Genomic DNA, 71578 nt, shown 5'->3' with positions numbered 1-71578 from the left:
GAAGCGTTGCAAAACATATGTTTCCGCTTCATAAATTTGTGTTAATGATAATACTTATGTTAACTAGCTATTAATGATTTTATAACAGAAGATAAGTGGGCCATGCAGTTTCACACAGTACATAAAAGAAAGGAGTCACCCTCTTTTGCAGTCTTAGTCCTTACCCCAATGTGTACTTGTAGAGTGAACAATTACAGAGGTCCTCCACATGATGAAGACATACAAGGACCCCAGGGCTACACGTACAGTACACTGCTGATATGAAACAGGTGGTCTTACACTTCATACACTGACGATCATCATCTGCAAGGAGTTCAAGGTCAATCTTTTCAGACTTCACAACTCCCTGAGGGAAAAAAGGAAAAATTGGCTAAAGCATGGCAAAACATTTAACCCACCTCATTTATTATATTTTAATACATACTTACCATCCTTCGGACAGCTTCACGGAGGGCCCTCTCCTCATCTATCATGAGAGCCATATCTTTCTGTACAGAAGAAGCTAGCACAATATCAAGATCATCTCCCTTAACAGCCATCTTACAGATCATCTCATCATGGGAAAATACACAGTATCTGTTCAGCTCTCTGTAATGTTCAATGCACTGACGGCCAAGAGGAAGCTAGAAGGCAGTACACAAGAATTGTTAGCTTGAAAATCCTTTAATCAACAAGCGTGAAGTTTATTAAGCCTTTGCACTTACCCAATCAACAGTGCAGAAGTTGACAGCTTCTGCAAAGTTAAAGCCTTGGTTAAAGCCACTATGATATGCACGTGGAAAAGTGATCACAAATTCTCCAGCACACTGATTGGTTCGATAAATCTGAGGATGACAAATCATTTTGTTAATTGGTTTTTTACTTAAATTCAGTTTAAAAATGTGTTTGTGTAGTTAAAGTGCAGATTCATAGTTACTAATTGAACACAGAATCAACTCATAATAAAGGTCTCTAACTAATGTCACCTACCGGAACACCATGCGACATTAATGTATTTGGATTCATTATGGTCACCAGCTGATGCAAGAGGTCAGGTTGCGCAATGAATAATTCTGGGGCCAATTTTTTCATCACCTCCTCTAGCTGTTCTGCAGCATATCCAGGCGCTCCATACCAAGTTTTTGGCTCACCCCTACCAAGAATCACATTGATACGATTACAATCGCATAACAAAGACAAAGTATGAATTTAATACAGGATTCTGTGGTCTTTTATTGCTGTGGAAAACAATACTGCTATGTGAGAGAGAAGTTTTGTTCATGGGTTAATGGGAAGCATTTGATAATTTCTCATGAGACTTGGGGAACTTTTCATCATGTAGCAAAGAAATTTAATTTTACATCATTAGAGTAAACTGCAACAATGTTTCTGAGCTGCTATACTATTAAAAGGGGATTTTGCAAGCTAGTGTACAAGATTTCTTGCAATTTAGCTAAAAGTCAATATGAAAAAACAGACTTAAGCCAGGCCTTTTTTAAGGATGAGGAACAGCCTTTGAGCTGCATACCTTCAGCATTTGCAGCAGGTGGGAGAAGTGCAGTTAGGCAGAACATAATATAATGATGACTAAATTAAAGCAACTTGAGATCATTTGTAATTATTTACTTTGGGAGTAAGGAGAACCCAGAGAATAAAGTATGAAAAAAACCATGTTGCTGCCACTCCACAACAAGAGTTTATACACTATGTTCTACACTATCCCCTCAAAAAGCCTCATCTGTACTTTTATCACTGTTCAGTAGCAAACAGAGGTAAGGAGGAGCCACCCACTGTGGAGCCCTCTCTCTCTCTCTCTATCTAGAGATGATAGATAGATATAAATTTAGGCAGAAAGAGAGATTTCCCATTCATCTTTGCTTACCAATGCAGGTAATTAATAGAGTAACTCCAGTGATCCTCAATGTGCCAACAAAAGGATGAAAAGCACATGCCGACATAAAGCCATGGTAACTTCATGCCACATATATCAGCTGTGACATGTGTTAAAACCGAGGGCTCCATCACAGGCAAGTTATTCAGATTCCAACCACAATCCAAGTATACCTGAGGAAGGTAAAATAATTATAAATGCAGGCATTACACAAATTATCTATGTATTTTATCTTTCTTCCTTGCAAAGGCTACTACTCACCTCATCTTCTGGTTTAACACGGAATTTACCATCACGCACAGGGAAGCCACTCCCAAATTCCTTAGATGCTATGTCAGCCCCATATTCTACGGTCACATCCTCCTCAATGGTGCTTACCAAGCGCCAGAACTCCTTTTCCACGAGCTCTGTAGGAACCATCTGTTGGGATCAATGTTTGTGAGCTCTGTTTGGCATCCAGATTCTGGTATGATTTTTAAAAATATTTGCTTCAAGAAATACTTACATGCACTGGCATGTTAAAGTAATCAGACTTGAAGTTATCAGCCATCTCTCCAAACATGCGTAGGGTGTAATCTCTGGATGCCTGTTCAAACCCAAATGCTTCATGTGGTTTACTACACTCCTAAAAAAAAACAGACCCTATGGAATAATCTGATATTACAGAGAAATATTTATGACAGTCTTCTAATTCATCATTTTGAAAATCAGCCACAAATATCTATTCTAAAGTAGGCAATGATAATGACAATTGGTAAGCCCTTTGGGTTATAAACAGCGCAGCACTTACAGAAACATAAAAATATTAAAAAGTGTTTTAAAGTAATAAAAATGTAATGCAGTGTTGCCCTGCACTGGTAAAACTGCTGTGTTTACTACTATTGTTTATATTAATAAGCTGCTGTGTGGCAAAGGGGGCAGCCATTCAAAGGAGAAAAGGCTCAGGTTTCACAGCAGATAGCAGATAAGTCCTGTAGAACATAATGGTGTTATCAGTTATCTACTATTTAACCTGTGCCATATAGCCTTTTTTTCCAATTTTATGAACTATATGAACTATAGTAGTGTTTCTGAAGCAAACAGATCAGTTTTACCAGTGCAGGTCAACAGTACATTATATTTTTATTACTTTAAAACACTTTTCTTGGTGTTACTGTTCCTTTAAGGAGAAAAAAAAGTAATATTTTCAGAAGGAAACTACCATGTAAGCCAGAAGTGTAAGAAACAGTACATCTTTTTAGTGTAAGGACATAGAGGTTACAAATATAGATTACGGAGCAACTGGCTATGTAAACATTTCTACATTTTCAGTTTTAAAGATCAGATTATTACAAATTCCTAATTTTGTAGCACTGCAGGCGGCTGCAATTAAGACATTTATAGTATGATACCTGTGCTAGGCATTTAGGGCATCTCCAGTCTCCCTTGGGAACATCTTGGAGTGGAGGGATAAGGCAGAAGGTGTGGTAACTATCATCACATCCATCACATAGCAGAAGTCGATCCTCATCACTTCCACTGCCACAGACAAGACAGGCATACAAATCCACCTGCAATGTATAAGAATTCAAGATGAAGCCAAAACATGTTTTTTTTTTTATATGTACTTAGTTCATAAGTACCATGCTAATAACATCAATTGTAGTGGCATGTCCTATACTCACCTGGCTTCTAAATTTTTTATTCCGTACTTTTGCCGTCTCTATAGCTGGTTCAACGATCTCTTTCTTTACTATAACAGAACTGTCCTCTGTTGAAAAGAAAGAACATTTAGCGACTTAGTAAACAAAAGCATACTACAGGGGTTGTAGACCATAAAATTAAACTTAGTATATTGCATATAGTGGGACTTTAAAAGAATTTGAACAATAGAGGGGCTAGGTTGAAAGATTTTTAAAAACAGTACATCTATTTTTTGGTTGCCTAACAACCAGATAGCATTAGCAGTTGCTGGTCAGAAAGATTAGTAAAACAAAATGCTAATTATGTAAGAACTATAAACTACAAAAAGACCAACTGAAAGCTTGTTTATAATAGAACAGATTTAAAATAAAGCATTCTCTTAGGCTTTTTTATAAAAGAAAACTTTCTTCTACTCACCCTTATCACACTTATTTGGGGTGTATCCCATTCTACGACGAAGGGTTCTTGGTCTTAGTTCTGAAACTTCTAATGGTTCCGTTTTAACGGTGACAACCTTGAAGAAGGGGATAATGACAAGCTGTACAATTGAATCTCTCAAAACCTTCATGATTTCAGCTTTAGGGAAATGAGCAATTACCTCAGATTTCATTCTTTTGGCCCTTCTGGCAGGAGTGCAGTTTTCGGAGGGTTGGACAGATTGTCGCTGTGGTATATCATGTGGTTTGTATTCCTTGTCCTTGAGATCAGGTTCAAAAAATGGCTTCAAGAAAAGAAAATTGACAAAATGTTACTTATAGCACAAACTGAAAACATATTTCCCTTAGTACAGCATTTATTTTATTTCTACTGATAAGCTCTATTACATGCATGTGTGTGCTCAGAATTCAAAGATATATATCATGAAATCATTCTCAACAAAAGATAGTATAAATCTGCAGAAACAGTCTCCATTTCCAGTTTGGAACTTTTGGCATCTATCGCTTTGCTATCATTTTACCCTAACAGTGACCCCTAAATTAAAGATACAAAGAGGCAGCAGAATGTGACAAATATAAATAATAAATAAATAAAAAACAATAAAAAGGATTATTTTTAAAATCAAAGCAAATAATTTAATGATCAGGAGAGCTTATTGGATGAGGCAACAGATTAGTAAACCCCACCCCTACCAAAAGCTATGCAGGCTTTGTCCCCCTCCCCTCTCCACAATGTGCTTTGTGATCAGCTTTAACCAGGAAGTAGTGTTCTGGCTATTATGTTAGACATCACTCCAGCCTTTATACATTACATTTTTGGCTAACTAACTATATTAAAAACATTTTTTATTTTGCACAGCCTACCCATTTACACTGAACTGTTCCTTTAATAACAGATAACATTATGTTATACAGAGCTTATTTGCTATGTAACTTGAGCCTTTTCTCCTTTGAATAGCTACCCAGCAGCTTATTTATATAAACAATAGTAGTGTTTCTGTAGCAAACACACCAGTTTTACTAGAGCATTGCAACACTGCATTATTTTCATTACTTTAAAACAATTACATTTTTTGAGGTTACTGTTCCTTTAAGGGTGGAAGCAACCGAAACGTGCAAGGACATGGACCCATTTGCCTATGGAACCAATAAAAACTAGTTTACTTTCATTGGAGCATGTACCACTGTCCGTTTTCTGTGGACTAACCAACAATACTGGTGTTCTTCGGATACCTACAACTGCTTAAGAATTGAATAGGCACAGTGAAGTCAGGATAGTAAAAGCAGCTACTAAGACAAGTGATTAAAGCACAGTGCAAGAACTAAAGTGTGATTTGTGAAGCAGTTAATGTATTGTAGGAGTCTGCAAATTACAGAATGACACACACACACCAACAACAACAATTGACAAAGCAGAAGTCATAAAAAAAGAGAACAGAATGAAGATCTAATTTTAAACGTAATATGTCATACCTTATCATTAGCAATACTGTCCAGCTTTGAGCAAGAAACAGGAGCCTAAAATAAAAGAAGCTAGATAGTAATAGTGTCCTATAATTGAAAACAGTGATATGTACAAGTAAAAAAAAAAAAAAAAAGCAAAAAGGCATTATTTAGTAACTATTCTAAAAATATAAACTACCTAATTTGAAAAGCCTTCTTATTAAAACAGATCAAACTACCTCAAGTAAGTGTTTACACAAATAATCCAATAAATTAGTGAAAAGATAAATAAATCAATGATTAGTGACCTTAAAGGTTAGCTATACCCCCAAAATGAACACTTAAGCAACAGACAGGTTATATCAAATTAGGTGGCATATTGAAGAATCTTACTAAACTGGAATATATATTAAAGTAAATATTGTAAATATAAGTAAATTCTTAAAGTGATACTGACACAAAAAAAACAAAAAAAAAAAAACTACTTTTTAAAATATGAATGTACATTAAATGTTACTTATAGGTCATGTTGCTCGTTTTTGCTGAGAGGTATGCTTTTGTAAGTAATTGTTAGTTGGAGTTTCTAAACCTGTTTTGCCAACCTGACTGTCCCATTTCAGCCTGTCAGTTAAAGTTTCTAATGCTAACGGACTTCTGCTGCACAAATATGGCAGTCCCCTCATACATGGGGCACCAGACAAGTAATGTAAAAGTATTGTGCTAATACTTTATGGCAAAGCCATAAGTAGCTTTCAAAAAATATATATATTTTGATGTTAAATCAGTACAGGTAACCAGAGTCTCATCACTACTCCTCTGTTTTTGTAAGAAAAGAGCAATGTCCAAGATCTAGGCAATAGAAGTCACAAAGGAGCAGAAGGGCCCTCTGACAGCTGGGAATAGCGGGAGTTTTTGTGGCATCCTGCTGGGCCAGTCTGCAGGTAGCATGCATCATAAACCAATCAAAAAATTATCTGGATAACATTTGCTGGCCATCTGATAACACAAAAAGCACAAAGGGGCTTGAAAACTATTTTTCCACAGCAATGAATTAAATACTAATTTTAGATAATAGCCAATTTAAGCAGCCCTGGGGAAACAACAGTAGTGACAACACAGGGGCTGGTCTTACACCTGTTAGGTTAACGCCACACTGAGTTGAAACTCAGCCTGCTGAAAAACATAGGCCCAGAATCAACCCCACACTAATGTGGAAGACATAATTTCTGTGCAGTGCTGTGAAATATGTTAAAGCTATACAAACAATAGGTAGCAATAATACCCCTTACTGAATCAAGCAGAAGTTGTGGCATCAAGCTGAAAGAGGAAAGATGGAAGCATGGTGGCACAAAGTTTAGCACTGCTGAGTCCTAGATTTGGTTTGTATGACTTTCCTTCAGGTACTTCAGTTTCCTCCTACAATCCTAAAGCATACATATAATAATAATGGAACCCTAGTATATCAATACGGATGAACTACCAGTTTAACTGCAACCAGTGAGATATCCTGCACTGCAAATTAACTCAGTAGAGTACAGGAAACCTCAGACCCCAGTTTCAACATGTTTCGATGCCTTTGTGGCCAAAGGAGTCACTGCTGTGAATCTAACCTCCTAGAAGACACTTGAAAAAAATGGTTGTTTTACAAACAGTGCTGGAGATGGGAGAGAAAATACAGGAAGTAAAGTTTGCTAGAAGACGATTCATGTTTGGCTTATACATTCTTACCAGTAAGCTAGTCCCAGACTGGAATAAGTTGTAAGGGTGAAGAACTCTCTCATAATGGCCTCGAATATGGGAACCCACAGCTTTTCCTGCAGAAAACCCCATTTTTGTAGCTATCTTGGTCCATTTTCTTTCTCTACAAACTATATCAAATCCACCTTCTTCAGCCACCAACTGCAAAAAAATGACGTTTTAGAAGATTAGTAATAGCAAGGGCATGGGGTTTTCCTGTAATGTGGAATAACACATAACTGCAGTATAACCAACTCTCCTCTCCCTAGCCCTGATGCATTGGGGTACCCTACCAATAATGGTACCCTATCACTACTTTTCAAGATGAAATTCTAACTATTGACCCTGACATTTAAAGGCTCAGAACTCAAACTGCTTCCAAAGCACTAATCTTCAGCATTTTACTCATTACCTTTTCATAGACATGCAGTTAAGCCGTCTCTATAGCTGCACCTCTTTTCTTGAATTCTTACCCATGTCCCAATCCTAATCTCCCTACATTGAAACATAGATGTACCCTTGTTCTTGAATTCTCAAGAAACCTTTCTCCTAATCGCCCTGCCTTGAAACAATATCTTAAAGGAGAATTCCTCGGCGCAGATTCTTCCAGCAGAGTTGCACGCATCCATCTTCCAGCTCCTCGGTAAGCAGACAGAGATCGGTAATTTCCATGTAATTCCACGTATGCACAATTGTCACAAACCAGCAAACTGCTTCAACTGCACATGCGCTGAAATACTGATTTCCCAGTCAGCTTACAGAGGAGCCGGAAGATGGATATGTGCAACTACACTGGAAGAATCTGCACCGAGGGGTAACTACAAAGTATGCGGCATTTGCTCAGGGGGAAGTAATCCTGGGGGGTGGAGATCTACCTGCAGTGGGGGGTACAGGTTTTTTCCCCACAGGTTGAATTCTCCTTTATAGGGGTGGTTCGCCTTCCATACACTTTTTTCAATTCAGTTGTTTTTAGATTGTTCCCCAGAAATAAAGGCTTTTTTCAATTACAGTCCATTATTTATTTTTTACTGTTTACTGTTTATTAAGTTTAAGTTGAATGTTCGAGTCTCTGGTGTTTCAGTCTGGCAGCTCAGTAATTCAGGTGCAGACTCTGAACCGTTATAATTTTGCAACATTTAGATGATACATTTCTCAACAGCAGCTCTTGAGTATTGGCAACTATTGTATCAATTCTAATAGCTGCCTATAATGAAACCCAGAGATTCTGCTCAGCAGGGACAAAAATAAGAAATGCATCAACAAAATGTATCCATTTAGAACAGTTTACAGGGTCGGCAACCCCCCCTCCAAGGGCTGCTTCAGAAGGTGAAAAAAAGACACTTGAATATTAGAAAAACAGTCACACATAGAAAACAGAAAGTCATTGGAAAAAGTGATTATTTCTGGTAATCTATCTGAAAACAACTAGTTGTTTGAAGGTGAACCACCCCTTTAAAACACATTTCTTTATAGAGGCTTATCCACTTCTAGCCTAACATTACTTTCTTTATACATTATACTCCTATGCACCTTGCTATCTGCTGTGCTCAATGCCACATTGCTCATTTTGTCAAATCCCAATCGTACCCCTTCCCACACATTGGGCCTACTCAACTTCTGCTTAACACTGTAAGCTCTACTGAGCAAGGCACTCTTAGCTCATGCATTGATCAATATTTGTAAGTATCATGTATGTTTATAATGTAATATAAAATAATGTAGAAGATGAGGAGGGATGGATATATGTTATATATGCATCTGCTATAAATCTTGCACACACTTGTCATAAAACAGTACAATTATTTTAACTGTTGAAGGCGCAACAAGAGATAGGCAAGAATAAAAAAAGAAGCAACATTATCCTCACCTTGTTCAGCTGAAATAAATCTAGAATCTTTCGCTCCACATGAGGAATTTTCAGCGTACATCCCTGCAACTCCCAAAATTTAGCAATTTGGTCTAGGAAATTTAGCTTCACCCTAGTCTGAGCCTAAGGGAGAGACAGGATGTCAATGGAGTTATATTTTATTTTTGCATTGTAATGTGTTATTACATTTAAAGGTTGCTCATCTGGGATATCCTGAACTAACTTTGTAACTTTATTTACCTCAAGCTCATTCAGTCTTTGGATCCTTGGAGTGAAGTGCAGTTTATCCACATCACAAGCAAATGGAGGCTGCCAGTCCTGCAGAAGAGACAGAGAATTAGACGAGAATGTACAACTGCGTTTATTAGAAAAGGAATATGCTCTGACCTGTGAAAATACAGGTCAGTGGTCACAGAAAGTAAAAACAACACTATCCTTAAAGGGGTTGTTCAACTCCCAAACACTTCAATTCAGTTGTTTTAAGATTTTTCCCATAAAGACTTTTTTCAATTACTTTCCATTATTTATTTTTTACTGTTTTTCCAAAATCTAAGTTTACATTTAAAATGTCCCCAAGTCTGGCAGCTCAATAATAATAAGGGCAAGGCCAGACGTTGCATTTTTAAAAAAGCTCCGTCTGGCATAAATACGCATAAACGGCACTACAACTGAAACTAATGGAAAACGCACTTTGGCAATTCTCACAGGGCAAATGCAAGATGAAATCCGCCACGGGACGCCAGTATTGGTTTTGTTTTGTTTTTAGCAGAAATGCCAATACGTCAAGAAACTACCTAGTCAATAGACTCTATGGGATCTGCAAGTTTGAAACCACACTTTACGTAAATACACAGCGTATTTTAAATATGGTGTCCAAATTCTTGCGAAATAAATGATGCATATACATTTTTACAGCCAGTGACGTACTTACGTTGTGTATTGACGATCATTAATGCTCCATTTTGCATGTAAATAGTTTTTCTATTTCTAAATAGCTTTTCTATTTCCTATTTCCAGCCAGCGGAATTATGGGGAACGAGAACAATGAGAAGCGCATGTTGGGAAAAGAAACCTATGTGCTGAAAAACGCATGCTGATGGTCGCGTTTGGTTTCAGTGGCGTATTTACGCCCGACTGAGCTTTTTTAAAAACTTAACATAAAAACGCCATGTCTGGCCTTGCCGTAATGCAGACGCTAAACTGTTACAATTTTGCAACATTGAGTTGATACATTTCTCAGCAGCATCTCTAGAGTATTAGCAACTATTATATCAATTCTAACAGCTGCCTTTAACGAAACCCAGAGATTCTGCTCAGCAGAGACAAAGATAAGAAATGTCTCAACTAAATGTATCCATTTAGAACAGTTTACAGGGTTGGCAACCCCCCCTACCAGAGCTGCTTCAGAAGATGAAAGATTACACTTAACACTTCAATATTACAAAAACTGTCAAAAATAGAAAATGGAAAGTCATTAAAAAAAAGTTGTTATTTTTGGTGATCTATCCGAAAACAACCCCTTTAACATGTACAATGCAGTGCATAGTAAACCACACTTTAAAAAGCAACACCATACATTTAAGGCAAAAAACAAAAGCAGGCAACTATGCTGAATATTAATCTGTCGAAATATTATACAACAAAAGAAAAGAAACACTAGTTTAACATAACATTGAAACTAGGAGCATAGAACTACTCTATGAAAAATATCACTGCAGTCCCATGTTTTGGCATGGACTATATACTGCAAATGATGTATTAATAAATACTAAATTCTCAGAGAAAAACTAGTTCATTGTTTAAAGAATAGTATATGGTAAAACAAAATATTTCCCTTCAAGTCAGGTTATATATATATATATATATATATATATATATATATATATATATATATATATATATATATATATATATATATATATATATATATATATATATATATATATATATATATGCTCTTATAACATGGCTGACTAAGGAAGCTATAAGAAAACCAACATTACACAGTCGGTGCTTGAAATGGGGAGAAGCCATTTTAAGTGTCTCATTTAACTTTACAACAAAATAGGTCAATGCCAAAGACATTGTATAATAGTAACATGTATCATAGAACACAAGATAGTATAAATATAACATTTTATTTACAGAGTGTCAACTATATTTAGAACACTTGAAAAAATAATTTCAATAAAGCAGGTTATAAATTACTTACTTAAAAACTTACAATTACTCTAAATAACACTTTAATATCTCTGAAACAAAATAAAGAAAAACAAACCAAATTTTGTAATTAAGATTGTTTTTTCAAAAGCAAGGTGTTTAAAGAAATGGTTTAGCATCTAAATGAACAAGAATTATGGGGGTTTGGTTCGTAAAAGAAAACTTGGTCTTCAATATAAAACAATTCAAGTATTACATAAGGGTGATCAGCTTTATGCAAGCTGTATGTGAAGAGTAGCTTTTGTATGTGAAGAGTAGCCTTAGTGTCTGCCTTTCCCAGTCTCTGACTATAAAATGGTGGTTGTTACTGTGAGAACAAATGGAGAGGGAGGCCAAACAAACATGCACTATAAACTTCACACTGATGGTTCAGGCACGATAAGATGAACCATCTTAAAGCTTTCTCAGATTCCAACAACCCATTCACACAGTTTGAGACCAACCACCCGACATTACTACAATGACAAGATGGAGCAGCACTAATCTTGTGCTGAGGTTGCAATTCTAAAACAAACAAACGATAGAGCCTAGGTCATACACTACCTACTCTACTTCCACGACATTTCTCCAACAGCATTTGTGCATACTGACAACTTTCAGTTTAATCAAGTAAAACTATACGTTTAAATATTAAAAGAAACCTATCACGGGAAAAGAACCAATTTATTATTTTCTTGTTAGCAAACAGGACAATAAAATAACACCCAACCCACTCTCCTACAAAGCAGTGTTGCTCTTCCAAAAAGGGACATTTTTGTAGCCACATTAAAGGAAACAAAAGCACATAATATTGAGCAAATACCACCCACTGGAACAACTGCATGTTACCACAGTGACATCAGGAAATACTGCAATTTCACTAAGATTTTAAAAAATAAAAGATATATATATATATATATATATATATATATATATATATATATATATATATATATATATATATATATCTGCTTGTTTAAATAAGTGTGTGTGTTTATAGGTCTAAATCATGACTATAGATTAGAATGTGCACAGATACTGGCATCACCTGTTACAAAAATAACCATTTGTAAAATTTGACTAATTTTTACAATTATAAAAAAAGAATGTGCTTTCCTTCGAGAAATATGAATATTTAGCATCCCAAAAAAGCAAAACTGCTTTATTTAATGAAATTGTAAATACCATAACTCGTGAAAATGGTGTATGTAGTGCTCACATGATGCCTGGGATAACCAACCTTTTAAAAAAATGTCTGTCACCATTCTTAATAAGTATGAATGTTTTCAAAGACAAAAATACAGAAGCAGGATTACGGACAAAAGGAGATGTGTAGGGTTAATGAAAAGTTAGGCATCATTTTAAATGGTAAGTGGAATTATTGAAGGCTGAAGTTATGGAGATGTTAAAATTGTGACATATATAATTTGTAATAAGGAAAGCAAGAGGGTGGAGTTCCATCTTAACTTTCCTGAAAGCCAGATCCATGTTTTGTGTGCATCAAATCCATAAATCCCCAACAGGCCATGTTGGGTGATATTAACACATGTAACAAGAACAGTGTGCCCATCTTTCTTTGGAAAAAAAAGAACTGAAAAGCAGTTATCCGAATAACCAAATGACTGTTTGTGGCATTCACAATTGTGTGCAAACCCCTTGTTCTTCCCATCACACACACATGCACACAGGAGCCACCATTTTGCAATCACACTGTTCTGTCTGTTCTGTATATATGTATACAGGCCTTATAACAACTAGTCATTTGTTTGCATATTTAGCAAAGTCCCCATGTCACTTTATTCCACAAAGGTTCATTTACAACATCAGCCCTAAGACTTTTTGCTCTAGTATATGGCTTTAACTAAGCTATAATGCACTGTGCTGGTAAGGTCGTGGTGTCAGGCTAAAGCCTACTCTTGTTGTCATGTTATGACATTGTGCCCCCCTCTCTCCACACACAAAGGATTGGGGGCTCGGGCGCCATATTGAATACTTCCTGTCGGCCTCAGTGTGCTGGTCCAAGCCAGGAGAATAAAACATTTCCAATGAAAGGCTTCCGGGAGTTAAATGCCCTCTTCACTAGCAACACTAGATCCAATATGGATGTGCACTTACCGCGAGGGTTTGTCTAAAGCCATACTCGCCTTAACTTAAATGAAGCATGAAGAATACAGTACAACCTGCGGGCCTCCAGCACCTACTATACAATGTTACAGGATGTTGGGACTGGAGGGCCGAGGTAGGAGAGCGAATAATCGAACGTACAGCGGGGAAGGGGAGGGAGCAGCTGACTAGTCCGTACAGAGAGGACCCCGGTACTCACCGGAGGCGGGCGGACTTTGCAGATCCCGCTCCGTTCAGCAATCGGTCGTATTTTACTAATATACGCGAATGGGTCAGTGAATTCCTCCCAGGTGGGCTCAAAAACTGGGCACTCCGGCGGGGGTACGAACTCCATCTCTCCGGAAAGCGACCGGCAGAGAGGAGCCAACAGCCCGGTCAACTCAGTCCCGACCAATGGAAAGCAAGAGACCCGAGGACACCGGTTGTGAAGCTCGCGAGGGTGGGAATAGGAGGAGCGAGACAGACCGACCGACACAGAACGACAGAGCGAGGCCGTAGGGCGCAGAACGTGGAGAAGTGTTTCTCCGCGGGGGAAGGGGGTGGCAGGAAAAAAAAGTAGTCCCGGTGTAGACACTGATCGCGTCGATAAATCTCATCTATAATTGATCATATTCACGTATGCTGCCACTTGAGCAAGTCCGAACCCTTGATACAATACGGAAACGCATGGCCGAACTGCACGTAAGAATAGTATCCTAAATCAGCACACACACACATTTTAATTGCACAATCAAGTTATTATGGGATGCACTGTTGACATATGCTAAAGCAGCACTATAGTGCAGTCGTCACTTGCTCTACACGGAGGTACGTATTCTTGCACACACGTTGTAGTTTCAAGAAACAATGCTGTTGATTCACAAGATACAGATCATATCGATTAATGATTCAATGGGTTAGAACTGCAAATAGACGCTTTCTCACTGTAAACTTTGTATGCATTTACAAACGTTCGCCATTCATTTTGCCCTTGGCGTCGGAATACAATTACAATTTTTTGCTGGGGGAAATATAACAGTTCTCGTTGCGAAGAGCAGTTTCGGTCAGTCCTTTTCGTCTAAATAGGTTCCAACTGTGAGATACACTCCTTATGTTTACATGGGCGGATGAATCCCTTCCAGCTGACTGCCACACCATCGCCGGGACTCATTTTTTTAAAGAGCCTGACGGAGCGCGAGGATTGGCTGGGCTGTAACGTCGCGTCACACGGACAGGAGAGGCGTTCCTACAAACCGCAGATGGGATTTCATTGTCTATATTGAGCGTGTCAGTAACCCACATGACACAAAGAGCTTTAAGCGTGCGGACCTGAGTAGTGGGTGTGGGTGTGTTGGATAGCAGAGACCTCCTTCTATTATCTGTGCTCTATTGCACTGAAGCATAATATGTGGATCCTTTGGTGACAGCAAACCCCAGTTTAGCAAATGACAATGGTCACTGAAATAACATCCTCCCACAACTTTTATTTTATGTGTTGTTAATGGCTATACTTGATATATTACATAAGGGGCTATGAACCTATGCATTATCCCCAGCACAGGGGCTTATTAAATTAAAAACATTTGCATCAGGCCAGTGTTAAAATGGTAGCCAGATGTCAATTATGGAAGACACTTCTGCTATCACAAGTCTTCTTCCTTGTTCAACACAGTCAACATAAACCTACATAAACTACTTTCTGTTCTGTTGTAAATTTCTGTCTTTCTTGTGGAATGTGGAGTGGGTGGGTCTCTCTTAGACAATAGCCAATCTGATACAGTTAGATCTCTTATCTGAATTCATCTGTCATAATCTCCCTCATACCATGCCTGCTTCTCATTTTCCTTTCTGGCAAACAACTAAAGTCTATCTATTTTAGACATGCTCCTAGGATCAGAGTCAGTGTCCCACATGACAAAGCAAAAGCTATTTAATTCTTTAGCAGGTGGCAGGCCTAACCATAGCCAGGGACCTCCACACCTGCTTTTATTAACCTACTTGTGCCCCACCCCCATCAGTGACATAAGTGATGGAGGGTTAGTTTGGACATAGGTAGAAGAGGGTAATCCATATCTAATTTTGGGTGCCAGTACTTTGAACACAGGGCAGATTTTGCAACCAATCTGTCAGCAGTAGCATCAGGTAGAGGTTTCCCCAAAAATCCTCAATTGCATATTTGGTTTGAAATCCAATCCTGGCTGGTAACAGGCAGTTGAAATCGAGGTAAAGAAGAATGCCAATACCTGTGCTTGCAGCAAATGGGGTGATCCCAAATTTATTCAATGGTGCTTCATAACACTTAACAAACGATCAAACATTTCGGGACCGCTTCCTCAGTGAGGATCACTGAGGAAGGGCCATGCGGTCCCAAAACGTTTGATCGTTTGTTAAGTGTTATGAAGCACCATTGAATAAATTTGGGATTTGTGATTGAGCCACAGTTCTATATGGATAAACACACTGCCTATCAGCTGATCAGTTGAACAAGCCAAACATTACCACAGCTCAAGCAGGATAGTGTGATGAAAAATTAAAAATAGAACATATAAATTCCAATCAGTAAGTACTATTATCATTAATTTATTTGCACTCCTGTTGAATGAAAAAAAAAACATTTATATAAAATATGAGTAATATATGAATCCTTATCAGTAGAAAGAGTCTCTTTTTAGTATAATCTGCAGGGTGCAGCGGAACTTTGCTTGCTTACCTTTGGGTAAAGGTATCTATTAGTGGAGAAGAGAAACAAGATTGCATCAATTACATTTGCATGTACTGTTTTAAGATCTTGTTCAAGTATTGTCATATAAAGGTGAGGTTGGTATGTGGAACACCATCTTCACAGCACGTTTTCAGTTTTGCACATTATTATTTAGTAATGTCATATTGGGAACACCCATTTCCAGTACTTTATTGTGCAAGGTCAATTCAATATGTGAATTAGGTGACTCAGTTTAAGAAAAATGGGAAGGCAGAGAAATCATTCTCTCCTCTGTGAAGCTATTTAATGCAGTGGGGAGGTGATGACATTTTAAGTACCATGAGTACTGAATGCAGTGGCAGCCAATATAAATGACCAGGATTTGAAGATATATATATATCAGTAAGGTAAATTTAAAAGCTTCATATACACAGGGCCACCATCAGAAATGTTGGGGCTCTATTTAGGTTATTTATATGGGGCTCCACATGAACAAAAGTACCAACATTTAAGGCCATACGCCTTGTGTATGCTAATCATATTATCAACTAGCTGATAAGTAGGTTTTGCTAGGGCAAAAGTGTCCCCACAGTGGATCCACAAATCATTGCTATAACTATAGAGGAAACAGACTCTGCAGCTGCTATGGCCCAGCAAATATAGGGGCCCAGTAGGACTGATAAGTAGCTGTAATATATATTTCAAGAAAATGTCTTGTTGTTATCTTGCTGTGGGGCCCTATAACTAGTCAGTAATATTTCATATAAGTAGAAAAAAATAATTCATTAATGTGCTAATAAGTCAGTCAGTTCATTGTGAGACAAAAGTAATTTACCTTACATTTTTAAATTTGTTGGAGGTCAGGAAATTTGCCATAAAGGAAAACTATTCCCCCCAAACAATGCAGGTCTCTATAAAAATATATTGCATAAAACAGCTCATATGTAAAACCCTGCTTCATGTAAATAAACCATTTGCATAATAATATATTTTTTTAGTAGTACATACCTCCCAACTGTCCCTTTTTCGGAGGGACAGTCCCTCTTTTGACAGCTCAACCCGCAGTCCCTCATTTGTACTGGAAAGTCCCTCTTTTCTCTGCACTGAACAGCCAGAAAAAGAAACAAAGTTTCTCACTTAATTGGCTTTTAGCAGAGAGCCCAGAACAGCTAACAGGTGCAAATAAGATACTTTGTAACAATTTTGAGACACAAAACACAGTTTAGATAAGGAGAAATATTTTCAAACTTTCATAACCTGCCAGATTTTGTAAACCGAACATGGTAATTAGGGGGTGTGGCCACAGAAAGGGGTGTGGTCAAAAAATTGCTGCGCTATGTGCGGGAAAAAAAATGTTGTCCCTCTTTTTACTTCCAAAATGTTGGGAGGTATGGTAGTATGTGCCATTGGGTAATCATAAAAAGAAAATTGCCATTTTAAAAAATAAAGGCCACCCCCTGGGATCACGGTGCACACAAACAAACCATACATGTACGTTCACATGAGCCAATTAACAGACAGAGTTCTGTCTTTTGCTTCCAAATTTCTTCCTGTAAAGCTGGCCATAGATGTTGAGATTTTTAAAAGATCAGATCCTGATCGTGAGACCACGATCTTCTCAGAACGATCGTACGATCGTACGAATTTACCATCAACTAAAAAGACCAATTTGCGAGGAAAACAAATTTGCACTGGGACAGACAAAGATTTTTTGACATGGCCGATCAATTTCCTGACAGATGTCAGCCGAAAAATCGCAAGATGTACGATCGTTCGAATCCCACTAACCACACGATAATTTCGAAGGATCGTTCGGGCTTCCCTAAAATCGGTCGTTCGGCAAGAAGAATCATCGCGTCTATGGGGAGCTTTACAGTTAGACTTGTAGTATTTCCGGTCAGATGATCTCAGCACAGACATCAACACGAAATGGTGGCTCAAGGCAAGAGATGTAAAAGTGCAAATTTATCTAAATATATATACCAGTTTGGTATGATTCTTTAAAGTGACATCATCAGAAGTAGCCGTGACCAGAAAAAAGGAGTAAATATCGCTACTGAGAAGAGCCGCGGCCCGACCCGCAAACCCGCCGACCCACGTCTTTTACCTGCACCCAGAACTTCTCCCCTCAACCCTCATAAAAGCACACACAAAAAATCACCATGTGGGAACACAGGAAAAAAACACCTGTTTGTAAGGCTCTGGGGCATTTCATGCATTTTTTTATTTTATTTCTAGTGTAAATGTATTTAATAACACATGATATAATTCTTGTGCATATTCTATTTTAATATTGCTAATTTTCTTAAAAGTACCATCTTCGGATTGCCTTGAATTGTTCTGCAGCAGCATATACCTAATGGGGCACGGAAACCATTATCCTTAGCAGCACCTATCTGGCACACGAACAGTTAACTGGCACGCACTCAATGTAAGGTAGTTCTATTGATGCAGTGAGCCTGCTCTGTCCATGTGGCGCTGCCGGAGCTGCACGTAGTACACGTGCGTTTGACGTCATCGGCCTTGCCAGACTCTACGCCCCTTTCTATCCTCCTACCTTTTGTGGGGCTGGGGAGAAAGCACGAGCTGACTATTTCCGCAAGGGGCAGAATTTTTATAACCAAACACCTGGGAGGTTGAAAACGTGACAGTGTTTTTTGTGTTCTCTATGATATAAAGTACATTTTTTAATGCCTGAAATTTTGCACAGTGTCGCGTCCCAGTGGTGTATATTGCGGCAGTCACTTTATGGCAATACACAGTTTACTTTCTGAATCATTAACTTAAGCAGTCAAACATTTACTTGTTTGAGCCTCAGGCGTAACTAAGGCATCTAGACATTGCCTTCTCCGATTAAACTCCAGCTAGCAATATACCTTTTTGTTTAAGCCTTATTATTTCAGAAAAAATACTTCTATAGAGACCAAGCTATAACTGACGAGATGCAGGTGTATCTCTAGTATTTCAGCTGTGTCCTTTTAATCTTATTACAGTCTTGTTATGCCTCAGTAGAAACATTTTGCTAACCATGCATTCCATGTTCCATTACTTCCTTATATTTGTCCCATAAATGCCAATTTGTTTGCAAGCACACAAAAGGGAGACTTACCAATACACATTCAATAGACTCGTGGTTTGATATTACACTTGTGTCTAGAGTTGCCACCTGGCTGGTATTTTACCGGCCTTGCCAGTAAATATGATGGTTCATCCCAATGTTATTAATAGGGATAAATGTATAGGAAGGCCGGTATTTTTTGCAGGAAAAGGTGGCAACCCTACTTGTGTCTGAGAATGGATGGGCTAGTCTTTCACACATGCCATGCCTGTCAGTGCAACTGTAACATGCAGGGCCGGAACTAGGGGTAGTCTGAAGAGGCAAATGCCTAGGGCACCAAGTTGGAGGGGCACCAGGCATGGTACCTCTCCTGCAGCTTTCCCCTAGTTCTGACCCTTGTTCCCGCAGGCAATTGAGGAGGAGGCGACATAGTTGGCTGGGTTGCCTTGGGCGCCCAGCCGACTTGGCCTGGCACTGGTAATAGGTCCGGACTGAGAATTAAAATAGGCCCTGGCATTTCAGGTACACAGAGGCCCAATTAGCCCACACAGAGACCCACCTAGCCCTAGGGTTGCCACCTGGCAGGTATTTTACCAGCCTGAAAAATGATGGTTGATCCCAATTTTATTAATAGGGAAAAAAGATAAATATATAGGAAGGCCGGTATTTTTTTCCAGAAAAGGTGGCAACCCTATCCAGCCCCCACCAGCCCACTAAATACTGATTTTCTATGGCACCTTATAGCAGCCTCTCTGGCATTTGCCAAAACCCACAGCTTGCCATTCCGGGCCTGACTGGTAACATGGGGTGGATGGCAGCAGATTGTTGTAAATGCAGTTAGGTCCATAAATCTTTGGACAGAGACAACTTTTTTCTAATTTTGGTTCTGTATATTACCACAATGTATATAAAATTAAACAACTCAGATGCAGTTGAACTGCAGACTTTCAGCTTTAATTCAGTGGGTTGAACAAAAAGATTGCATAAAAACATAATCATAATCACTTCATTTCAGGGGCTCAAAAGTAATTGGAAAAATTAAATGAGAATTCATCCATTTTCAAAAAAACTAAACCCTATCCCCCAACCAACGTAGAACACCATCCCTCCTCTCTCCCAGCATAGCTGCCTCCTGGGGAAATGCCCCATACGTTATACTTACCCCTCTTTGCAAATTTAGGCATTGGAGTTCCACGCAGCCATCTTCCAGGTCTTTGGTATGCTGAGTGGGAGACCGGCGAAGCGGTGCATGCGCAGTTGGAGCAATTTTCCCTATTGTGGGAGGGAGGGGGGTCTACGTGGGGTGGGGGGAAGGAGATTTTTTTGAAAACGGTTGAATTCCCCTTTAAAAAAAATGAGAATAAAATGTTAATTTCTAATACTTGGTTGAAAAGCCTTTGCTGGCAATGACAGCCTGAAGTCTTGAACCATGGACATCACCAGATTCTGGGTTTCCTCCTTTTTAATGCTCTGTCAGGCCTTTACTACAGCAGCTTTCAGTTGCTGTTTGTTTGTGGGCCTTTCTGTACGAAGTTTAGTCTTCAATGCATGCTCAATTGGGTTCAGATCAGGTGCCCTTTAGGAATATTCCACTTCTTTGCTTTAATAAACTCCTGGGTTGCTTTGGTTGTATGTTTTGGGTCATTGTTCATCTGTATTATGAAATACCTCCCAATCTATTTAACTGCATTTAGCTGGATTTGAGCAGACAGTGTCTCTGAACACCTAAGAATTCATTCGGCTGCTTCTGTCCTGTGTCACATCATGGATAAACACTAGTGTCCCAGTGCCACTGGCAGCCATGCATGCCCAAGTCATCACACTGCCTCGTGCCATGTTTTATAGATGATGTGGTATGCTTTGGATCATGAGCTGTTCCACGCCTTCTCCATAATTTTTTCTTGCCATCATTCTGGTAGAGGTTGATCTTGGTTTCATCTGTCCAAAGAATGTTTTTTCCAGAACTCTTGGCTTTTTAGATTTTTTTTTTTAGCAAAGTCCAGTCTAGCCTTTCTATTCTTCATGCTTATGAGTGGCTTGCACCTTGCAGTGCACCCTCTGTATTTACTTTCATGCAGTCGTCTCTTTATGGTAGACTTGGATATTGATACACCTACCTCCTGAGAATGTTGTTCACTTTTTTGGCTGTTGTGAAGGGGTTTCTCTTCACCATGGAAATGATTCTGTGATCATCCACCACAGTTGTCTTCCGTGGACGTCCAGCTCTTTTTGTGTTGCTGAGGTCACCAGTGCTTTCTCTCTTTCTCAGGATGTACCAAACTGTAGATTTTGCCACTCCTAATATTGTAGCAATTTCTCTGATGTTTTTTTTCTGTTTTTGCAGCTTAAGGATGGCTTGTTTCACCTGCATGGAGAGCTCTATTGATCGCATGTTTACAGCAAAATCATCCACCTACAAGCACCCCCCCTCAAATCAACTCCAGGGATTTTATCTGCCTTATTGATAATGACATAACAAAGGAATTGCCCACACCTGCCCATAGCCCTTGAGTCAATGGTCCAATTACTTTTGAGCCCCTGAAATGAAGTGATTGTGTTAAAAAAGGCTTTAGTTCCTCACATTTTTATGCAATCTTTTTGTTCAACCCACTAAATTAAAGCTGAAAGTCTGCAGTTCAACTGCATCTGAGTTGTTTCATTTAAAATTCATTGTGGTAATGCACAGAACCAAAATTAGAAAAAAGTTGTCTCTGTCCAAAGATTTATGGGCCTAACTGTATGTATCAGGGTTGACAGACATTTACAAAAACAAGGGTTTATAGTTACAAGTTTATGATCTTTAAAGGGACCCATCCCCCAAAAAAAATATTCAAAATCCTATATTATCAAATTAGTCAAGCAAAATGAACTTTAATTACACAATATAAATTATTTCAATCTTGTTTCCTTCAGTCTGGGAATTCATAATTATAGCAAGCAGGCAGGAGCCATTTTGTGGGCATTGTTATTAAGGCAAGCCTTGCATCATCTCAGAATCTTGTTTCTGCACCAGAATTGGCGACCAGATGTCCATCCCCATGCCCTGGTTACACAATTAAACGGTGTAGAGAACGGGGGAATGTGTAGAGAGCAGTGACATTTAGGAAGTGCTGAATGGAAAGTGAAAGTAATTGTCTACCCCGCCTCTATGCCTAAGGCATAGAGTCGGGGCAGACAATATTTGATTGACAGCTGAGATTTTTAAATGAGCTTACAACAGCTATGGAGCTATTCTTTAATAAAAAATAGAAATTGGATTTCATGTTTAATTTGAATAGGACTTTTATTATGCAGCTTTTTGTGTCAGGGTGACAGGTACACTTTCAGTATACTCACTTACTCAACTTGAGTTCAGTGAGTATATATTTGTGGCTAAAACAATAGACAATGTTTTTTATACAGCTAAACTAGGGAAACTATTTTGTATCTTACTAAATGGTTGGATATCAGAATATCAGCTACTGTATGGTAGTGATATGCCGCATGGCCTAAAACCTTCTGGTGGTGCCAGTATCCTCACATCTATACACCACATTCACATCAGGTTTGGGTCTATAAATACAGACAGCTTTGACGCATTGAGGAAGTCTTACCAAGACGAAACGCGTCGGCTGTGACGTTATCCAAAGGGGCCCAGCACCGCACACTCACCACTCCGGCTAAAGACCTACTATAGCAGAGCGAGTTCTCTAAAGCTGGACATACCAACGGACTGACTATTTTACACGCTAATTCCAAGAATACACTTGTGAGTGCAATTTTAACTCTTTTAAAAATTGATTAAAAGTTTTTTTACACGATGTTAAGCGTATTTCTTTAGAGATTGTTGGATACCCATTACGATTGGAAAGCTGCAGCTAATATTTTCAACGCAAGTGATATATTTAAACGTTTGTGAGTATCAAAATTTGCAACCATAGACGGTGCAATTATCTAAAAGCTGGTAAAAGGTTAAAGGGTAAATCAACCCCACAAGTAAAGGAAAAAAGACACTTTACCTAAAACTAATCCTAACTGCACAAAGGGCGTCTTATGTGTTAAAGAAATACTACACTATATACTACTTTTTTGTCTCTTATGTATCCCGAGCTATTAGCGCTGGTTTATCTATACATATTCTATTGTTACCTATCTGAGGGAGAACGGATTCTTTCTTAACCAGCAAAGGGAGCGAACTACAGAACCTGGGAATCCTTTTCTGCCTTTTTGAAATACAGGCAGCTTGTCAGGTCATGTGCAGGTGGGTTAAGGTTGACTTTTCATCAGCCCACACTGGAAATCTGTGGATTCTAGCAAATGCCAGGGGGTCTGCTGTAAGATGTATTGGACATTCACTCTTTATGGGGCCGAGATGTGACCTGTGAATTTGAAATTCCAGGTTCCGTTATGAATCTCAGTCCAGACCTAAGCCAGCATATCACTATTGCATGGCCTATTTTAATTATTAGTGCACAATAATGGAATCATCCACTTTAAAAACTGGTGGATATCCTATACATATCCACAAGCAATTATACCCAATGCTTATCAGGCCTAGGAAACCTGCATTATTAAAGTGTGATAATGGATTGATCAAAAATATAATTAGTTTCTTAAGGCACAATCTCTAACATCCAATTACAGATATTCAGTGTTAATGTCAGCACCAAAAGTGACAATTCTGTCACTACCTGAATCCCTTTATTTGAAATCTTGTCTTAGAGAGGAACTCCACGGTGCGGCTCAAGCTGACCTGTCGCCATGCAACGAAACGCATGCCATGTGTCGGATGTTTCGAAGATACAGGAAGTGAAGGAGAAATCAAAGGTAATAACTACATTCCATTGGCCCATAACTGCCTGTTAATCATTATTGATACAATTGATTAATAAACTGTGGAGCACTTACACTATCAATTTCTGGAAAGAAAGACTAACTAAAAAACAAATATAGTTTGTGCAAAAAGTCCAAAAGATTAATAATAATATGTGTTGACCTAAATTATCTTCCTCAAGGCACGATTATGGCACTTCCAGCTGCTTCTGACTTTAGCTGTAGCTGTCAGGGGTCACTAATTCAGTCTCAGCTTGCACACAGGTTAGACTAAAACAAAAGCACCCAAAACACCCATAAAACTCATATAAACTTGCTGCCACTAATATTAGGAGAGATACCTTCATTTGTTATACTACAAAACACATTTGATTCCACAGCCATTAAAGACTAATAGGGGAATGTAATAAAAGTCGCTAATGGAAAAGCTATTCGCAAAACGTATGCCTTTGCGCAAACAAATTTTGCTTTGCGCGAATTTAATATAGCTTTTGTGAACCCGGAAACTGTTAAGCGACCACTGCCGACAGTGGAAGACTGTTTGCGAATTTTATAGTTTGCAGTCAATAGCCAATGTGCAGTCAATATAATAAAACTTCTTACTGAAAAAGTTATGTTTGCTCCAAAAGATTACAACACACTTCTTAAGAGTGCGCAAATAAAATTCGCAATTTAATAACAGTTTAAGGAACAATATTGGATTGCGAGATGCAGATTTTTAGTCTTATTGGTGCAAATTGTTTTGCTCTTTGCGACTTTAATTACATTCCCCCGTTACTTAAAACAGACATACAGACTAGCATTTCCATTTTGTATGCAGAGGGCTAAGGCTAACAGTTACATAGCGGGTCGGACTGGGCCGATGGGCCCCCATGTCTTGTGGGCCCGCCAGAACCAGGTCCACACCCTGCGCCTCTTTTCTCTTCGGCCGCGGCAAAAACAGTAAGCATGCACGCGCGGCTGGGGGCTGCAGCAAAAGAACACTGTGCGCATACACGCACGTGGTAGTCCGAACCTGGTTACATACTTCTGGACTAGGGCTATTTAGAGCAGTGCTGTCCAAGTTCTGTGTTAACAATGGCTGGCATTTTTCTGGCGTACATGGTGGAGGGCCAATAATGGAAGCCAGTGTTGACCACTCCCTGCTTTTAAACCACACCCATGTTACCACAATACCATGTCCACATTAATGGAAGTAGCAAGTCTAAAAAAAATATAGTTGGTGCTCATTGCAGGGATATCTTTCATCACTCATATGTGAAAAATTTAAGTCATATTAAAGGACCAGTAACATTAAAAAAAAAAAAAAATGTAAAAATTTGTTTATACTTTAACAGTCTATTAAGAAGTAACTTACTAAAACTCTGCTTGCGTTCTTCTTCAGAAAGCAATCGGGTGATCCATTGTGCGGCACTCGATTTCTCCTCCCTGCCTTCCTTATAGGAGATAGCCAGGGAGGAGAAATGGAGCACCTGCACGATAGATCGTCTCCTTTTTCTGAAGAGGAGCGCAAGCAGAGTTTCAGTAAGTTATTTCCTAATAAAGGCTATGCGATTTTAAAGTTTAATTTGTGTTTTTTTGTGTTTTTTTTGATGCATTCTAATTCTAAATTTTTTTTTGATGTTACTGGTCTTTTAAAGGGACAGTAACACCAAAAAATGTAAGTGTTTTAAATGAATGACAATACAGGTATAGGATCCCTTATCCGGAAACCCAATATCCAGAAAGCTCCGAATTACGGATTGGCTGTCTCCCTTAGACTCCATTTTAACCAAATAACCCATATTTTTAAAAATGATTTCCTTTTTCTCTGTAATAATAAAACAGTAGCTTGTACTTGATCCCAACTAAGATATAATTAATCTTTATTGGAAGCAAAACCAGCCTATTGGGTTTATTTAATGTTTAAATGAATTTCTAGTAGACTTAAGGCATGAAGACCCAAATTACGGAAAGATCCGTTATCCAGAAAACCCCAGGTCCCAAGCATTCTGGATAACAGGTCCCATACCTGTATAATATAGTGTTGACCTGCACTGATTAAACTGGTATGTTTTCTATAGAAACACAACTATAGGTGATATAATCAAGTTGCTCTGTAGCCACAGGGGCAGCCATTCAAGACAGAATACACAGTAGATTAAGTTCTGAAGAATTCCATTGTATACTACAGAGCTTATCTGTTATCTGCTGGATATCCTGTGCATTTTCTCCTTTTCCAGCTTGAATGGCTGCCCCCATGGCTACACACCAGTTTTACCAATGCAGTGCAACCTTATATAAAATTTTCATGACTTTAAAGCACATTTTTTGGTGTTACTGTTCCTTAAAACATACCCTTAAATCCATATGTCTCTTCCTGTGGATAACACTGCACCCCCCCAAGCACATGAGTAAACACCTTAGACAAAGTAGGGCACACACAGGGAGCATAGGGCAGGCAGAGTATGACACACATACAGGGAGCATAGGGCAGGCAGAGTGTGGCACACATACCCACACACAGGGAGCATAGGGCAGGCAAAGAATGGCACACACATGGAGCATAGGGCAGGCAGAATATGACATACAAGAAACATAGGGCAGGCAGATAACAGCACACACAGGGAGCATAGGGAAGGCACAGTATGGTGCACACACAGGGAGCATAGGGCACCAACAGGGAGCATAGGGCAGGCAAAGTATGGCACGCACAGAGCAGGCAGAGTATGGCACACACAAGGAGCATAGGGCAGGCAGAGTATGGCACACACAAGGAGCATAGGGCAGACAAAATGCAGTAGGAGACAGGGAAACCTATCAGGACCAGTCTAAGATGAACAGTTCATTCTTTGCTACATACAGTGATATAATGCTGGTGCCCCTCCTGTAGTTTGTATGAAATGTGAGCAATATAGGCACTTGAAGATCAGTAAAGGATACCAGACACACGATAGCTAGTGAAGCGGGGGTGACCCCTGCGTGTTTATTGCGTCAAATGTAACATTTCGGGGGCGTGCCCCTTCGTCAGACATGTCCCACAAAAGGGGGGTTATGGGCCTTCAGTTGGACAGCACTGGTTTAGAGCATCAAAGACAAACTTATTAAATGTTATATTTAATATTATTAAAGTGTAAATTAACAGAAATATGTTACAAACATTTTATAAAACAAAAAGGAAAACCATAGAAACTATACATAGCTATACTTAGCTCTAAATATAGAATTTCCTGGTCCTGGAGGCAAGGGGAAACAAAGGGGATAAACGCCCCATGGAAATGGGTCCTCTTAAGTAAATCCAAGTTCAGAAGAGCAGACTATTTATCAGTAATATAATTGTATCAGTTAACCAGACACCCCCCTCAGGAATGCAAGGGAGGCATAGCCTAGCTGGCCACACGAGTTTTTTATGACCACTTGTCAGTAGGGACTGGACCAACAGAATGACCATAACTCCTAACAGGAACATAGTGAAAAATGATATTCATGTTGTATAGCTCCTCCCACTTATTTGTTAGATACTAAACATCAATACTGTGTGACTTTCCCCGGCCTAGATATTCCACCTGATAAAGAGCCAATGTTTGGACTCTTTTGAAAGCTAATGTGGTATTGAAGCCATAACTATTTTTAAAGCATTGGTATAACAGGTATGGATTCTGGGATGATAAATATGTTAAGAGTATATGTTATAGTGTGACCTCCACTTCACCTATGAGGGGCCTTGCTGGGGACTTTAAGTTCGCCCTCCATAGTCTTTCACCCCTCCACATGGACAGGCTTTTATCAGCCAGGGCTTGGAGCAAGGCATCACAGGCTGTGACCCCTTTACACATGGTCAATTCCAGACCTTAGTAAAGAGAGTCCTGTTTATCTGATTTTGGTGCAGAAAGTCTCATGATACCTTGGCCGGTTTTATTAATTCTTAAAGGCCTGGGTCAAGACACCTCATTAAAGGATAAAAGGTACATTAACAGAACTCCAGATTTTTTTTTTTTCAGATTGATAGTCTAGCTCCAACTCCCAGAGGCCATTGTTCCATGTTGAAGTGACATTTGCTTTGCTGACCATGCCAGCACTTGACCCTTCACCACAGAATAAAAGTGGGCATACACAGGCTGATAAAAGTTGCCAGTTTGGCTCCATTGGCCAAAAATAATCCAGATATTGGTAAGCAAATTTTGAAAGATAAAATCCCATCAGGGCAAGGACTGCATCAGCTCATTGATGCAGGGTCTTCATCCCAAACAGCCTGCATTTACGGTCACCTAAGGGCCAACCAATCTGATCAGCCCAATAGGACCACCTCAAGATGAGCATATCGGGGAAAAAAAAAAAATCTGCTTGTTGGAGGACCCTGCCACTGTATAGGCCACAGTTTGTATGGCACTGGGACACTACTTATCAATAAGCAATACATACTCACGGGTGAATTAAAGTAACAGTAACATCAAAAAATTCAACTGTTTTAAAGTAATAAAAATATACCGTAGTGTTGCTCTGCACTGGTAAAACTACTATTGTTTACATAGACAAGCTGCCGTTTAGCCATTCAAAGGAGAAAAGGCTCTGGTTACAGATCAAATGGAAGATAAGCTCTGTAGAACATAATGATGTATCTTTTTTTCACTATTTATCCTGTACTATATATGCTTTTTTTTCCCCAATTTCCTTCATTGCTACAAAGCAGCTTGTTTATATGAACTATAGTAGTGTTTCCGAAGCAAACAACAGTTTTAGTAGTGCAGGACAACAGTACATGATATTTTCATTACTTGAAAACACTTTCATTTTTTTGGCGTTAATGTTCATTTAATAGCGTCTCTAAATAATTTTCACCATCACTACTGTATGGGGAAAATATACTGGTGAATTTGTAGAGACTTTACACCAGGAGAATATGCATCACATTTCTCTTGAAAAAGTGAACTTACGACTTTTAGTAGATATACAATATTTGTTGTGAAAATACACCTACAAAAGTGGTGAAGTTAGATGAAGGGAAAATTCACACGTGTAAATATTCCCTTTGCATCTTGGCTACTGCAGATCTCTGGTTGTGATCCGTTCTGGCATCTCAGCGTTGCAACAACCTGTAGTCTTAAAATGCAGTGTTGCAACCGAACAAGTTATACAAGAAGATTTTCTGACTAGGTGGGGCAGGGATTTTGAAAAACAGCTGACAGGTTTTACAGAAACCCTATTTCAGGCCAAAGAAAGACACCCAAATGCTAACATGTTTAAGACTGATGAAAAATAAGTATAATTTAGTAAAACCAAAAAGAATAAGAAATAAAGTTAGAGACAAAGTATAACTTGGAATAAAAACGTTTATTTCAAGCAGCTATGCCAGGAATGACATTCTGTATAATGCACTTGTTTGAAACGACATTTAATATTCCTCTCCTTCATCATCATCTCCCTCAGTAGAGTCCGTGCCCACTTCCTCATAATCCTTTTCTAAAGCAGCAAGATCTTCTCGTGCCTCAGAAAATTCACCCTCCTCCATGCCTTCACCAACATACCAATGCACAAAAGCTCGTTTCGCATACATAAGGTCAAACTTATGGTCCAGGCGTGCCCAGGCTTCAGCAATAGCGGTTGTGTTGCTGAGCATACAGACCGCACGCTGCACTTTAGCGAGATCACCATTTGGAACCACGGTAGGTGGCTGGTAATTTATTCCCACCTATGAAAGAAAGCATTCAAAAGGTTATTCAATATGCCAACTGCGCTTTAAGTTTAATGCAGGATTGCTAAACTACATAAGCACACATTAAATTTCAAAATAAAATCTTAAGGAATTTATCTTGGATATTCAAGGCCTGCTACTAAACCATGGGTGGTTCATGCATCCAGGTGGCAAAAAGCAATTTTTTTTTTTTTTTAAAGCAATCATAGGGTTAGGCACTCAGATTTACTAGGGATGTCTTTTAGGCTTACCTTAAAACCTGTTGGGCACCAGTCCACAAACTGTATAGTACGTTTGGTCTTGATTGCTGCAATTGCAGCATTCACATCCTTTGGAACAACATCTCCACGGTATAACATGCAGCAGGCCATGTACTTGCCATGTCGAGGGTCACATTTTACCATCTGGTTAGATGGCTCAAAACAGGCATTTGTGATTTCAGACACAGAGAGCTGCTCATGGTACGCCTTCTCAGCGGAAATTATGGGAGAGTAAGTTACAAGAGGGAAGTGTATACGTGGATATGGAACCAAATTGGTCTGGAATTCTGTTAAGTCCACATTGAGGGCCCCATCAAAGCGTAAGGAGGCTGTGATAGAAGAGACTATCTGGCCAATAAGACGGTTCAAATTGGTGTAGGATGGACGCTCAATGTCCAGATTCCGCCTACATATGTCATAAATTGCCTCATTATCCACCATAAATGCACAGTCAGAGTGCTCCAGTGTAGTGTGTGTGGTAAGAATCGAATTATAGGGCTCAACTACAGCTGTTGACACTTGAGGGGCTGGATAGATGGCAAATTCCAGCTTGGACTTCTTGCCATAATCCACAGATAGCCTCTCCATAAGCAAGGATGTAAATCCAGATCCTGTTCCTCCTCCAAAGCTGTGGAAAATCAGAAAGCCTTGAAGACCTGTGCATTGGTCAGCCTGAAAAAGAACAAAAACATTTTTTTTTTCTTTAGAAAAGGCCATATAAATAAAAGGAAAGACCATTTACAAATGGTCTCATAATATCACGGTCTACATTAGACCGAGTTATTGTAATGGTAAGCTACCATTAAGGAGAAATTGGTTGCCCCCAGTTACACCTGGCTACTGCGGGCAAAGTCTCCCAAAAATGCCCTCCCATTGGCAATAAACTGTTGCTGAACATCCGCACTGCTTTGAATGCAAAAAATGGCCTCTTAAGAAAAATGGCCTTGTAAGGTGACATACCAGGGACTGACTTTATTGCCAGTGGGTAAGCATTTTCTGGAGAAATTCTCTCAGTGGCAGCACAGATTTAATTGTGGGTGACAAATCTCCCCTTCTGCCATCATCCTTATGACATCATGCCCCCCCCCCCCCCTCCAGGCACATGGACAAGCACCAGACGCCAGATCTTTCAGCACTCTAAATGCAAAATATCAGATTGGGGAATTTTGGCTCTTAAAACACTGATTAAGAAAACACCTGTGTGCAACCAAACAAGGCCATCTGGATCTGCAATCTCTGGTCAGGCAACAATCACTGAGAAATGCAACAGTTAGCCAAACCCTACAAGGAAACTAGCAGTTTAGGCAACTACCATTGAGAGCAATTACTCCAGGCAGTGAAGCACCCAAATAATGCAATGTAATATATCACCAAGAGCAGTTCTTTAATAGGAGTCTTCTCAGCCAGCTTATTTCAGTTTCAGCTGAAACCTCTTGAGCCATCTTATTCCCCTGAATGGAAATGCCAGATAGTGCCATTACAGACACTTTACATCAGTTTTCCATTCAAGCAAACAGGAGTTCACAAGGTTGGTTACAGGTAAGTCTCCTCCTGCTAAACTATGTAGGTAGAAGTCCTTAGGCACATAGCAGGATTCTGGGTTCTTTATTTTCAGGACTAAGACAAGCCCATCATACACGGTAACCCTACAAACCAACTTTATAATAAATACTACATCAACTTACCAGTTTCCGAACTCTTTCCAGTACCAGGTCAATGATCTCTTTTCCTACAGTGTAGTGCCCACGTGCATAATTATTGGCAGCATCCTCCTTACCAGTTATAAGCTGCTCAGGGTGAAAGAGCTGCCTATATGTCCCATTACGAACCTCATCTAGAAGAGAACATGTCTATGCATAAGCAGTGGAAATCGCATTAATTTACTGGTCTTAATTACATTACAAGTTTACACATGTGTATTATTTTAAAAATAAATAAATTATTAGTTCATGATAAAGCCCTCAATCCTTTGTGGGTAGGAAAGTAGAATCTAGCAAATACAGAATGCACATTGATGCCTCCGGTTTATTATTGCAAAACTAGTGTTTATTAGCAAAATAAAACGGCATTGTAGTTCAATGTTGAGGCCAGCACACAAAGAATAAGACATAATTTTGGACTTATTCTTACCCACTTCTTCTGCACACAAGCTTCCTCCCATTGTCAGGGGCAGACCACTAAAGTAGGGTGATTTTCTTCAGTGGAGTAATGTTTTTTTATGTAATACGTGCCCCTTAAACAAGGGCAGCAAAGTGAAATAGGAAAGAAAGCTCTCTCAAGCAAGGTTCCACAACAGCTTCCCATTTTCTTGTACAAAGTATTTAGAAATGACAGGACATACAAAGAAGAGGTGAACGCATACCTATGACTGCAGATTCCAGGTCTACAAATACTGCTCTCGGTACATGTTTGCCTGCTCCAGTCTCACTAAAGAAAGTATTGAAGGAATCATCTCCACCTCCAATTGTTTTATCACTAGGCATCTGACCATCTGGTTGGATCCCATGTTCTAGGCAGTAAAGCTCCCAGCATGCATTACCGATCTGAACTCCAGCCTGGCCAACATGGACAGATATACACTCACGCTGGGAAGACAAAAAATTACTGATCACCATAATGCCAAAGGAAATCACATGTTAAAAAAAAAAAAAAAAAAATCAGCCTCTCATTAAATATACATATTACATGAACTTTACAGAACAAATATGGACCCCTCTACAAATGTTCTAGATTTAGGTGGCCACAATCACCCTAAGATACCACCTTAAATAAAAATATATATGTTTTGTTAATAACTATAACCTTTGTGCCAAACTGCTGTAGCACAGTGCTACGCAATATGTTGGCGCTATATAAATACATGTTAATAATAAAATATGTACTAAAGGACACTGAATATTGTTACTACAGCAGTTTTGGCACAAAGGTAAGTGTCCTTTAGTCCATACCCACCATTTTATATCCTCAAATACACTCCCTCGTGGCCACCACCATTTTATAAGTGCAGCTCTGGCCTGCCAGTTTCCAGGTTCATATGAACCTTTGTAAGCTCTCTTCAATTACCCTGTCTGTCAATATTTGTCTTTTTTTCCCCCCATTTACAAGCAGGCCTGCCTTTTGACGTGCACACCTGATTTAACAATAGAATTATACTGTGCATGAGCCTTTTTGAGTGGAACACATTGAACATGCTCACTTCAAAAGGTCAAGAGAGCAGGGCCTGTTAAGCCTGTTTTCATAAAACATACCTAACATTTTTGTAGGCTGAAAGGAGATAGAAAATTTAGCATTCTGCAAGTATTGAAAAGCCTTTACCTTTCCCTAGATGGACTTTTCCCTTTGCTACTTTCAAAATCAAGATATCAAAAATTAATTTTCAGAATGGAATAAAGTAAACTGGGCACACATGGGAAGATCTGTTCATCTAAAAAGATCACCAAACAATTGGATGATGTCCCATTTCTCTACCCACATTCTGGGCCAAGTTGGCCTGAGCAAATTGTTTTACCTCTACAAGACAGCAGATTAGGTAACAGCACACAAAGCACTGTCACTCCAGTGGCAAAAAGCCCACAATTGTAACCTTGTAAATGCGCTGACCCTGGCTGCAACTATATTCACATGATCATTGAAAAATGCTCATTCCACATTGCCAAACAACAACACATTTCCAATGTCAAAGCATTTACGAGGCAAGCCTGTGGACTAGTATAGGTGGGCTTTTTTGACCAGTGAAAGCCTAAACATGCCTATGATCCACTACTACATAATCTGGCTTTTGCTACACTGTTGCAGGAGAAAGAATCCATAAAAACAGAGAGGATGCTTTTAAAAGAAATAAAACACACACAACTACGCTCTGTCGGTGTACTTCATTCAGCAGGGAAATGCCAAACACCTGTTTATGACACCTTCCATTTACAGGATTAGAAGTACAGTATAGTCACAGTAACCCCAACTAAGAAGGGGAGCCTCTGTATTGTTACTAAATTATTTCTAGCCGTCTTGTTTAAGCGACTAGTCTGACAGATCAACTGCAGAGGTCACTGTGAAGCCATTTTCATCTGCTGGGAGTGTCCTGCAGCCATCTTTAAAGGGTTTATGGCTGACGTGGCTTTTTCCAGTGCTTATTTTGATGCCTTGCCCTAGACTTGCTTTATTCTTTACTTGAACAGGGAACTAGTCGAAGGATGAATTCACAGACAATTGAATGTGCTATATGCCTTAAAACAAGGTCATTCAGCATTAACAGAACGTACTAAACACACCTCCTAAATTGGATAGAACGATTTTGCCAATGGCGAAACAATGGCGCGTTCACAAGCCTAAAAGTTATTTTGAAGCACGAGTCTCATTAGTGGTTGGTTATATATATAAAAACAAAAACGTAATAATGCGCACAGACCGGTTTATCACGTGGCCCATTACAACCCTTTTGTGTAGAGCGCCCCCTTGAGGGAACATCTCTGCAGGCAAGCGCGCTGGAAACCGGCTCATCCTGTTCAATGGGCGGAACCGAGTAATCCCCCTCCCCGATCTTTTACACAAGTGACGTTGATCACCCAGCCAAGACTTGCTCCTTCCGCCCCACCCAGACAGCCATAGGCCTCTGACGCACACGTGAGCAGAAAAAGAAATCAGAACTTCCAAGCGGCAATAGTACCGGTCACATCGAAGAACATTCCCCTAATCTATGATAGTCATCGGCGGAAGCACACGGCACCCAATCAGAAACGCGGTTCTCCCAACTCTTCGAATTCAGAAGTTAAAGAGGAGGGATAAACAGTTACATTTGAAGTATTCTAAACGCTGTCGAACGCTTTAGTCTAGTGAATAAGATGAAAGTCACCGACTTAACAATGAAGTACTAGTATTAACTTAAACTGACTTCAAGTTAGTGTCACGGTCTATGGCTCCCGCGCAGATCATTTGAATGCGCCCTGCGTCACGCGTTAGAACTCACCATTTTGTGATTTAATTTGTGCGGCCTGATAGCAGTTATTAAAAGAGCAGATAAAGATCCGTCCTCTTCCAGCCACCCGCTCTGGCTCCGTTGACTGTAGACGCGCTACGGGTCTCCGCCAACAAGGCAACTGGCAGCTCCCGCCCAGAGAGGCTCTAATATATCCGCGGTCGAGGCGGTAGCAGCGCTCATTGGCTAATGTGAACCGGCATCGCTATACGATTGGTGGCTTCAGTTTTGAATGGACAATCTTGGGAGTGCCGGCTGAAGGCGCAACGGTAGGCGTCCAGGCAGCCCGAATTCTTGCCACCAGATGACAGCAATGTAGAAATTCCGTGTAAAATCTGTTACATTGTGTTGCTTCTTGCCGGAAGCGGAATAGAAGCAAAGGCACATTCTAGAACACTTGTCCTGTGTGACAACGTTACAACTGCAAATCGAGTTCAACCGCCAAGCAACGCACAACTTCACAAAATGTCTCAAGGCAATTGCTGCTGTAGAGCCCACAGTCCTCCCAGAGGGTTGTATCGTTCTCTGCTGGCTGCCCTGGGATAACAAGATAGAATTGGGCTAAAGCCTGTTTCAAGTAGATCAACGATAGAGGAAAATGCATATAGCAACACATTTATAGTATTTGAAAGAGCTTTTCAATCAGTTGCTGTTATAAAAAAGAAGCATTAAGTAACAAGCAAGGGTTTAGAAAAACATGGCACTTAAATGGGAGGTTCACCTTCAAACAACTAGTTGTTTTCAGATAGATCACCAGAACTAACAACTTTTCCCAATGACTTTCTATTGTCTATGGAGCCGATTCACTATGGGTCGAATATCGAGGGTTAATTAACCCTCGATATTCGACTAGGACACTAAAATCCTTCGAATATCGAAGGCGAAGGATTTAGCGCAGATAGTACGATCGAAGGATTATTCCTTCGATCGAATGATTAAATCCTTCGAATCGAACGATTGGAAGGATTTAAATGCAACGATTCAAAGGATTTAAATGCAACGATTCAAAGGATTTAAATGCAACGATTCGAAGGATTTAAATGCAACGATTCGAAGGATTTAAATGCAACGATTCGAAGGATTTAAATGCAACGATTCGAAGGATTTAAATGCAACGATTCGAAGGATTTAAATGCAACGATTCGAAGGATCTAAATCCAACGATTCGAAGGATTTAAATCCAACGATTCGAAGGATTTAAATCCAACGTTTCGAAGGATTTAAATCCAACGATCGAAGGAATATCCTTCGATCAAAAAAAGTTAGCCAAGCCTATGTGGACCTTCCCCATAGGCTAACATTGACTTCGGTACTAGGGGGTCGAAGTTTTTTTTAAAGAGACAGTACTTCGACTATCGAATGGTCGAATAGTCGACCGATTTTTACTTCGAATCCTTCGATTCGAGGTCGAAGTAGCCCATTCGATGGTCGAAGTAGCCCAAAAAAAACTTTGAAATTCGAAGTTTTTTTACTTCGAATCCTTCACTCGAAGTTAGTGAATCGGCCCCCAAGTGTGACCGTTTTTCTAATATATAAGTGTAAAGTGTCATTTTTTACCTTCTGAAGCACCTCTGGGAGGGGGGGTCGCCGACCCTGTGAAATGTTCTAAATTGATACATTTAGTTGATACATTTCTTATCTTTGTCCCTGCGGAGCAGAACTCTGGGTTTCATTACAGGCATACTACAAACCAAAAAATAAAAATATTTTTCGTGTGACCAAAGTTTCTGAAATATCCCCTTATTTTCCGACCCAACAGTCCTAGTTTCTCCTCGAGTAAAACAGCAGCAATCCAAAGTTCAAATAGGTCAGTGCTAATCAAAGCTCAGGGGAATAATATGAAGGAAAAGAGAAAAAATAATAGTGTAGTATTTAGTTAGAGCGTTATAGTCCACAACACCATATGGTTTTGCTCAACCTATAGTGCAATTAACTCTTTACACTCCACCACGTGCGTTTGTTTAAAGTGGGTACTTACAAACGTTCAAATTATTTTGTGCATATCAGAGCTTGTAGAATGCAAAACTTTTTGTTGATCCTTCTTGCTAGGGGAAGTTTAGAAAGCGCAGATAGTGTAAAAACTTCTTTATTTTTCAATAATAAAAACCAATTGGTTACACTCACATTTAAGTGGATTAAAACAGGCAAAACATCTTTCTCTATATCGTCTCCAGTTTCTTGGATCTTTAGTGATTTGTGGTTCAGGTTTCGACCAGCGTTTCCTTCACACGCTTCTCCACTTGCTCCTTCCTGGGCGCTTAGTTGTGATGTCAGTTTGCTGTGCCTAACGCATTTTGTCGCTTAACGACTTCATCAGAGGCTTTTCGTAGGTTGAAATTCCTAAAAAAAAAAAAAACAATTGCAAATTGTATTAGAGCATCACTCTCTACATAATATAAAATGTTAGGGGCAGTTGCCCGGGGGGATAGGTAGGCCAGGGGGGAGGAGGGATTTTTGCACCTAGGGGGTTTCCTTCTCCTTTAAGAAGTGCTTGAAGTTGTTGTTAATCTTTTGGAGCAAACATAACTTTCAGGAAGAACTTTTATTACATTCACTGCGCATTGGCGCAAACTATAAAAGTCACAAACTTACTTCCACTGTCAGAAGTGGTCGCTAAACAGTTTCTGGGTTGGCAAAAGCTATATTAAATTTGCACAAAGGAAAATTTATTCACACAAAGACATAAATTTTTGCATTGAAAATATTTTTTCTGTTACCAACTTTTATTTCATTCCCCCAACAGTGTCTTAACAAAGCCAATTATCTATATTGTCTGTTTTGTAGCCATATAAAAAATTGCAATTGGTCAGCACTTACCAAGCTTTTGATGCAAAGGATTAATTGCAGGCGCATGTATAGAGTTGTTCACTTCAGCCCGATCATACAATTCCAATAGACGTCACAGCACCATCAGTAGAGGTATACTTAAAAAGCCTTTATTGATTACATGGCTTGGATCTCCAACAAAACAGAAAATTTTTCATACTTACGGTAATTTTCGTTTTCTGGTTACTATGGGCGGCATTCACACCTATGGGTATTTCCCTGCCCTCACTTTCTGATAGGACAGAAATTAATTTAACTAATTACTCTATATAACTTCCTCTCACCTCAGATCACTTTTGATGTGATATTTCTTTTATGGGTTTGAAAGGTTTCTCTGTAAGAGCCTGTATTACCAATGGCAGATGCCACAATGCTGATAGTGTCTTTACTGGAGGCCTAAAATGTAAAACTCAGCCATACATTTTCAAATGTTCTTATTCTTTGATCACTGTACCCCTGTGAAAGCTGAAATAGCAGACACCTGTAGTTTCAGGGTTTTTAGGGTAAGGTCACACTGAGTGCTTCAGGGAGATTTAGTCGCCTGGCGACTAATCGCCTCGTCTTTGTGGCGACCAATCTCCCCGAACGCCTTCCCTCACTCTGCGCTGGCTAAAATGAAAAATTACACTCGATTCATTTTCCGAAGACGCCCGAAGCTGCCTCACAAGGAAACTTCAGACGACTTTTCATTTTAGCCAGCGCAGAGTGAGGGAAGGAGTTCGGGGAGATTGGTCGCCGCAAAAACGAGACGATTAGTCGCCAGGTGACTAAATCTCCCCAAAACGCTCAGTGTGACATTACCCTAAAGCTTAGTCCTTTATCAAACCCCGCCTGTAAACAATTTAGAAGCTGATTAATATCTACATGCTCCTTAGTTATTTGCTTTTCATTGCACCATTCTGAAAAGATACTCCAGATTCTATCATAAGTTCTGTTTGTAGAAATCTTTCTAGCAGACAGCATCGTATTGATTACTGGTTTAGAAAGGCCCTTTTTCCCTTTCAACCTCCAAGCTGTGAGGCTTAAGATCTGCGGATTGGGTGTGTTTGACAGGACCCTGACTCAACAGATCTACCCTCTGAGGCAGCACTCAGTCTCTTTATCACCATGGATTGAGCATCGGGTACTAACTTCTCCTTGGTCAATCTGGAATAATTGCAATTACATCTGCCCTTTTTGTTCTGATCTTCCTCAACATGTGAGGAATTAGAGGTGTTGGAGGACGCACACTCCAATTCTGTTGAAGGGCATCCACTGCTGCTGTCTGATTGCAGGTGAATCGGGAAAAAAATATTTCTACCTTCCGATTGTTCTTCATGGCCATCAGATCCACATCCGGAAGGCCCCACTTCTGTACAATCTGTGCAAATACTTCTGGGTTCAATTCCTACCTGTTTATCATTGTACGGTTTAGAAAATTTGTTTTTCTTGGAGGTGGATAGCTGAAATGTCCTGTAGATTTGTCTCCGCCCAAGTCATGATTGGGTTTAGCTCCTTCATGAGACTCTGGCTGTGAGTCCCCCCTTGTTTCCTTATGTAAGAGACTGCTGCCATATTGTCAATCTTGACTAACAGTGCTGTTCCTCTCAACATCTGACAACACTTTTGAATCGCTCTCCACACTGCCCTCAGTACCAATACATTGGCTGGCAGTACCTGTTCCTCCTTCTCCCAAAAATCTTGATGATATTGATCTTCTACTTGTACTCCCCACCCATACGACTGGAGTCTGTTTTCAACACTTTCCATTTGGATGCTTCTAAAGAATATCCCCTTGACAAATTGTCTTCCATCAGCCACTACTCAACTTCTCTTTGGTTTGAGCTTGCATTAAGATCTTCTGATTCCAGTCTTGAACCCCTGCATCCCATTGACTCAGAAACATGTTCTGTAGGGGCCTGACCTGCCACCATGCCCATTTTAATATTGGAAATGTCTAAGTTTGGAGTACACTGCTCACTTCCCAAGCTGAGCTCCAGGGTTTCTGCATCAGATTCACTACCATTTATTTCTTTTATTTCTTCTCGTCTGTTAGCGTCACTAAGCCTTGTGCTGTTAGAAACCTGCCACTAAATATATCAAATCTTGGGAAGGTATCGGCTGACTTTTCTCCTGATTTAAAACCCAGCCATGATCTTGATGACTATCTCTTTGCCGAGTCAAAACCTCGGTCTTGCAACTTCATCAAAATGTCGTCCAGATAATGGAATATCTGAATTCCTCTTCTCCTGATCTTTGCTATATGCAATTGCAGAATTTTTAAGAACACTCAAGATGATTTTGCCAGCCCGAATGAAAGGCAAGAAAACTGATAATGTAGATCTTGGATTAGAGCAAATTTTAGGAATATTTGGTCGCAATCGGGACATGGAAGTATGCAACTTTTAAATCTAATGACAGAAGCCAATCCCCTGTCTGAATCTCTTTTATTATTGAAAAAAATGGATTCCATCCTGAATCTCTTTTTTGTAGAAATATATATATCAGCCTTAAATCCAAGACTGGACAAAAGTCTCCTGTCTTTTTCCTTAACATGAACAGAATCGAGTAAATTCCTTGTCCCTGAAACTTTTGTGGGACTGGAAAAATGGCTTCATCCTTTAACAATTGTTGCACAAATGTTATCATCACTTCTCTCTGATGTGTTGCACTGGGAACCTTTGATAACACCAATGATTCTCTGAATTCCAGATAATAACCTTGCCATAATGTTTTCAATACCCACTGATCGCTTATTGACTTTATCCACACTTCTACAAAATATGTCAATCTTCTGGGTATTTCTAAAGCATGGACTGTCAATGATTCAGAATCTCTTTTCTGGCTTGGCCCATGTTCCTTTACCTCTCTGGGCTTTGAAGAGGAAATATTGACCTCCTCTCCACTGAGTAGACTGTCTGGACCTGAAATTTTTCTGTTTTGTTCCAAAAGGAAGATCTGTCTGACCAAAACTCCATTGGCTTTGAAACCTTATTTTTCTGAGGCAAGAACTTGCTCTTGCCACCTATCACACTCTTTTAATTATATCTTCTAATTTTGCTCCAAAAAGCATTTGGCCTTCAAAAGGTAAGTTGCACAAATTCATCTTAGAAGCTTTATCTGCATTCCATCAGGCTTTTCTTGCAGCAACCGATAGGGCCATAGCTCTAGATGATGACCTAACCATGTCCACCGAAGCCTATGTTACAAAATCTGTAGCCAACTTCAGTTCCGCTAAAGCTTCAATAATGTCTCTCCTGTTGACTCCTTCTTTTAAAGTCACCTCTATGTTCTGCAGCCACATCTGCCTTGCTCTAGACACTGATGTAGGTCCCAACACCAGATAAGATTTCTTTATCCATCGGGATCAGAAAAGACATTACATCTTCAACCGTTAGTAGTCTTTCTGGAAAGTCTGGACACTGCCGCATTCACCTTTAGGAGTTTTCTCCCAAATCATTTCTTCTTCCATTGCAAAAGGATATAGCTTTTGTACCCTTGGCAAAATAGGAAGCATCTGTCTTCTCCCACTCTTTTAGAATAATTTCTTCAATCATCTCATCTACAGGGAAAGTAGATATTTCTTTCTTTAGAAACGTAAAACAGATTTGAAGAGGATACCTGTTGTTCCACCTTTTGTGGGAGTTCTAACTAGGTTCTTACAGCTTCAATTAAAGGCTCCACTAGAGAAATTTCAAAGGCTGCACTAAGTTGCTTCTCCTCAAAATCTTCTTCATCTGACTCTGCAGGCAACGGCCATGCTGCAAAAAGATGACTTCTACGAGAAGTCGAGGTACCAATGTCACACCCCATATCTTCATTATTACGTTTAGTAGCAAGTATAACACCCTCTGCAACTGCTTCTCTGGTCCATTTCATCAGCAGTATCTACAGCTGCATCTCCTGCTAATCTTCTTGTGCAATAGATTTTACTTTATTTTATTTAGACATATCTATAGTTTCCTGATATGACCCATATTACATTTTCACCAATAAAACCCTCAAAATTGGACTAAAATATAGGTAAAATGTGGATGCGACTCCCAGGAACTAAGCAGGGTGGTTTTAACCCCCCAGTTCCTGAGAGGATCAACTCCATTTGGGAATCAAAACAAAAGCAGGTAAATTATAATTGGTGATAAATAACTCAACACTGAGTGGTTCTAATAGATGGAATTGTTATATCATCCTATTCAGATTCATCTATTATTGTTTTGAAGGGATTTGTATTACTTCCATCAGTATAGACTTCCAGATTACATTGCATCACAATGATATGGATGCGACTTCTGGAATCTCAGTAGGGATTCCAGAAGGATTTGCTCCATTCGAGAAGGATCTACAAGTAGATGTAATGTGACTACCTGTCGTTATATAATTTTAGAAGTGTGGATAATGTTATAGTACCATAATATTATAGACCTATTCTGTACGATGTTCAAACAGGTCCTTATGTAACTGTTCTTTATTATGTAAATTTATGTTATTGATGTAAGTTATGACATTTATATGACTAATGTCTTTTGAAAAATTCCAATAAAAATTATTGAAAACTAATTTTCTTGTGCAACAAACACAATTTAGAATGTTTTAAGGATGTGTTTTCACATGCCACACAATTTCTATTCTTCTCTTTTGATAAGGCTTTTCTTGGGGCAGGCACACTGAAATAAAGCCAGAACAAGAGAAGAAGTAAATATATGAAATCTTTTGCCTTAAGCACACTTACCTACCATGGCTCACCTCTAATAAGAGGAAATGAAAAGGTAAACACATACTCATTAGAAAGTTGGCATTTCTGAAACAGGGTGCATTTGGTTCATAACTTATAGTTTCACACCTGGATCTGTCCTGTCCTGGCCAGTTTTTTGTAACCACAAGAGGAAAAAAACAAAAGAGTTTTTAAAAACATTGATTTTAGAAAAGCTAGAAAACAATAGAAATTGGAAAGCCTTTCCCCACTGCATCATAGCAATTTCCAAATTTCCAAAAGTTAATTTACTTCTGGTCCGAGGCTATGTGATGTCATGCAGGACAATGTGACATGGAAGACAATCTGGTTCTGACTAATCTGGCTCTGATAAAGGGCTAAGTAATATTTAAAACTGTATGGAACGCCCTGATTAGTGATACTTGCTGGTTGAACTGGGATTGGATAGATCAGTGGTCCTCAACCAGTGGCTCGTGAGCAATCATGTTGCTCTCTGAGCCCTTGGATGTTGCTACCAGTGGCCTCAAAGCAGGTGCTTATTTTTGAATTCCAGGCTTGGAGGCAAGCTTTGGTTGCATAAAAAACAGCTATACTGCCAAACAGAACCTCCTGCAGGCTGCCAGTCTTCATAGAGGCTACCAAATGGTCAATCACAACCCTTATTTGGCACCTCCAGGAACATTTTTCATTCTTGTGTTGCTCCCCAAATCCTTTCACATCGGAATGTTGCTCACAGGTAAAAAAAAGGTTGGGGATCTTTGGGATGGATGGTCACCTGCACTATTGTATGAATGTAACTGAATACGTTTGTCCTACCTTGTATTCTTTTGGGGATTCCCTCTGAAAGGCTTACTAAAGTTAGAGACAACTAGAGTTGCCACCTGGCCGGTATTTTACCAGCCTGGCCGGTAAAAATGATGGTTTACATATAGGAAGGCCGTTATCCAACCTGTCATGTGCGTTTTGTCACCATGCGTCGATACGACGAAAACCGCTCATGGAGCTCTACACTAAGGTGTGCGCTTACACAAATTTTGTGACCAGCACACACAGCAAATTGTGCTGCGCATGAAAAGTTTTGTCTAAAAATAAAAAATTTATAAATTCTGACCTGAACAGTTTTTAAAAGCTGCACACACTTTGCACACATAGCTGAGAAGGAATTAGAGGGAACATTGGCTGTTACCCATGTCAATAGTCAAAGTCCATTTTCATTACATATTAATGTAGAACAAGAATAAACTGAAGGTGCAATATCTATTTAAACAAAGACTTTTTATAAGAGCACTCACTTAAACTTTGACCATTGCGACAACCAGGTGCAGGCACATGTAGTGGATTTCAGAACCAAAATACACTTTGGTTTAGGGTGCAGGAAAGGAAGGAGACTGATGCCAGTATAGGGGCTGATTCTCATTATGCAGGGAAACTAATTTTTAAAAGGAAATGGTTTCCAAAACTGTGGTGGAAATGATTTAAAGGGAGGTTTGCATGTTTTTACATGTCTCCTCAGTTGAACAGTTATATGCAATTCCAGTCTTCCAAACAAGGGGTGCATAGGAAACAATCTGCTCAGGTACACATTATGAATAAAATTAATCATTCCAAACATTAACCTTTCTTGGGATTGGGTTGGCCTTTAAAATAAAATACTTTTAATTCTTGACAGGCCGTAGGGTTACCATTAAAAGGACACTTATTGAATACACTTGTTGCAAATTGGATGCTTGGATCAAGGATTTCTAAACAGTCATGCATCCACCTTGCAGTATGTGTATTTAATAACTCCTTTTAAAGGGTGTAAAATGGTAACCTTATACCAGGCCGCACATTATGTGTGATATGGTCAATATATACAATTTTATTCTAGGTAAGCAGAAAAGTTATGTATTATCTAACACAAAGTATAACCGATGACAAATGGACACCAAATACCGTAAGACCATTATTGCAAGAGGAAAAGGGAATAATTTTAAATTGAAATGGTTATATAAATATCCATGTATACCCATTTATATTTTTATAATTAACCATTATCTCTTCAGTTCCCATGTCCTACAACCCTGTGAAGTCCATTAGCAGCATCCACCAAATAATAATGCTCTGTGGGTCAATATGCTGCTCAGGATGTTAAGGGTTAGGTGGGCTGGATTATCTGAAGATGTCACATAAAGGGTAAGTAAACCCAATTTACAGGCCTCTGAATACAATTTTTAAACAATAACAAAGCCAAAAGAAATTGCATTGATAAAATTCACTATTGCTGCATTATTTCGAGCAGTATAATTTTGGCAATGGGTAAAAGAGATTTGATTTTGCACAGTGTGATGACAGTCGTCCTTAAATGACCATTATGTTATGTTCCATACCAATAATGTTTACAGTGATGTAATATGTCCGACTTCACAATTTAAACACAACTGTATGTAGTATTACGCTAATTACAATCCAGTAATTTGACAACAAACAAGGACACTGAGTGGTGTGAGCATAAAATGCACATATAGTATGTTTACTTTTTCATGCTAGTTCTGGACTACTGGGAATCTATAAAATATGTTTTCAAAGTTGGTGCCTTTGCACTTGTGAGGGTGGAGTATTTAATGTATGGTTGATCACCTGTACATTACTGTTAAGGGAAAACAAACATTGCATGAGAAAGAGCAAAATAACCTTGTTTTCAAATGTTAACTTTTGCCTTTTGAGGGCTGTTCAACACTGGTGTTTTTACCTGCGTTCCTTTTTATGCATTCCACCACATAAGGATAAAACCCTTACATGTAAGAGCCCTAATAATCTTGCTCCTTCAGTTTCCTATGTTCACCCACTGATTGTTTTACATTTGAGCCTAACTATCATACCCCACAGCTTTGATCCCATATCCTATACTTTGCGTTTATGGTAAGAGCTCTTAAACACGTTTTTCAAATGCATGCAAAGAAAAGAAAATGCAGCATGATGCGTCTAATATGCAGAAAGGTTTAGAGTAAGTTGCAAAGTTCTCTCCCAGAAGCACCAGTACTGGCAGATACATCAGATACTTAAAAAAAAAAACAATAAACTGCTTGGATGGCTTTTTTGAAAGTGGTAAAAATAATTAGTGTTACTGAAATGATGTACAAAATTGACCCAGGAACAGGTCTGATTGCCCTTTTGGATTCAGAAAGGACTTTTTTCTCAATTTGAGATGCTTCATGAGATTTATTGCCTTTCTCAACTAGCAGTAAGCAGGCTAGTGTTAATCACTGGGGGGATGGCAAATCACTAACCTGATACTCCATGGTGGTGTTCCATTTGGCAGTAACTGCACCATACCGGGATACTACTCAAGCAAAATGGAGTGTTCCACTATCTTCAAAGCCTGGTGCAGACTCATATGCAGTAAAATAGCCAGCTTTTTTTTGTTGTTGTTTTAGTTCAGGGTTGCACCTGTGCAAAAAAGAAGCTAAAGCAAGAGGGTTGCTCCATTGTGCACCTGCAGAAATACCCCAGGCAAGTGCAGCTTTCTGCTAACAGGAGTACCAGCCCAGGGTATCACACCCCAGGAATTTCTACTTTCCTTCTCGTTTCATAGTCTTAGCTTAGGCATGCATACACTGCAGAATTGCAATAAACACAATCAAATTTTGGTTTAAATAACCCCAAAAATGTAGGTGTTCTTCATATTACTTCTAGGAATGAGCACAAATCACAGGTTTTGTATTTGGCTTAAAGGAACAGTAAAATAAAAAAATAAGGGTTTTAAAGTAATAAAAATATAATGCAGTGTTGCCCTGCACTAGTAGAAGTGCTGTGTTTGCTTCAGCAACACTACTATTGTTTATATAAATAAGCTGCTGGTCAGCCATTTGAAGGAGAAGAGAGTCAGGTTACACAGCAGATAAGCTCTGTAGAACATAATGGTGTTATCTGTTATCCACTATTTAACCTGTGCCATATAGCTTTTTTTTCAATTTCCACCATTGCTAAACAACAATATGACCCATAGTAGTCTGCAGCAAACCGATCAATTTTACCAGTACAAGGCAACACTACATAATATTTTCATTACTTTAAAACACTTTCATTGTTACTTTAAAACTGAAATGATTCTGAACCCTAATTTATTGCTAAGAATGGGACATTCAATAATATACTTAAAAGTCAACTTTTATGTTGAACATGCTTAGTCACCCAGCTCTTATAGAGCTAAATGACCTGAAAATTTTGCTTTCATATTAGCATATTATCTAACTGTGTAAAGATAAAAATGTAGCCCATTGAGCCGCTGGGGAGCACAGGAGTAAACGCATCCTATTCTTCCTTATGGGGGTGCACGTAAGCACCGAACACAAGTGGAATTTAGCATGTGGGGTCAAAAATACTATGTAAGACCACAGATGTATTGTTATTGCTAATTTTTATTACTCATCTTTCTATTCAGGCCCTCTCCTATTCAAATCAATACAGGGTTGCTAGGGTAATTTGGATCCTAGCAACCAGATTGGTGAAATCGCAAACTGGAGAGCTAATGGAAAAAAAAAAAATAACCCAAAAATATGACAACCAATTGCAAATTGTCTCAGAATACCACTCTCTACATCATACTAAAAGTTCACTCAAAGGTGAACAACCCCTTTAACACTTTTTTTTTTAAACTATAGAAAAGATTCAAAACCCTAATGACAGCTAATTGGTTCCTGAAAAGATTGACAATTTGCAAATATGAGAGACCTGTAAGCTCCACTGGGCGCAGTCTGATATAAAAGATGTATAATCTCTGCTGCATAATATGTAGGTCCTATATAAATATAGATTAATAATCACTGAGCACAATTAGTTTAAATATACCAACAATCTGCAGTTTTGGGCATTTAGTGACTCAGATTCCACCGTTAAAATTACATTTCATATTAAAACCCATACATCAGGCCCACACTGGCAATCTGTGGGTTCTGACAAATGCCAAAGGGACAGCTGTACGTTCCCATAGACAGTAACTATTTATTGGGAAGTGTGGGCCTCTGTGTGCCTGAAATGCCAGGGCCTCTTTTAAATCCCAGTCCAGACCAGCCATGCATGAATATGGAATTGGCCCCTAACATTTAAAGGACAAGGAAACCCCCAAATTAATTATGTTGTCCAGAAAGGGTGCTTTACAAAGACAGGAAAGGCCACAGTTACACTGGCAGTCAAAGCAAGAGCTCTTAAAATGGGATATATCATACTACTTGTATAGGATATGATTAAACAGAAACATTGTGTAGAGTACAGATTGCTGCTGATGTCTATGGGAGTATTTCTAGGTTTGCAATAGTTGAGGAAAATCAATACGACAGTTCCAACTCATATACTCAGTACAAAGATATATGTATACAGGGGCCAATCAATATGGTCCATCAACTCGACCGAGTAGGCAGTCTTCTTCCAACACCGCCATGTGACTAAATTATTGATCCAGGGCTAAATAAGCCTATTCTACCAAGGATGGGCAGCTTTACTTTTCTACTTGTTGAGAGTGGCATTTTGGGAAACATTACTGAAAAGGCAAGCAGCTTTAGAAGGAATGTGGTTAAATAAATTGTGACCTCTCTCTAAGTTAGCCTACTGACAGACCATTGAATTCTTCCGAATGCTTCCAATGCAGTCACCTAATTAATTAGCTCTCTTAGAAAACAATGTAGGTAAGGATAAAGAATATTAGTGGGTGTTTATAATGGAGAAACGTGATATATGCAACAGTGCTGTTATTAATGTATAATATAAACATTTTACATACAAACAATTACTTATCAGTAGGCACAGCAAATATAAAATGAATTCACTAACGTTTGAAAGGGGGGAAAAAGACTTGGAATACTAAATTTACCAAGGCTGCACTGAGTATAGCTGAAAAAAAAAATGAAGTAAATCTGTGGAATCCAGTTCCCATCCAGTATTAGATTAGCAACGCCTGTTGCTAGACAGAATTTTTATGATAAACCTCTTTTTGTCTGTACATATCTGAAAGTTATACTGCAGCCTTAAAAAGAAAAAATTACACTATGATAAGAAACCAAATCTGAAATGGGTAGATAGGAAATCTGGCAGGTGACGAGCCAAGTCTTTGCATACAGAATTTCATGTTTCCAAGGACAAAATGTCTCACTCGTGTCGAACTCTTTCCAGTGCCACATAAAAGTTGCTTTTTTCCTCCAGGCTGTGCCATCCTATAGGACCAACTTCACAGTCAGCGCATACTAGATATTTTATACTTCCCACATCCTTGGTGAATCCAACATTTTCAAAGGTGAACATGTCATGCACCAGCCAATGTTCAGCAAGGAGTTCACAGTCTGGAGAGGAGCTTTCAGACAAAGAGGACTTCTTTCTCATGGAAGGGAGGAGCAACTGCATACAAATAAAATATGATTTATCAGCAGAAAAGGGTAGGGCATAAAACATAGTACTTGTTTACAAAAATAGAACGGAAAATGGTACTAAAATTATGATTGTTGTTTGGATGTGAAGGAGAAGATTAAACCAGATTGCACAAGGTAGGCTTTGTATTCACGTGGGAAAAATGAATGGTGTCTGTGTGGTTCTTTGCATGGTAAAACAGCAGTTAGTTTAATTCTTCTCTATGATTTTGTACCCATCGAGCAATTGTCAAAGTATAACAATTACTGGGCCAGGGCACAGTTTGCCTATGTTAATACGGTTCCCTATATAATTGAATAACTGTGCCCAACATGTCTATGTTACTGAATCAATCAATTTACCATTATAAACAGAACACCACTGGTGCATAGGCTAAAGTACAGCTTAATGTGCAGATTTATATCATTTCTAAATGTAATGCTGGTTATTGAAATGAAAATAGAATAAAGAGCAAGTCCTGCATGAGGGAAAAGGATGAGATCAAATGTGGGAAGCAAGTGTATGGGTAATAAATAATCGTATACAAGGTCAGTGCATTCAAATATACGTTATAAATAGCTCGATTGAAATGCAACATTGGACCAAATGCGGCGGCATGACACTTTTAGATCGTGGCTCTGGAAATTGATGGCAAAGAGGCGGGTCAGCAGCAATACTTCCTTCATTTCCCTACCTCTCGTTTTGCCAGGGTGGCCACCCCTACTGATAAAACTCTACAGCCGCAACGCTGGCAGAGCACAGCCCGGGAGTTCTTGCCATCCGCAGAGACCAAATCCTGCTCCATCTCTAACCGCGACTAGTTCCTACTCCGCAGCTCGACCCACTGATGTCATCCGTGACATGCTGCACCACGTGATTACACGGGCCATTGAAAGGAAGGGCGTTCTTATTCGTACAGGAAGTGAGACAGCTGGATTGTTTTAATAGGAAGGGATTCAATGATGTTCTCCTTTATCCTTCCCCCACCAGACATTCAAAAACTTCCCAGAGAAATATGGGCTCGTACCCACAGCCTTTTTCCCTATTAATAACATTGGGAACAACCATCATTTTTACCGGCCAGGTGGCAACCCTACCATTTTGGAAACAGAAAGAGGGATGAAAAGATTTGCTGCGCCAATTTTTGACTATGCCCATTTTGTAGCCACACCCCCTAATTACCATGTTCATTTTACAAAATTTGGCAGGTTAAGAATACATTTCTGTGTTTTTTATGTTATTACAGTTTTGCTAATGAAGGTGAATTTCCCTTTAAGGTGCAAGTCACAAGAGACTTGCTTATCTTAAATTCTTACAAAAGTATCTAAGTGCACCTGCCATGTATTCTGGGCTGTCTGCCAAAAGCAATTTTTTAGAAACTTTGTATCTTTTTGGGACTGTTCAGTATAGGAGATCAAAGTGAAAGGCGGGACATTTCAGTAACAATCAGGGACTGCGGGTTGAGCTGTCAAAATCGTGACTATCCCGCAAAAAAACGGGACAGTTGGGAGGTATGACCTAGCAACCAGTTAGTGACAGCCAATAATTGATTGGCTGCCATGGGTTACTTCTAGGGTTGCCAGCCGGCCGGTAAAACACCTGCCAGGGCTGGGGCCGGTATTACAAATTTAACTGCATTGTAGAAACACCCTAAAGTAAAAAAAACCCTACCCCCTACCCTACATAGCCCCCCCCAGCCTAGCTGCTACCCCGAGCAAATGCCCCTAACTCTTTACTTTCCCCTCTGTGCAAATTCCGTCTAGTGGAGTTCACGGCAGACATCTTCAGTAATGCACAGTTGGAGCAATTTTCTGTTTCGTGACAATTAGGGATGCACCGAATCCACTATTTTGGATTCGGTCGAACCGCCGAATCCTTTGATTCGGCCGAATACCAGACCAAATCCTAATTTGCATATGCAAATTAGGGGTGGGAAGGGGAAAACATCTTTTACTTCCTTGTTTTGTGACAAAAAGTCACCCAATTTCCCTCCCCACCGCTAATTTACATATGCAAATTAGGATTCGGATTCTGTTCAGCCGGGTAGAAGGATTCGGCCGAATCCGAACCGAATCCTAGATTCGGTGCATCCTAGTGACAACTGCGCATGCACCAATACTCGCGAAAATTGCAGAATCGCCGATCTCATTCCGAAGATTACCGAAGTAGCAGAAGATGGCGCCTGCACGGAGGGGTAAGTAAAGAGTTAGGGGCATTTGCCTGGGGTAGCAGCTAGGCTGGGGGGGATGAGGGAGGGGGGTCTATGTAGGGTAGGGTTTTTTTTATTAAGGGTTTGTTTCTTCTTTAAGATTAGCCCTTGGCCCTCCCCCAATCTACCAGACCAAAGGGTTCAATTGTCAGAACCTCTTGGTAGGACGGGTAGCACATGAATATGAAAATAATGAATCATTAAAAGGCCACCTACATGTTATTTTCTAATGTACTAAATAAATATTTATGTATATAACTGCACGTTTATTTGGGAGGTGAAATTTGTGCCGCCTTACAGACTAATGGAAAAGGGGGGAAGTAGACTGGTTTTCTGTTTCCTCCGGCAGCACACGCAAGGGAAATTGCTAGCTTTTAACTTGGGAGGAAATTTATATACCCGTTATTAGAAAATCATCTGTAGTATAATTTCTGCATATACACACCATTCCACTGATACCGTATGCACAAAAAAAAAAAAAAAAATAAGAGTTCTTATGGTAGAATAGTCTTGTTTAAAGATAGTGTCTGGTTTAAAGGCTCCTTATGCCTGTAATGCTCCTACTCTTTTACTTAATATTGTTACTATTAGAAAAATATAGAGTGGTTCATAAGGCATAGTACACACTTTATTAAGCAAAAGATTTAAATCCCATGGAAAAACAATAGACATTATGTGATATTTAATTCCTTTTTTAAATCATTTCACTGGAGGAAGAGCAGGACTTACTGAGCACATTTAGCTGACAACTGTACCTACAAAGTGTTGGGTTGTCAAACCCTGTTTAGAAATATTAGTATATTAGGTATTTCACATTAATTTAGGAGCAGGTTTTGATTTATACATCAATCAGAGTATGTTTTCCAATGTTTGCTGGAAAACACATTTTAAAGGAACAGTAACACCAAAAAGTGTTTTAAAGTAAAGAAAATATCATGTAGTCTTGCCCTGCACTGGTAAAACTGATGTTTGCTTCAGAAACACTACTATAGTTCATATAAACAAGCTGCTGTGTAGCAATGGCGGAAATTGAAAATGGCTATATGGCACAGGATAAATAGTGGATAACAGATAACATTATGTTCTACAGAGCTTATCTGCTTTCTGCTATGTAGCCTGAGCGTTTTCTACTTTGAATGGCTGCCCAGCAGCTTATTTATATAAACAATAGTAGTGTTTCTGAAGCAAACACAGAAGTTTTACTAGTGCAGGGCAACACTGCATTATATTTTTATTACTTTAAAACAATTACATTTTTTGATGTTACTGTTTCTTTAACTCAGTTAACCCCCAGTGATATGATGGGAAGAAGTTTTCAAACCATTTTCTCACTCCAATCCTCTATAAGGAACAGAATATAGGGTTGCCTGTGCCACACTTAAGTCAGCAAAACTAGGAGATTGATAACCATTGTGTTTGCCTCTCTATCACAAGAGAGACTCTGAAATGGACAGGAGCCTTGGGTCTGGAGACAAGAATATGTGGCAGGCATTTCCAGCAATATGCAGCCTTTTCCCTTTATCTTTTAGTTAAAGTTATGGTGGCTATACACTGAAATTTAGTTGATACATTTCTCAGCAACATATCTGGAGTATTAGCAACTATTGTATCATTTAACAGGTACCTGTAATGAAATCAGAGATTCCATTGCGTCCTACAGGCAGCACACCAAGGGTTAAACTCCAGTTCCTCCTGATAGGACAGGTAGCATAAACAATTATTAGTCAGCCTTTAACAACCCCCTTAACCCCTCCTTCATCATGTTTTTTTCCTGTCCTACCTGTGGATGGGGTAGTGAAGTGGATGAAGATCCAGGTCCTGAGGGATTTGAAGGCCGACTGGGGACTACCTGTAGGTCAGGCCCTGGGGGAATAGCAGCATTCCTAGGCAGATAGATCGCTAATGGTGGCGATTGATGTGGCTGGCCAAAGTTTTCTCTGTTGGGGGAACTGAAGGCAGCAGTACACGGAGCTCACAGACAAGGCAGTGCAGTGGCGTGATGTCACTTCCGCCCTTACGAAGGCAAACAGGAAGAAGGGCAAAACGGCTGGAACCAGCATTTCTGCAGAGTTCTATTAACCTAAGGTATTTATAACTCCGGTTTTCTTGCAGATAGGTTAGGTTTCTTGCAGTTAGTAGACTGGGTGGTGCTTTGTTCCTTTCTCCGGTATTTTTTCTGCGTTACCTTTGAGGATCCAGGGCTGCCAGGCTGTACCTGAGGGGCACAAGGCAAGGTAAGCAGCAGCCTAAAGGTGTAGTTAGTTTTGCATACAGGGTGTATTCATGTCTAATTAGATTTTTGCCTTAGATGTCTAGGTCTCCTGCTAAGAAGACACAGAAGTTAAAGCATAGAGCTTGTATGGCGTGTGAACAGCCATTACCTGATGACCATGTTCAGAAAATGTGTATGACATGCATGAGATCTGTTGTGGGAGAAGACCAAGCACGACAATCAGAATGCTTCGTTGATTGGTTTAAAAACATGATGTCACAGACGTTTGAAGAAATGAGACAGGCGACTATGTCGGCAGAGGATGTGAATAGGGATGACCTGATTGTAATTGACCAGGTTTCAGGTGAATCGGAGTCAGGAGAAATATCGTCTTCACCATCAACTTCTAAAGAAATGAAGGAAAGTATATATTTGTTTTCGCCAGACAAAATACAAAAGCTTATAAAAGCAGTTAATAGGGTCATGGAGGACCAGAAAAAGAAAAAGAAGCAAGAAACAAGTAAAGATACACTTTTATTTTTTTCTCAGCAAAGTGAGGATACTTTTCCAGTTAATTCCATTATTAAGGATCTAATGCAGGCTGAATGGAAGGATCCATCGAAAAGAGCTGATATATCTAAAAGATTCAAGCAGATGTTCGCTCTGCATAAACAGGAAATATCAACTTGGGAAAATCCTCCTGCAGTGGATATCCCGATAGCAAGAATGTCTCGAAGGACAACAATACCGGTGGAAGAGACATCAGGATTGAAAGATCCGATGGATAGAAGAGCTGATACGGCATTGAGAAGATCTTATGGGGCAGCGGCAGAACTGTCAAAACCTTCTATAGCAGCAGTTTCAGTATCCAGAACATTAAAATACTGGCTGAACAATCTGGCAGAAGATATTGACTCTGGAGTGTCAAGGGATGATTTATTGGATGCCTTTAAGTATATTACATTAGCGGCTGATTTTTTGTGCGATACAGCAGTGGAATCAGTGAAATTATCTGCGAGATTGATGGCCTTATCATCTGTAGGCAGAAGAGCCTTGTGGATGAAGGCCTGGAAGGCAGATTTGTCATCCAAGAACAGCCTTTGTTCAATGGGATTTGAACCAGGAAAATTGTTTGGTTCAAAACTAGATGCCTTAATAGAGAGTCTACAAGGAGGGAAATCTAAGACTCTGCCTCAGGACAGACCAAGGGCATTAAAGAGAAATTTTTTTCGTTATAGATCAAGGAGCAGATCACCAAGATCCAAGCGACCAAGGTTGCCCTTTCGGAATAGAGAGTTCTTCAGGGGTTCCAGGAGAACAAGAACGACTGAGTCAGGTAGAGACAATAAGCAGAGAGCCAAGACCAAGGACACAAGTAGTAAGAAGTGGGAATTCTGACGCCAGGCCTCAACCAAAGAAGGTGGGGGGCCGATTATCTCAATTTTTTCACCAATGGCAGAAAACCACAACAGACAGATGGGTTCTGCAAACAATCAAAGAAGGATACCAAATAGAATTTTTTCACAAGCCACCAGAAAGGTTTATAGTCTCGCATCAAAGAGACAAAACATTTCAAACAGCGGTAAAAGACTTTATTCATATGGACGTTTTGGAAGAGGTAAACCCTTCAGAGCAAAAGAGGGGGATATATTCCACAATGTTCCTGGTACCCAAGACCAGCGGCAAAGTAAGACTGGTTATCGATTTAAGGTACCTGAACAAATTTATAGAAAAGAAGAAGTTCCGAATGGAGACTATAAGGTCAGTCCAAAATTTGCTCAACAAAAAAGATCTGATGGTAACTATCGATCTAAGGGATGCTTATCTGCATGTGCCAATTCATGTGGAAAGCAGAAAATATCTGAGAGTGGCGGTATTCCTGGATGGGAATCTCAAGCATTTTCAGTTCAAGGCATTACCCTTCGGCATAACATCAGCACCAAGGGTATTTACAAAAATCATCGTGGTGTTGGCAGCGGCCTTGAGGAAGGAGGGTATTTACGTCATACCCTATCTAGACGATTGGTTGTTGAAGGCGTCCAACGTCAAAGAAATGGAAAAAAATCTACAAAAAACAGTAGAGATTCTAGAAGCACATGGCTGGCTGTTGAACAGAGAAAAATCAAATTTGCTGCCATCAACTTCAGTAAAATTCTTGGGTTTTCACATCAATACCAAGAGCATGAAGATTATTCTGCCACAAGAAAAGTTGAACAGGATTGTTCAAGAGACAAAGTTGATGATCAAGAACAAGAGAGTGACAATTCGCAAAGCGATGAAACTCCTTGGGCTGTTCACAGCAGCAATAGAGGCAGTTCCATGGGCAAAAGCCCGAATGAGAACCTTGCAAGCAAAAATTTTGGGAACATGGAACCGAAAAGTGTCAGGTTTACAAAAAATCATGAGAGTGACGGAGAGACTGAAAAAGTCGTTACAGTGGTGGTGTCAACCACACAATCTGAAAAAGGGGAAGTTATTTCTTCCAACAGAACCAGTTGTGATAACGACAGATGCATCCCTCCAGGGCTGGGGGGCACATCTGAGAAAACATACTGCTCAAGGGCTATGGTCTGCGAAGATGAGGTCAGTATCATCAAATTACAGAGAGCTGAAAGCAGTATGGAAGGCGCTGAAAGCAGTATGGAAGGCGCTGAAAGTCTTCAAGAGCAAAATTTGTTCCAAAAATGTTCTGATTCAGTCGGACAACATATCGGTGGTGGCATACATCAATCACCAAGGTGGAACGAGATCAAAGAAACTGGCAAGATTGTGTGCCAAGATCATGTCTTGGGCTCAGAACAAGTTATCACATATCATGGCGATCCACATAAGAGGAGTGGACAATCAGTGGGCGGACCAACTCAGCAGGCAGAAGAGAGTGCCGGGAGAGTGGTCTTTGAATCAGAAGACCTTCCGAGAGGTAGTCAAACTATGGGGACAACCTCAGATCGATTTGATGGCCACCAGAATGAATCGCAAGTGCAGGAAATTCTGTTCTATTTACCGCAAGGACAGACCGACATTTCTGGATGCTTTCTCCATGACTTGGAAATTTCATCTAGCATATGTATTTCCTCCAGTACCCATGATCCAGAAAGTAATCAAGAAGGTGAAGCAGGATCAAGCAAAGGTAATAGCCATTATACCGAGTTGGCCCAGGAGATCATGGTACCCAGAACTCTTACATCTATCCAGGGGCAGGTACTGGAGTCTACCACTGAGGAAAGATTTGATAACTCAGAAGGGGATGGAATTTCCGGACTTGAAAAGACTAAAATTGACAGCATGGATGTTGAACGCACAGCATTGGTAGATCAAGGGTTGTCTAAAGAAGTAGTTGAAACTCTACTTCAATCTAGGAAAAAGTCAACATCTTCTGCATATGAAAGAATCTGGAAGGTGTATGATAGGTGGTGTTCCCAGAAAGGGTTTTCTTCGCTTCAGAAGGGAATTGCTCAGATCTTACAGTTCTTGCAAGATGGGTTTGACAAAGGATTGCAGCCAAACACTTTGAGAGTGCAGGTGTCAGCATTATCTGCTCATTTGAACACAAGGTTATCCTTAGAACCGATGGTGAGAAGATTTCTAACAGCCACTAAACGACTGAGACCGAGAGTTAAATCATTTGTTTCTCCATGGGATCTTGATTTTGTCCTTAATAGATTATGTAAACCTCCCTTTGAACCGCTACAAGAAATTCCATTGAAGATGCTGACTCTTAAAACGGTTTTTCTCACAGCAATAACATCAGCTAGGAGAATAGGAGAGATACAGGCATTGGGAGCCTCGGATCCATATATAGTTTTTTTCTCAGACAAAGTATGTTTGAGGACTTTACCATTTTTTATACCTAAAGTACCAACATCGTGGTGTACAGATGAAGTGATAAATCTACCAATATTTTTTCCGGAGCCAAAAGACGATGCTGAGAGGTTACTTCACAGTCTTGACCTGAAGAGATGTTTGATGATGTATCTAGAAAGAACAAAACAGCTGAGAAAATCAGATCATCTCTTTATTCTCTTTAGTGGGAAGAACAAAGGAAATAAGGCTTCAAAGGCATCGATTGCGAGATGGCTCAAAGAAACAATTACAACTGTTTATGTATTGGAAAATAGAGAACCTCCAAAGGTTACAAAGGCACATTCAACGAGAGGTATAGCGACATCCTGGGCAGAGAGAGCTTGTGCATCACCTCAGGATATCTGCAAAGCAGCAACTTGGAGCAGTTTGCATACGTTTGTGAAGCATTACAGACTAGACATCTTGTCAGCACGTGATACAGCTTTTGGCAGCAAGGTACTGCAAGCAGCTCTTCCGAAGGAGACTTAACCCACCCAGTTAGGGAAGCTAGCAAATTCCCTTGGTGTGCTGCCTGTAGGACGCAATGGAATGAGAAAATTGGTATACTTACCAGTGGAATTTTCTTTTCCATTAGTCCGTAAGGCAGCACAATAATATCCCTCCCTGTAAATAAAATTGTGTGTACAGCAACCAGTGTGTGGATTCTTGTGTATGCTAGGAAAATAACATGATGAAGGAGGGGTTAAGGGGGTTGTTAAAGGCTGACTAATAATTGTTTATGCTACCTGTCCTATCAGGAGGAACTGGAGTTTAACCCTTGGTGTGCTGCCTTACGGACTAATGGAAAAGAAAATTCCACTGGTAAGTATACCAATTTTCTCATTCTGCTAAGCGGGGACAAAGTTAAGAAATGTATCAACTAAATGTATCAATTTAGAACAGTGGTTGGCGACCCCCTCCAGAGCTGCTTTAGAAGATGAAAAATGACACTTTACACTTCAATATTAGAAAGACGGTGACACATAGAAAGTGATTGGAAAAAGTCGTTATTTCTGGTGATCTATCTGAAAACAACTAGTTGTTTGAAGTTGAACAACCCCTTAAACTGCCAATATAATTATTTTTCTTACAGAAACACCACCTGCTGGTCAGTTCCTGTAACTACAATCACAGACAGTCAAAGAGATATATCTTCAGAAGGTTAATATAGACGTGTTCTGATGTTGCTCTGTTCAGAAAACAGGTAAGAAACCTCAGATGTCCTTTTCCATCATCTTCCTGAGCAGAGCAACATCACAACACTTTGGTTTTCCTTCTCACACACAAAAAATATTGCAGCTCATTAACAATTTCACGTGCTTCGCTCTTCACCCGCTTTTAGAAAAAAATTCCAATCTACCTTTCCAGACAGCCATAATAGCTATTGCATATCTTGTGATATTCTAAAATGTGACTTTTTCTCTGGAGAAAAAACTTTCTAAATATTCTCAAGGAAAGTATGGTCCAAGTCCACACTTATATATGATTTTAGCACTACATTTAGACAAAAGCACAAGAGAGTAAGCCCAAACACCAAGAAAAGTAACAATGGCGCAGCTGAAGAATTAAAAAAAGATGCCCCAGCAAAGAAACGGATTTCAGTATAATTGACAATCTATGACACCTGTTGAAAATTCAGAAAGTGAACATTATTTTTGCAAATTTGGCATAAAAAAGCAGTAAACACTCAGTTTGTCAAGTGTATGTGGTTCTGCACAGTTGACCATTTCAAGCCATTCATTTTCTTCTGCTTTAACCATTCTTTGGTATATCACACATTGTGTGTGCTTACAGTCTTGCTGCATGACTCACTACCCGGACATTTTCCTGCAGATATTTATATCAATGATGACAAGCTATCCTGGTGCAGAGGCAACAGTGATATTGCCACCACAATGTTTCCCATACAGGATAAGATGTTTAGTCTGGAATGCAGTTCTAGTTTGGTCTCATTCATCCATAATACATTCCTTGTGGTCTTTAGCAAACGGAAGAGGGCAGCAATAGTTGTTTTTTCTTTTTGGATAGTAGTGACTTTGCAACAATGTCATGCACACCATTGTTATTCAGTGTAGACACACCGTTGTTATTCAGTGTAGACTCATGAACAATGACATTCACCATTATAAGAGAGACCTTTAATTCTTATCTCCCGGAGAATAACATATCCTGCTCTTGTTGTGATCTTTCTGACCACTTCTGGGGTAACAATGGACTTGAATTTCCTGACAGATAACTGGCAGTGTCCAAACCCTTTAGGGCTGAAAGCTCTTATAACTTGGTGCGCATAAATGTTTTTCGTAGGGTCCACCAAAAAAATCTCCATATAATTAAATACTAACAGGGCCTAGGTGGATTCCATTTATTTAAATTTCAGTAAACCAACCGAACAGTGGTAAAACAAATCAAGAATAATGGCAGAAAAATATGATAGTTAATGGCTGTATTAAATTAAATTTCCTCACTCAAGTTCAAAGCTCTTTCAGAGTGATAAATGGTCTTCACAGCATTGAAGGTAACTGCAGTTGGATCACATTTAAAAAACAATATTTTAATCAACAACATAATTCGATCATATATACATATATCACATATAGTTTTACATATATACAGTATGTGTAAGTAAAACACTTTGTCAAAGTACAGCAGACTGCCATACTCAGAGAGTAAGGGTACAGCATGAGTATAGACTAACAAGACCGAGTCTATAAAACAACCATTACAGAGCAACTGTAATCACCAGTGGATGTTTTGTGTTGTGAAGTGCTTGCGAAAAGAAAAGCATTTTTGCCCTTTAAGTGATGGGATCTTTTGAGCTCGCATGTTACCACTAAATATGCTTTGCAGAATATATAAGGAAATGCAGAATCCTAAGGCTCCAGCACTTCTGTGTTACTGTTGCAGATTATGTCAGGTTGCATCTAAAGAGTTAAATTAACAGACTTATCTATACTATCATTTAGTAGAAAAGTTGTGCATCCTTTGTTTTACATGCAGTACCTCACCTAGCACAACAATATTCATTCTGCAGCTCTTTAAATGTTTATCTACAGTTCCCAACACCCTAAAAGCTTAACATAGTGTACTATACATTGTTATAAACAGGGAAACTTGCTTGCATAATCATATATCAGAACATGTACTCAATTATTATGATTGCACTTTCAATTAAAGAAACATTCATTATTCTATAGCTATTGTTTTTCGACATTGGCACAGTCTTTCCCAAACTGACAAAAGATGTCAGAAGATCAGACTTCTGAAAGATTGCATCTGTTTTACTTGAAGCAGAAGTTCTGTTTCTGTATATCGGCTCTGGTGTCTTCAAACATACTTTTATCTCTCACCCAATCAAAGTACAGTAAGGGCTATTCCACACGGGGAGATAGCGACGCGTTTGCGGTTGCGGCGACAAAGCGCCGCGACCGGCGCAGGCGACAGTTTTGTATGGGCGCCTATGTAAAAACGCCTGTGCTAACCACACGAGGCGATGCGCTTTTCAACAGTCGCCTGAAAATGCCTCGCCAGGCTTTTTCAGGCGACTGTTGAAAAGCGCATCGCCTCGTGTGGTTAGCACAGGCGTTTTTACATAGGCGCCCATACAAAACTGTCGCCTGCGCCGGTCGCGGCGACTGTCGCGGCGCTTTGTCGCCGCGACCGCAAACGCGTCGCTATCTCCCCGTGTGGACTAGCCCTAAAACTTTATGCACTTTTGTGACCTAGTTCAGAAACTTCTATTAATAGAAAGTATAGGTATTTTTTAAATAACATGTCAAGCTTTTCAGACTTAGATGGTATCAAATGCATATAGGTGATGATATGGTGTTTGCACAATTAAAACATTTTAACCATACACTGACTGACTGACTGACTGACTGACTGACTGACTGAGTGAGTGTGTCTTTTCATGACTATAGTGGAGAGAAAAAATAAATAAATAAAAAAGTTAAAAACACTAGGGCTACAGATATGTGCATCTATTGTAAATCCTGTATTGAGAAAGACAAATCAACCACAGGTTTCAAAGCAGGATACAGTCATATGTGATCTATAATTAATATAGGCATTTAAGATTGTGGACAATGTCTCATAATTCAATCAGTTATTTTTTGGAATGTATTTTTGGACAGAGAAATAATATACAAATAATACAAGAAAATGTGCTGTCAAATTTAAGGCACAGATGAAATAATTGCAATAGAAATTAGCAATATGGCTCAATAAGGTTAGTGGCATTGTCTTCTAATTTGGCACTCTAATCTAACACTAATAATTTACCTGAATGTTGTTGGTGAAGAAATTATTTGTACCACAAAACCACAGATATTTACATAAAAACAAAAAAACTGATACTCATAAGTAACTCAGAGAGGATTTTCAATTCAAAACTCAAAACTTAATGGTTTCACAGTATTGCTGGTGACAGATGTCTTTCACAGATTTAGGAAACCTTCCCTATTATGGCATTAATTTTGTACTTATTCTACCCACTTCTGCAAACCATAAAGATGGATGATATTCAGTTAATTTTTGGACTATTCTTCTTTTACATCCTGTGTGACATGCAAAAACAAGCAGCTTATGTCTGAAATAAACACCTGTGATTACTTCTCCCGGAGAACACAAACACCAGCATCACATCTTTGAGTAGCCATAGATGTTACTACAGCCCAGCTGTCAATCAGAGGATCGTAACATTCAACACTATTCAGAAGAGAGTTCCCATCATAACTGAAAAACAATAAAAAGTATTATTAATTAGTATTCTTTAAGTTAAGGATTTTGGGGTAGATGCTATCTATATAGTAAGAGCTGTGCACAGGTCCACTTCAATTGTAATACATAAATTAAAGACATGTACAGCTTCTCACTTAAAACATTTATTTGTGCATTTTAACCACAGCAGAATTGCATATTAACACATTTACAAACACAACATGAAGCAGTGTTTTTCTTATCAGGACCTGAGGGAAGTACCTTATAACAAGTTAAATATTGGAAGTGCGGTGCCAGAATTGAATTATTAGCATTGTCTTTGTTAGTCACCAACAATTAAATAATATTTTTGTTTCATAAGACCTGCAAGTCTTGTTTGGATAAATAACATTGTACACATAATTGAACTCATTGTGCAATGGTGTTTATCTGAACTCTTTCAGCACCTTGGCAGAGAACTTTAAAGGACATGTATACCTCCCCCCCCCACTAAAATGTAATCAGGCAACATCATCTTTAAAATCTTTAGATAACTGCCACTCTGGTTTTTAAAAGGTTAACAGTAAGGCTGCAGCATTCCCTTAATCACTTAGAATTCATTCTCCTCCTCTAACCCACTCTGCCCCCTCCCTCAGAAATTTACTTTGGCTTTGACTGTTTGGCTGCAGTTTTTCTCAGCTCAGATTACTAAACACACCCTCCAGTCTATCAGCCAATGAAGAGATAGCATTACTGGTTCCCAGAGAAACTCTTCTCTAGCCCTATTTTATTCTCCTAAACACCTCTCCTGAGTCCAGCTTAACCATTACAGTGCTCAACCCCAGCACTCAAAGTATGTTGTGCCTGTGTAAACATGCATTCTGCATTGCATGAACTTTACAGCAAACATGTCAATGTTACTGATGTGTCAAGGGAAAATAGCCGCCGGCTTAAAGCTGCTATTTGTTTTAGGATAATGTGATGGTGCTGGCAAAATTGAGGAGGCATATGCAGTACATTGTATACATGGTAGGAAAATGTAGGCTTCATATGTCCTTTAATGTGAATGCATATTTAATGTTAGTACAGACTCTCTCTCTCTATATATATAATTTTCTTTTGATACTGTCAAAAAGAGGGTTACAGAAGGAGCTACTGCCTTCAAGGTTAAATTGGCATTGAAAGTCTCTTAAGATTTGCTATTGAGGAGGATTATAAATACTTGTTATACATACCCAGCTATAGCATACAGCCTGCCTCTTAGAACAGTGGCTCCCACATAGCAGCGGGGTGTGGTCATGCTGGTCATTGTGGTCCAGGAATCTGTCCGAATGTTGTAGGCTTCAACAGAAGCAAGGTGTGCCGTGCCATCAAAGCCCCCCACTACATAAATGTGATCATTCAAAAGTGACACGCCAGCACCTGTTGTATGATGCAGATGGGTTAACAGAAAACAAATAAAATAAATATCATTAAATGACAAAAATAGCTTTGTTGTTTTCTATGGATGTGCTTTATGGAAATATGAACAGCTGAAAGCATAGTTCTTTTTCACTTCACCTACCTTCACCTCTGCGATCATTGTCTCGCTGTCAGGCTAGCCACAATAAGTTTATAGTTACATTACAAGAAACCATAAACGGGTGTGGCACAATATCATTGGGCAACAGCCACTGAATAGAGCTGTACATAGTCCCCTACATAGCAGGGGTAATGTCCTAATCATTTTCATGAGATATACAGAATGATATCATATGTCTCACCACAGATATCCCACACTACTAAGCACACTTCTTTTGAAAAATATGAGGCTATAGTGGCCCTTTAAGAAATTATTTAGTAAAATACACATTTTAAATTTTTTTTTACCTGAAAACAATGACATTTTGTGTATATTTTTACTTTAAAGCTTTAATCCCTCAATAGAAGCTGTCATCTGAATATAAAGCTACACATTTTATAGGGAAGAAGCACACCAGATCAGAAGCAGTTGCTTTAAATCATTTATTGCAGCAGAAAATTGGCACATGAATTCGCAGAACACCCTCTTCCTCAGGTCATTTCACCTGAAGAAGGAGGGTGTCCCTCAAAAGATTGTGCCATGTTTCTTTTGCAATAAAAGATTTAAAAGCAACAGTCGAGATGCGTTGGTGTGCTTCTTTCCTATACAAGGTGTAGCTGAATGCTTTGGCCTGGAAGTGGCCTGGGATATGACACCATATGAAAACAAGTAAGTGAAACCGATGAATAACTAACATTGGACCACAAAGAAAGCCCCATCCTGTTGTAGCTGTAGATTATGTTTCAGCTGAAAAACAGTAATTGGCAGTTTTTGATCTTGCATGGGGGAATCTGTTTCCTGCTGCTTGGAATGCTTGTAGCTAGTTTAATGTTTATGTAAACTAAGCAACTGTAAATACATGACTGTACTTTATAAACATATGAAATAGGAATATTTAAGGCCAATGTCATGTGGCAGTAGACAAAACATCAATGCCACGACCTGGCTATTAGCAGTTACATCAGTAGTGTTCCCTCTTGTCATTGTACACACAGGGTGATTTTTGCCACACATCCTATACGAAGAACAAAAGCAACAACGTGTTTTTATACAAAATCCTCCCTATATGTGAAGCAACAGGTGGAGGCAGTATTGTAAGAATCACCTAAGACTAACAGCATACTAAGTGCTTTATCCAATACAGAAATGGCTTAAACCTGCCAATGCCAAAAACTGCCTTAGAGGTGAAAGCTAATGACAGGTGGCACATTGGTTATTGTGTACCAATATAAAAATAAAGTTTGGATAAGAAAAACATTTTTTTTACAATGGAAACTTGTGTGACGTCAGTATACCTTTAACTGAATTGCAATGGAGAACAATTCCAGATTACCTGATCTTTTTGTTGCCATAGGTGTAACATGGCTCCAGTGGCCAGTGTGAGGGTCATATCTTTCCACAGAGCTTAGAATGTTCAACCCATCGTAACCACCTGAAATTCACAAATTTTTCTTTAGCCCTATAACACATACCAAATGTCTTGTTTAAACTGCCTAGGTCATCTAGCATATTTTATTGCCTGAAATGTTTATTTTCCAGTCCTCATTGCCACTGCTAACGTGCCATGTCTCACCTAAGCAATATATCACACCATTGGCAACAACAAGTCCCGCCCCTTCACGTGCTGTCTGCATATCACCAAGCATGCTCCACTGATCAATATTGGGATCGTAACGCTCCATGCTTGTGTGACGTCGACTTCCATCAAAACCACCAGAGACATAAATCATGTCTAGAGGAACAGACAGATTTTAACTGGGATTAGAAGCACATTCAATGTACATTTTACAAGATATTAACTCTAGCAACATAACATGGTTTGGAAATGCTATTGAATGCAACAGGAAAATAAATATCAGCTTGACTGATCAATGTATAGGCACTAACCTCCAAGAGTGGTGGCACCTGCTAATCCACGTCTGACATTCATAGGTGCCACAGAATACCAAACACCATCCTCTTCTGAGGTGTAATCCAAACACTCCACAGAACTTAGCCTGGATCGTCCATCATATCCTCCAATGACATATACACGATCTCCAAGGGACACATTAGCCACGTAACGACGTTTGCGTGTTATGCTCTACAGTCATAAAAGTGAAAACAATTACAATCTTTGTAGTGCAACATACAGGTTTCTTTCGTTTTGCTATCTATATCTTCTATTCATCATGGTAATATTACATTATATTACACTGTAGCCAACAGATAGCAATGTAAAGGTCAAATAAGACATCAAACCACAAAATCTGCTTCCTCCTCTGGTATGAGGATGGCTGCTGTGTTGCTTGTAACAACCAGCAACTACATCACAAGTTACAGCCCCCTACTCAACCTCTGCTGTGTTCCCTGGAGCAACCATAGAGAGTCTTGGCAACATATTCGATTGCCACAGAAGATTACATATTTTCTTTGAGCTTTATTTACTTTTTCTACCACTCAGTGGTAGAAAAACAGTACATAGTTTAAAAAATAACCCAAATGTATGTATTTAATCTTTTTCAGAAATATCCCCATCACAGTAGCAATTGTAGGGGAAGATGTCTGCAAAAATGACCATTATTACATATGATTAAATTGCAGCCATAACCAGAAGAAGAAAAGTAAAATATGCCACATAAAATATTAAGGAAATTATTTGTTTTACCAATAACTTTAATATACAATCTTGAATTAGGCTGTACATATAGCCAGGAATCCCCACACCAAAAATGCAAGTGAACCTAACTCTGAAAATCAATGATCTTTATCATACTCAAAAAAAAAGTAAAGGTGAGGTTCTTTATGGTCATAATTTCACAGCAAAGGCCACTATCACACTCACAGGAAGAAAAGTCCACTCCTGGGTCTTTGGGTCATACTTTTCCACTATATCTATAGGAGACTGTTGACTGCCAAACCCCCCAATAACAAGAAGTACTTCATTGGCACCTTTAGATAAAAAAAAACAATAAAACAATTAAGACAAAATCCACAACACTAAAAAATAGAAACTGTTGCAGAATGTGCCACTTACCTAGACGCACCCGGGTTCTGGGTCCTTGCATCTGACTTCTTAACTCAGGACGTAGGTGAAATTTTTTTGCTTCATCCACTAAGTCTCTGCATGGTAAACTGCATCGGACCAGGGTCTAAATAAAACCAGATATGAAAAATGCTATTTTTCAAGTTAAATAATGAAAAAAAAAACTTGGACATAAATTCATACAGCAAAACATCATCTCTGTGCATAATGACCCACAACTTTCACACATACCTCTGCATCAATCACATCTGTAATGTATTGTGGGGTTAGAAGGGGCATGCGAACATACTGAAGAAGCTGAGGAAGAGATTTTTCTCGCTCAAGTTTGTTGTGTTTTACCCAGTTTATAACCGCTTCAAATACAGGTTCCTCTGAGTTGATCTGCAATAACAGCAGAGATAGGAAGGATGATATAACTAATTGAATGTTTGAACTTTATTTTATAGTACTGTATGTCCCTGTCTCTCAACACAGATAATCCCAGCTGTGTGCTGTACACAAAGAGGTTTAGCTCAAATCACTATATATTAACCCCCCACAAAAAATAAAAGGCACAAAGTTTGCCCAGGTGCAGTAACCCATACCAACCAGTAAGATGTTTGCTATTAAACAGGTGAACAGAAAATGTGATCTACTTATTGGTTACTAAAGGAAATACTAACTGTAGCAAAGTTTGAATCGTATATTACCAGTGTATTTTCGTGAAAATCACCTACAACCATCTAAACTTTTAAGCATCATATTAGTTATAACTTGTATAGATTAGCTGAAGCAACTCTTCTAAACTATATTTTTCAACCTAAGAAAGGTACATGGTAAACAAAGCATTATCAATACTGTACCTGTATCTCATCACAGTGAATAAGTTTCTCCACCTCTTCCTGATGCAAAAGCATAAACTCTTCATGTTGTACAACCTCTGGAAAGTGCTTCTGGCTATAAACCTCAGCAGCCTGCATTAGATCCAGACAATTATGAGTCTCTGCAAAGTCCCGTATACCCAAACAGTTAGACGGATCAAGCTGAGATTCCAGAAAGTCACAGCATGCCTGCTTGACACCTGAATGGCACACACCAAGCAAACCTTGTCAGAGTAAATTGTACAGATTGCCAAGGAAAAAGCATACATTTTAGTATGGCTTTGCCTACCGTACCTTTCAGCTGCAGCAAGCAGGCAGCAGGCAGTAGTTCCTGCACATTTTCCACAGTTACATGAACAGTCTCAGTGTATACAAAGTCAAGAAGGATCTCCATGGTGGATGATGTTAGTCCCTGTATATCCACATATGGCTTGCCCTTCTCAGAGAGCTGTGGATATAAATGTATAAAGGAAAAGCTTGGCCTGATTACACAAAATAAACACCACATGCTTCTAAGATGTAGACTACATTTCCCTAGCAGTTCATAGCTCAACTAAGGTGACATTATTTTCTATGATATTGTATTACTGCAAAAAAAATACTCCCTTTAACTATAACTATCATAATGTGACTTCTAGCTTGTGTAAACCAGTAACTAATAGCAGGGTTTCTACTGCTGCTAACAATCATCTAATGAATCAGTTGTATATCTTCTGGTAAATAAATAACAAGAGCTATTAATTCAACAAGGCATTTCTCAAAACTATGAAACATTTCTTTATTTAAGATGAAAGTCTTTATCTGCTACTTACCTCATTGGTGAACATGGCACAAAAATAATCACTACAAGCAGCTAACACAATGCGGTGAGCAGGGAAGTCCTTTAGATTAACACGCAATGTCACATCACATAATGTCTGGCTTTTCCGTAGAGAATTCATGGTGTTTAGTATTGACTTGGCATGGGAGTTTGTCATGATGTCTTTAGGGGCCATTATATCAGTGAGCACTGCAGAGACAGAAGGCCACTCATTAACACAACATTGAAATCTTAACCTCTATTGAGGGTTTTTTCAAACTGTTTATATAGGCCCCTGATATATAATTTATTCTTTAAACTATTATAAGTGCCAGGGCCAGAAATAGGGGTAGGCAGAGTAAGCACGTGCCTAGGGCCCAAAGCTGGGGGGACGCCAGGCACGTACCTCTCTGTCGCCTACCCCATGTCCGGTCCCCTCTCTCCCCAACTGCCACTGGCATTTTTTCACCTATTGCGCTCCTGCGCATGTGCACGGTCCATTTTTGTGCATGCGCATAGGAGCTTGTTCCGTTTGCGTGCACGAGAGTGCTCCATTGTGAGCATGCGCGCACGAGAGTGCTCCTTTGTGAAAATGCGCGCACGAGGGCCAATAGGGAATTGTGTGCGCGTGAGGGTCAATTCGCCTCAGCCGGCGCCGGGGACAGACAGGCTGCCTAGGGCGCCTGGCTGGCCTGGCCCGGCTCTGCTAAGTGCATTTATCAATGGTCTTGAAGGTGACTGTTCACCATACCCTAAATGCGGGTCTGGACTGATAATCAAAAAAGGCCCTGGCATTTCAGGTACACAAGCCCAAACAGCCCATTTTGAGGCTCAAACAGCCTCCCACCAGCCCAATAAATAGCGACTGTTTATGGAAACTTACAGCAGAACCCACAGATACTCCAAAAATGATATATGGATCAGCGCCTATGGCAAAATAGACGCTAATCCATATATAATTTTTGGAGATTTTGACTGAAGCTGAGAGACTGTGCGAGGATCGACAAGGGAAAGTTAATCTAAAAGACTGATTTTTCTCCTATATTTTTTGTATCTTTTGCTTATTGTAGAACCCACAGATAGCCAGGCCCATGCCTGCCTAGCTGCAGGCCAAAATGTCTAATATTCCATAACACCACATTTGCAATTCAATAAATCTCCAAGCACATTTTTTTGTGTACTTTCAGCTAAAGTGAAGATTATGGCTGTAAACTTGGCATAGCTTGACTAAATTGTGTATGCCTGAAATTAGTACCACCCCAATCAGTATGCTTGCGGATCCTTCAGCTAAAGACTGGACTGGGCTGTGTTCCAAGGCTTGTGGTCTGATTTTTATTTATAATTTATAACATAAATGTTCCTCTAAAAAGATACTCCTGAAAATACAGGTTGAAGAGCAATTAAAGTGAGCTTTGGGGTGTATAACATATTTGGTGTCCAATATATTGCTAATGGGTGACTGGCTAAAACAGTGTTTTCATATGTCCATAGCATTGTTATGAGTCCTGAAAAAATGTGGGGCATCAAAAAAAGGAAAGAACCCCAAACAGGGCCGGATTTACGTAGTGGGCGCCCCTAGGCCCACTGCCGTTCGTCGCCCCTGTCCCCTCCCCTTTATTCGTGCAAATTTTCATCATCTGGACAGGAGCAATGGGGATTGGTGCACGGGAAATTTAAAAAATGATTGCATCTCCAGTGCATCCCCAGTGTTTTTGAATCAATGTGGGTGTGGTTGGGCAGCATGCTGCCCCCCTAAAATTCTGCCGACCACAAAGTAAGAAAACCTCTATTGTGTTCACTGGAGTCTCAAATACGACATAATTATGTACCCTACGATGTCAACAACAATTATTTTTAAGTAAAAGAGTAACACTTTCTGGAATAGTTGCTGAATGATTTTAGGATTCACTTTTGCTTTTGTTACGGACCGCTATAAATCAAATTTAATACCAGGTATTTCAACCTTACTGATCTTTAATAGCATTACACTGAGAAACTAAAATATTTCGTCACACTTGATTCTATAAATTGTCATTTGTAGTCAAAAACCATTATTGTTAGATTTAAACGAGAAGACAATCTACCTCTAGCTGGCAAACTAGAATTTCTATATATATTTCTATGTGGATGGTGGGAAAGTCCAAAAGGACATCCAACAACCTGACATTTTGTAGAGAAATACTAGTGAGACTGTAAGTGATTAAGCTTTATGACAGGGCACCCACATAACGATGTGTAGTATCGACCTTCTCTCTGCCACTCCAGTGGTTAATAGGAGGCAGTCAATCACTCAGAGTGCAGTAGCTAAATAATATACTGTGTGTCTATACAAATACTAAACAAAATTGTGTGCGTGCAGCCATGCAACTCGTAGACGTTATTGTAGCAAATAAAAACCCTCTGGAATGATTACTATTGGCTACCCGTCTTAAAAACGGCGTCGGTTCTATTTTGTTTAAAGCCCCTTACCTGGCCCGCACTTATGACGTCACCAACATGTTACGCACAGACAAGTTACTTTCTGCGTGAGAATCGGTATCGCGAGATTTCTGTCAGCTGTAAGTGTGACGTGCCGGCGAAAGTAATAAATATTAAGTAGAGGCGGAGAGTTCTTGTTGGTTCTCTTACTATGCTGAAAATAATGAGACACGTTGTGTGCTAAAACATTAGCGTTGCCGTCCATCCCTATTTATTTGCAATGAGCATTGTTAGCATTTTGACTTATTTTTCTTTTCTATAGATAATACACCCGCTCAGTTTATCAGGTACATGTCACGATTACAAGTGCACCTGAGAGAGGGAATTAAATATGGTTGCTTTGGAGCAACACTGATGGACACCCTGGTACTTTTAGTAAGGGGCTTATTGTATTATTCTATGCAAAGCTAAATTTGCCAAAAATAAATAAATAAATGAAAAGCCAAATATGCCCAGTTATATTATACTGCTTTAGACCGCTATAAGTAGGTTCCAGCAGGGCCACCATTAGAAATCACACCTGTACAACAAAATTTTGTTGTAAAAAAAGTTATAAAAAGTTATTGAACAGGGCCCCCTTATAAGTTAAAAAAAAACTGTGGTGCCAGGGCCCCCCTTAAAAGTTTTTTTTTTTTTAAAAATAAAATTGGTGCTCAGGGCCCCCTATAAGTTAAAAAAAATAATTGGTGACTCGGGCCCCCCTATAAGTAAAAATATAAATAAATAAAAAAACATTGGTGCCAGGGCCCCCCTTACAAGATAAAAAAAAATTGGGGCCCCAAAGAATATTTTTTAAAAACAACATTGGCGCCAGGGCCTCCCATACAAGTTAAAAATAAATTGGGGCCCCAAAGAATATTTTTTAAAGAAACATTGGCGCCAGGGTCTACCTTATAAGAAAAAAAAATTGGGGCCCCAAAGAATATATTTTAAAAAAACATTGGTGGCAGGGGCCTTATATAAAATAATACATTGGTGGCCAGGTAATTAAAAAAAATAAAAAAACACAAATTGGTGTTCAGTAGTATTGAACTCATGGCTTCAGGACTTTGCCTACTTTCATGACTTTGGGTCTTTTCGCCGCTTCAGGACTTCAATTTCGACTGTTTTTGTGACTTCAGTCTTTTCGCTGCTTCAGGACTTCAATTTCGGCTGTTTTCTTGACTCCGGGAGTTCGGCTTCCGCTGCT

The 71578-nt window shown here is 39.4% G+C and overlaps 6 protein-coding genes across 8 annotated transcripts in view; 2 read left to right on the top strand and 4 right to left on the bottom strand.

The window, feature by feature from the left end:
* Window positions 1-14255, bottom strand: part of kdm5b.S (lysine demethylase 5B S homeolog) — a 25670-nt gene extending 11415 nt beyond the window's left edge. The window contains exons 1-16 of the mRNA XM_018249408.2: window positions 13560-14255; window positions 9278-9355; window positions 9038-9160; window positions 7162-7332; window positions 5464-5508; window positions 4152-4274; window positions 3971-4067; window positions 3535-3620; window positions 3262-3420; window positions 2376-2495; window positions 2132-2290; window positions 1862-2043; window positions 970-1132; window positions 705-824; window positions 429-623; window positions 165-346 (exon numbers count right to left, since the gene is read on the bottom strand). Of these exons, the coding sequence (XP_018104897.1) occupies window positions 165-346; window positions 429-623; window positions 705-824; window positions 970-1132; window positions 1862-2043; window positions 2132-2290; window positions 2376-2495; window positions 3262-3420; window positions 3535-3620; window positions 3971-4067; window positions 4152-4274; window positions 5464-5508; window positions 7162-7332; window positions 9038-9160; window positions 9278-9355; window positions 13560-13694 (2138 nt within the window). The 5' untranslated portion in view covers window positions 13695-14255. The remainder of the gene's footprint in view (window positions 1-164; window positions 347-428; window positions 624-704; window positions 825-969; window positions 1133-1861; window positions 2044-2131; window positions 2291-2375; window positions 2496-3261; window positions 3421-3534; window positions 3621-3970; window positions 4068-4151; window positions 4275-5463; window positions 5509-7161; window positions 7333-9037; window positions 9161-9277; window positions 9356-13559) is intronic.
* Window positions 14256-29201: 14946 nt separating this feature from the next.
* On the bottom strand, window positions 29202-34917 carry tuba5.S (tubulin alpha 5 S homeolog; the record flags this gene model as incomplete). Its single annotated transcript, NM_001086054.1, is given in 5 exon segments — window positions 29202-29578; window positions 29833-30513; window positions 31527-31675; window positions 32204-32426; window positions 34805-34917. Coding segments are annotated over 5 exon segments (1353 nt in total). The 3' UTR covers window positions 29202-29281.
* Window positions 34918-48053: 13136 nt separating this feature from the next.
* rabif.S (RAB interacting factor S homeolog) lies at window positions 48054-49532 on the bottom strand. The gene is made up of 2 exons (NM_001095886.1): window positions 49402-49532; window positions 48054-48698 (listed from the first exon to the last, which is right to left on the bottom strand). The coding sequence occupies exons 1-2, from the start codon at window positions 49510-49512 to the stop codon at window positions 48453-48455; spliced, it is 357 nt and encodes a 118-aa protein (NP_001089355.1). The 5' UTR covers window positions 49513-49532; the 3' UTR covers window positions 48054-48452.
* A 3139-nt stretch (window positions 49533-52671) lies between these two features.
* On the top strand, window positions 52672-54526 carry LOC121400553. The gene is made up of 2 exons (XM_041583889.1): window positions 52672-53150; window positions 53225-54526. The coding sequence occupies exon 2, from the start codon at window positions 53225-53227 to the stop codon at window positions 54524-54526; it is 1302 nt and encodes a 433-aa protein (XP_041439823.1). The 5' UTR covers window positions 52672-53150.
* Window positions 54527-54550: 24 nt separating this feature from the next.
* On the top strand, window positions 54551-57855 carry LOC121400777. The gene is made up of 2 exons (XM_041584728.1): window positions 54551-57427; window positions 57730-57855. Exons 1-2 carry the CDS (start codon window positions 54581-54583, stop codon window positions 57853-57855), a joined length of 2973 nt encoding a protein of 990 aa, XP_041440662.1. The 5' UTR covers window positions 54551-54580.
* Window positions 57856-60943: 3088 nt separating this feature from the next.
* klhl12.S (kelch like family member 12 S homeolog) lies at window positions 60944-70501 on the bottom strand. Of its 3 annotated transcripts, none has more exons than XM_041583887.1 (12): window positions 70381-70501; window positions 67925-68121; window positions 67407-67560; window positions 67095-67336; window positions 66484-66633; window positions 66244-66358; window positions 66052-66158; window positions 65115-65310; window positions 64801-64959; window positions 64561-64659; window positions 62902-63088; window positions 60944-61702 (listed from the first exon to the last, which is right to left on the bottom strand). In XM_041583887.1, exons 2-12 carry the CDS (start codon window positions 68105-68107, stop codon window positions 61576-61578), a joined length of 1719 nt encoding a protein of 572 aa, XP_041439821.1. In that variant the 5' UTR covers window positions 68108-68121; window positions 70381-70501; the 3' UTR covers window positions 60944-61575. The 3 variants fall into 3 exon arrangements, with proteins under 3 accessions (XP_041439821.1, XP_018104893.1, XP_041439822.1); XM_018249404.2 differs by having other exon boundaries at window positions 67095-67312; XM_041583888.1 differs by lacking the exon at window positions 70381-70501 and adding an exon at window positions 70137-70282.
* Between the last annotated feature and the right edge of the window lie 1077 nt (window positions 70502-71578).

Source organism: Xenopus laevis, chromosome 2S (genome assembly GCF_017654675.1).
Source record: "Xenopus laevis strain J_2021 chromosome 2S, Xenopus_laevis_v10.1, whole genome shotgun sequence".
NCBI classification, from domain to species: Eukaryota; Metazoa; Chordata; class Amphibia; order Anura; family Pipidae; genus Xenopus; species Xenopus laevis.
The sequence above is the reverse complement of the archived record's forward strand: the minus strand, read 5'-3'. Positions and strand labels throughout refer to the sequence as shown.

What these genes read in the sequence shown, in the direction of transcription:
- LOC121400553 (XM_041583889.1), top strand. Translation starts at nt 53,225, where the DNA reads ATGTCTAGGTCTCCTGCTAAGAAGACACAGAAGTTAAAGCATAGAGCT.
- klhl12.S (XM_041583887.1), bottom strand. Translation starts at nt 68,107, where the DNA reads ATGGCCCCTAAAGACATCATGACAAACTCCCATGCCAAGTCAATACTA. An exon ending in TTCACTGTGATGAGATACAG is followed by an intron (nt 66,634 to 67,094) that starts GTACAGTATTGA and finishes CTGTTATTGCAG; the next exon opens with ATCAACTCAGAGGAACCTGT. An exon ending in CAGAACCCGGGTGCGTCTAG is followed by an intron (nt 66,159 to 66,243) that starts GTAAGTGGCACA and finishes TTTTATCTAAAG; the next exon opens with GTGCCAATGAAGTACTTCTT.
- rabif.S (NM_001095886.1), bottom strand. Translation starts at nt 49,512, where the DNA reads ATGGAGCAGGATTTGGTCTCTGCGGATGGCAAGAACTCCCGGGCTGTG. An exon ending in CCACCCTGGCAAAACGAGAG is followed by an intron (nt 48,699 to 49,401) that starts GTAGGGAAATGA and finishes ATTTGTATGCAG; the next exon opens with TTGCTCCTCCCTTCCATGAG.
- LOC121400777 (XM_041584728.1), top strand. Translation starts at nt 54,581, where the DNA reads ATGGCAGAAAACCACAACAGACAGATGGGTTCTGCAAACAATCAAAGA. An exon ending in ATACAGCTTTTGGCAGCAAG is followed by an intron (nt 57,428 to 57,729) that starts GTACTGCAAGCA and finishes CTGTCCTATCAG; the next exon opens with GAGGAACTGGAGTTTAACCC.